This window comes from Rhipicephalus microplus, chromosome 9, assembly GCF_043290135.1.
Source record: "Rhipicephalus microplus isolate Deutch F79 chromosome 9, USDA_Rmic, whole genome shotgun sequence".
Classification (NCBI taxonomy): Eukaryota; Metazoa; Arthropoda; class Arachnida; order Ixodida; family Ixodidae; genus Rhipicephalus; species Rhipicephalus microplus.
In genome coordinates this window covers 89,862,128-89,934,216 of record NC_134708.1, presented here as the reverse complement: position 1 = coordinate 89,934,216, position 72,089 = coordinate 89,862,128, and the positions used below count along the sequence as shown (strand labels likewise).

Sequence of the window (72,089 nt, the reverse complement as noted above, 5' to 3'; positions counted from 1 at the left end):
CAGTTCAATACATGCGTACCCGTGCCGCATGTCTGTCCATCCGTCTGCCCGCGCACGCGTACATTAATCTGTCACTTCATCCTCTCATGCATACGTCCACCTGTTTGTCCATCCAAGATTACAGCCACGCTGCTTGTGCGCCCACGCATCCATCCGTCCATGCATCTGCCCATCTTTTTTACTAGTCACCGAATCCAACATAGGTATTATGGTAGCAAACCACTTCTTCTAAATTCGCCTCCCTTTCTCTTCTTTTTATTAAGAACTCTTATGATTCTTGGTGCCCACGGCTTCACCCACTCGTCGTCATATACATTGATTTTTATAAACCTTCTAGAAATAAAACTACCATAGTCTGTTCACGCCATACTTTGGTCAATATAAACTGTCTATCACCTTCAGTTAATTGCGCCTCACTACAGTTGATCCTAATGAGACGTGATCGCTGTATCGTAAGAGTAAATATCGAATCTTGATAACATTGGACAGCCATCACTATATTGCCAATCCCAACAAGAAGTCTCCTGTCTTCGGCCACGTCACAACCCCGTGACAATATCACGAACACTACGATGTACTTGAAAAGCATTTGCGAGATTTGTCTTGGCTCTGCGGTGAAATATTTCGTTGCCAGGCAGAATGCTGGGATTCAATTTTCGCTGGGACACTGACAATGTTTCTTGACATTGTTCGAGTCAACTCAGTCGATGTCGGCTTTTGTTAGCGCTTCCCGTGGTGAAACTACTCCTGCGTGTTTTCGCCGTTCGTGCGTAGACATGAAGTGTCCGTCACCACTGGCGCACACCTGCATACCAGGGGCACATACCCACTCGCGAGTATGTGCCACCTTCGAGCGGAAAGTGAAGACGTACGTGACGGGATTGTAGGAGTATTTATATATTGAACTGAGTCATATTTTATACGAAGCATTTCTTAGTGCACTTTGGTTAATTTGAGCATATCTATTTACCTATCAATGTAGCCGCTTACGTTTCAATGCTCTCGTGTTCACTCCTTGTACTCGACCTGAACCAAAATTAGCATGGGAGGGTAAGATGATTTGCCGAATATAATGTGCTGGTCAAGACATGAATATTGTCACAATCCTATCGCGCACGCCGTCGAACACTTTCCTCCAAAGAATGGCACATACCCATGGGCGGGTATGTGCCGCTGGTATGCGGGTATGTGCTGAAGGTGATTGACGCTTAGTATCTACCCTAGAACGATGAGAATACACATGGACAGTTTTAAATTGCGAGCGTAAAGAAATACCCAATATCGGTAGCATCGACCAGACACATAAGACTCAAAGAATAAATGTCAGGGTCGCAGCCGAAATCAAACCAAGGCGTTCCGCGAGGCAATGGAGCATTTTACCACAGAGCTACGTGAGCTCTCGGAACTACTCTTCAAATAGACGTGAATCTTCAAGAAGCGTCAGTAGTGGTTGCAGTGCTGCCCACCCAATTTTATAAATATTACGTATGTACTCATCTGATAAAGTCGTCACGTGGGGGTAACGTCAATTATAGTTAGTTGCCATGCGCTGAAGTTGTTTACGTAGCAGTGTCCAGGGCCAGCACCCTCGTGAGCATCAGCGCTTCATATCAGCTTCAAGTGTTGCTAATACACATTTTCTAGTTTTTATTGTTGCGCAACTGCAAACAACTGGTTGATTGATTGATATGTGGCGTTTAACCTTCCAAAACCACCATACAATTATGAGAGACGTTGTGATGGAGGGCTCCGATAATTTCGATCACATGGGGCTTTTATTGTGCACCCAAATCTGAGCCCGCGGGCCTGCAACATTTTCTCCTCCATCGAAAATGCAGCCGTCACAGCCGGGATTAGATCCCGCGACCAGCGGGTCAGCAGCCGAGTACCTTAGCCAGTAGACCACAAAGTTAAATAAACATCTGCAACTCTTCAACTCTGTGCATGCAACATACACGTACATATATTCAGCGTAATTTCATTACGTGTCGCTCAACAAAAACAATGGCAACATGGGCACTTTCCCTTTGCATGCTCCTCATAACGTCAATTTTCAGGTACGTGGGATCTGCCGAATTTTTTTTCGTCAAACCATTTTGCCTCTTCATACTAATTTTGGTTACCGCAAGACTGATCACGAGAGCATCCAGACGTCGGTGGTAAGATAGATAGGTAGATAGATAGATAGATAGATAGATAGATAGATAGATAGATAGATAGATAGATAGATGCTAAAAGTGCTTGCCGGGAGCATAGAAATGCATTGCATTTAAAAAGGCTGACATTGACTGCTGTTATTCTACCCAACATCTCCTTCGGTGCTATGGCGACTACGTGCTCGCGAATTTCCGAGGCTCGAACGAAACATTTGAGTTCCTACGCGAATAGGTTGAAAACTTTGATTTCAGCCTAGTTATAAATGCAAGCTTTAATTCTTAGGCTTTCAGACCAAGTGCCAAGTTTTTGTAAGCAATGATCACTTAAGAATGCCAGCCTACAAAATAAAATACATCTGTCTAGACACTAGTGACCATTTTGAAGCAAGTACTAAGATTTCTAGATTTTTCATAATAGGGTAGGTCTATAAAGTTGACGTGTTGCCGAACCTCCTAACTCATATTGCACTCATTTAAAATGATATTTCGCTTAGGGACATCGAAAATTCTTTCGCTTGCGCAATGAATAAAGAGAAATCAGATCTGATGATTATTAAAAGAGCACAGTCATCAAATATCAAAAAAGTGTGCACTAGCATTAAGGGCTCCTTCATATAACAAGCAACCTTATTCAATATTTAAGCACATTTTCGCTTATTCAGGTCCATTGCACTCCTACTGAAGTGTTAAGAAAGCTTGCCAAGTTTTAACGAAAAATTTTTATTAGTAAAAGTGTTGCGACCATTTGCGTAAGAGCAAAAATGTCAGAAATAAATGTTTCGAGAATGTTGACCGAGAAGTATCGAAATTGGTGCACTGCTTAAGCAAAGTGATGACAACCGCTAGAACTCTCTAAATCTGGGGCCAGACTCATTGTGCACCTTACGTTTATGTGCCTTCACTTGAGCCACAACCTTTGTTCGCCGCATGAGTGGCTCGTTTTGGAGCATGAGTATCATAACAGGCGTTCCGTGTTGCAGCGCTGATCATTTGTGCTTTAAGCATTTGCCCTGTAAAATTCTTAATCGACTGGACTAGGTGTATCAATAACAACTATGCTTCTGTTATCATTGCTTAAATGATGCACAGCGTCAAATAAAGCAACCTTTATGGTTTACAGGATCACGTGCCTATCCTTGAGTTTCAACAACAAATGTGCCTCGTTACGTGACTACGAGGTGAGAAGTTGGAGCCTTTTGTGAAGAAAAATGGTGTGTTGAACACGCCTTTAGGTCGTCAGCAGTTGTTCCTATTTGATACAATCGCTAAATAACCAACAAAGAACTACACATCAGGTTAACGTTATTATGAACAACCGACTAGCACTTTCAGCTTCGGTTTTGTTGGTTATTGGTGGTTTCAAACTTTTGCTTACATATTTTGAAAAAAAAATCATAGACAGGAAACTTCGGTATAAAATTGGTGCGCACTAAATTGCTCATTTACCGCAAACAAAGCAGAAGCGGCCATCTTGAAAAAAAGATCGCTTCTTCCTTTTGGCCTCAAACCTTACACCACGGGATGTTTGTATATCCCTTATTTTAGAGCTTCGTGTGAGCTAGTTCTGCGTGTGAGCTAGTTCTGCGTAATCTTCCCCCTTGTTCTGCGTAAATGCTAGCGTAACTCACATAGGTCAATAAACTGAACCATGAATTAACCTAGTCAGAGTCTGAGGGGTAATATTTTGATTAGTTTGGGTACGAGTGAGTCCAGTGGAGAAAAACCATATTCAGTCTGCGTTCGAGTGATTGCAGTGAAGAAAAAAATTCTAGGGCTCCTAGTGAGCTCTGATAAGAGCAAATTGTGCTTTTAGGGAGCCTGCTTAGCTTCGATTTATCGGCCGCACTAAGGCCTCACTTATCAAAAAGGTAGAATTTTTAGTTCCTTCCCAAATGGCACCTTTCACTAAGTTATAATATCGAAGTCGTTAGTGACATTTGCCAAAATGTTCAAGGTTTCAAAACCGACAACCCTACAGGGTGAAGTCGGTATGGTAACAAGAGCTATGTGAAAATGGGAAAAATGATTGAAGTCACAGTTATGAGTAATGTATATGAGTGAAACATCAATGCAAAGTTTCTTGCGGGACACTGATGGCTGTGGGTGAAGGATGAATTTCTTCTTAACAACCATCTGCAGTGAATGGTGAAATACGCTTTTATAATGTAAGGTCGAGTTGGAAATACGTACAATTTTTTAGCGACTCGACCTTAATAACAGCGCAAGAGTGGCCAAACGCCATCAAGAACAAGCTTTCAACTTGTTTCAAGATGCTTGAAAAACGAAGCGAGAAAAGAGATTAAAACATTCAGCCCTTCTCTACAGATTTATACATTGCAAGAATGACATCACAAGGTGTATTGTTGTAATACCATTTCTTCATTGTATGTTGAAATGTCAAAGCAGGAGGCTTGCAGTAGAGTACCGATAGTTGAATTGCGCAAATTAATACTAACAATAGATTACAAACTTTGTAGGCTGTTTTACATTGAAAGCTCTTTCAGCTTTTAAGGCTAAGCTGGCAAATGGAGGGCTGATAGCTCCCACTCTTGAATATTGATTTTTTTTGTAAGAAAAAAAAACAAGGGTGGCTTTGGCTTGCTTAAAAACATGGAGTCCATGCACATAATATTTAAAGAAAAAAATGTAAAAAATGGCTCCTTGTGTAAGCGGAGGTGCCTGTTATATATGTGTGTAAGCAGAATTGCACGCTAGAGTTTCAAGCGTAGATAACTATTCGAGGGATGTGTGTTCATAGTAATTGTGTCACCTCAAATTCATGCCCCGCCACGGTGGTCTAGAGGCTAAGGTACTCGGCTGCTGACGCGCAGGTCACGGTATGTAATCCAGGCTGTGGCGGCTGCATTACCGATGGAGGCGGAAACATTGTTGGCCCGTGTACTCAGATTTGGGGGCACGGTAAAGAACATCAGGTGGTCGGAATTTTCGGAGCCCTCAACGACGGCATCTCTCATAATCATGTGGTGGTTTAGGGACACTAAACCCCACAAATCAATCAATTATCAACCTCAAATTCACGTTGTCTCCCCAATACACGTTGTCATGTCAATCAACCTTATCGATAAAACAAAACGTGAGATGCATACGAAGTCGGGTAGCCGTGGTAATTTTGGCTACAAGAAATACACAGAGATAGCGATACACACCCAACAGAATTTTGGCGTGTACTAGATAACGTGGGCCAAGTCTCTAATGGTACAAGCTTGTTGTCAGAAAGAAATGTTCAATTGCGTTACATATCATCTTGTGCGGCCTGGTTAGATGTGTTGCGTTAAAATACCTGTTGTTAGCGTTTATTTGCTAGTATGGGCTGGCACTCAACTACTACCTCACATATTCTCAAGTGCTGTCTCCTATTTTTTAGTATACTCTAATGCTTCCACATTTATGATTGACGTAAACTGGAGTTAGCTGACTAATAGAGTGGCTTCGCGCATGCGTTACATATAGTGCAGCTAAAAGCTTTTATGAGATCACAACATGGGTCACGTGCGCCGCAATGATTGTCCGGCGCTACCACTGGGGTCTGTAACCACTATCGCTGCAATTAAGAAAAAAGTCAAATAAAAACACCAAGGACATACTGGGATTCTAACACAGTTACACTGCGCGCCAGCCCAGTATTCCACGCCGGTGCTTGGTACACGGTCGCAAACAATCTTTAGGCACACTTGATGTCGGGAAAAAATCACTTTCATATGAAAAATAAAAAATTTTAGAGCAGCAAAACAACTGCTAGGCGTCACTCAATGCAAATAGCGTAATGAGTGGACCTTCCAATGCTTCAACCCATTAGAAAAGCTTGTACGTGGTCACATATTACTTGTAGCGCATACCCACTTCAGGTATAATTCGTCATCGTCATGAGCCATTGGCAGATAATCCTTGCAAGTGTTAAGCAGACACCACACTTTTCAGAAGAATGACGAAAAATAGCGTAATGAAAGCCATCCTACCACCAAGAACTAATAATTAATAATGACGTAGTGGGTATCCAGCAAGTGCGCTTGTAGCAGTTACCCAAAGAGTAATATTTAGAGGCTCTGAATGGCTGAAATTGTAGCTTTTGCTGTGACTGTGCTGCACTTTGTGTGGAGGCCTGGCGTTTTATAGAGCAAAACGTTACAAAATTACGCATAAGACTTGTAGTAATCTTGTACGCGCCAAATATATGTACTAATGTTGTGTCCATGTAGTAGTAGTGTCCTTATATGCTAAACAGTAACAAGTCTATTGTTTTGTTACAAGGCGAACAGCAACATGGGTATTAACAACGCAGTTACGACGCGGTATGTTGATAAGTAGTGCTTGTGCCAGTGAGAATGGTGGCCCTGCACACTCCTGGAAAAATGAGCATCAGTGGATGCTGTGTTACTGCAATTTTCGATAACCCGACGTGATAGATGTATGGTACAAGAAAATAGGTACTGCTTGTAAGATTAAACTGCCAGTACTGCAACCAGAATTAACGCTTTACAAAGATTTACAGTCTACTTGAAAAGGCGTTTCGACACCTCGCATGGCTTTTTGGTAAAAAACGTGATTGCCACTGAGAATTAAGAGGTTAGATTCCTGTTCGGGCCTTAGTTATTCCAAGCATTGATTGGTTAAAGGTTTTTTATGCCAGGTTTTAGGAGAGAAGCCCCTTAGGACCAACTTACTTGGCGTTCATCACGACGTGCAAAACCCCAACTGAAACTGAACATATGTCTAAAACCAGCTTTATGTCTATTTCACTGCACTAGAGCCTATTACGTAACCACACGCGCTCTCCGGCTGTCCATCCGTCCACGCTCTTGTCTGTCCAATCAACCACCCATGCGTCCATTCGCCAGTCAGTTTGTCCTACCATGAATCAGTCCGTCAGCCCATGCGTTCAAGCTTCTTTCTTTGTGTCGCCTGTGGCTAATAATAATCGGCGACTTGAACGTAGACACTATGAACTTCAGGACCTACTGCTTCGCCCACTCGTAGTCATTGTCTTTGTGCAAATGGACTGGTTTTTCCTACCACCTATCGAATTAAGGTTACGAGCCTCTGCTCACGCTGTTCCTCGTTTGATACAAAGTGTTCATCATCTGCAGTATAGTACTCCTAACTACAGTTGATTTTATTTGGATGTGACGGCTGTTTCGTATGAGTAAAAATATAGGGTTTATAAGTTTGGATACTCATCACAACATCGGCAATTGATGCTTCGCGGCTATTACGGTATATTTGAAAAGGAATTGCTAGAGTTGGCGTGGCTCTGGGCTTGAATACTGGGTTGTCAGGATGAATGCTACAGTTCGATTCCTGCCGGCAACCTGACACTTGTTCTTTACATTGCTCGAGTCAACGCAATCTAAGTCAACTTCGTGTTGATCCTCACGTGGTGAAAAATTCAGCATAACCTACTTACCTGAAAATTGACGCTATGCGAAACATGCGTTTGGATGGTGAACGTGTTGCAACTTTGTTATGACCTGGCACGTCATGAAACGACGCTAAATATATGTAAAAATGTTGCACGTAGAACATATTTTTAAAAGTTGCAACAGTGGATATAACCAGCAGTTTGAACTTGCGCAACCATGCCAACTGAAACATGCGTATTAGCAACACCTGAAGCAGATATGAAGCACTAATGCTCGTGAGGATGCTAGTCCTGGACACTGCTACATAAATAAACTTCAGTGCAGCGTTCCCTCCGACAGTCCAAGGCAGTCATATTGTGCCACCCAGACTCAACCTTGCTTCAGGCCATCCAAGCCGTCATCCTTGGTCGTCACGCCACCTTCCGGCCGGACATCCTAGCAATGCGAGCAGAGCTGGTGTACGGGGGAACCGCTCCGTCTTCGAGAAGAAATTCTCGCAGCTCTACTATACAGCACTGTGATGTCAGACCCCACCGACTTCATTGTCCGACACCGAAGTACCATCGCCGCCTTACCCCCGTCAAAGGCTGCTCACCACAGCAAGCCTACATCTTTTGCGTTCAAGAAGCCACTGGACTTTCCAGCTACCTTACAGCAATTCCTACCTAGCCATTCATCGCAATGGTAAAAACTTCATTTATCGACTGAATGAAAACGATCTCCGAGTCTCATTGACCGACTCAAGCCCATATACAACGCTAAAAACGAAAATGCGCAGTGCCGCCTTTTCTACAAGCGTCATTCTAAAGGCATCGTCGTCACAGCCCACTCCTTTCAAAACACTCTCTGGACGCCTGGTACGCCTCCTTAAATTCCACATACCCTGAAGGCTCTGCAGTTGGCGGGGGGGGGGGAGGAAGTATGTTGCAACCACTTCGCACAAACCTGTGCAGCGTCGGTCTCATCGCTGGTTAGCTGGGCGTGACGCATCCATTTGCTGCAACATGCTTCTGATAAGGAACAGCGCCTCCGCAATTTCTCCGTAGGCTTACACCACCAATGAAGCTCAATTCTATGCCAAGATTAATCTATATTGGTCGCGAAAGTCGGAACGTAAAGTGGTATCAAACCCATTGCGAGAGATATGAACAACCAAGTGACGGTTGATGCGCGACTAGGTGAGGGGGTACAAATAGCGAAAACAAAATTAATGATAAATTCAATAGTTTTGTTTTATTTGTTACAATAAAACTGTAAATTACTTTACTAAAGCTTTGGTCTTTGGTATGTAATTGAGCGTCCTTTTTTCTTTCGTTTGGTTTCAGAAACAGCGGGCAAATGCCGGCAGTCTGGTAACGCGGGCCGACGGATTTGGGGGCGTATCCAGGTAATATGCCATCAGAGCTTGTGTAGGCGTGTTTTTAGGTTCAGGGCATTACCAGGTCAACGAAGCATCGCTAACTTTTTCGTGGTGTTTTCGTGCATACCTATAGAAGTTTACTTATTTTTATGTGCATTTCATAGCTCAACTAGCTCGTAGAATGTGCAGATGACCACTCCTGTGACTGCCGACTGCTTTCATTAGAGCACGGCCGGCATTCCTCCGCCTTTGGGGACTGCAAACGTGACACGATAGCAACAAGACATTGTACTCTACGGCTGCTAAAGCTATATTTTCAAAACTGCCGTCTCGCTGCAGTAGTTCACATCAATAGGGCAACGTGAGTTTTCTACCTATTATGACGTTTTGCTCCTGAACAGTTGTCTCACAATTGCATCGTCGAAGTTTTTTGCGCATATTGCAAGTAAGTCATTTCGCTAATAAATAAACTTTGCTTCCTCAATTTTTGTTATTTTTGTGTCTTTTATCTCTTACATGCAATTAGCAAGACACAATAAAGGAGCAATGAAATCGCGTAACAATAAAGGCACGTAGCAGGCCAGTAATTAAGAGAAATTCAACTTTCGCGCCCTGCAGGGCAAATGCACGACGTCGCTAGCTCTTCCGGTAGTAACGTCATATTTTCTTTTTATATTTTTCTATTGTCCCCTCCTTACGTAGATGGTGACGGTGGCAACGAGCCGCCAATAATGAATCCATGGGCTTCTATAGAAGTTACGCTCCCCTTTTACATATACTCTGTTCGTGCTTCCATCTTTAATCGTTCGAGCGCAGTGGCGGCGTCCTCAGCCCGCTGCTGCTGCTACGGTAATAAACTATCGTTACGTTTTGTGCTAGTATGCGTCCTTCTATCAACATGGCATCCCAGAACTGCATAGGACTGTGAATTATGTTTTACGGATGCGTGCTTGTTGCTTGTTTTGAAGTCGGCTAGAGATAAATTTCCTCAGACTGCACGCTCACAGTTTTTCAAAGGGGATATCAAAGGGACAAAAGGAATCTATCACGTATGTTAAGAAAAGTTTTATATGGCAGTATAGTGGCGTCTGCGAATTAAGGTATTCACATCTTTGTATGATAATAAAATCACCTCAAGTATGCGGTGTATCAGTCGTCGGAGCTTATGTGGAAATTGTCGTGCGTAGTTCATGATCCCTAACTGAAAAACGGTGATATTGTCAATAGCATCGTGATGATATAATTCAGATCCGCATTAGTTCAAACGAGCACACATATTACCCCTACCTCTATGTTAGACAGTCATCCGTTCCTTGTGCTATTCATCAAATACTCCGTGTGTTGGCAAGTCAGATCTGCGAACAAAACACCTAAGAGTTCAGCAGAAAGTCTGTAATGAGAACACAAAAACTTACCTACTTCATCGGGTGATCAAACATCTTCTGAATGTAATAGACAGTGGTCTAACAAACAAGGTCTGATGCACCTCGCACTTTAGGAGCCCTCTGTTAGTTGTTTGGTACGTCCACATTGGCTGAAAGTGATTGACGAACTGAAGTAATATTTAAAAATATTATATTTCTTGAGGGCGCGTAAAGCTGTTAGATTTGATGTTATGTACATGTTGTGCGATTCTACAGTTTCAATCAAAACAAATGAGTCAAGAAAACGCCTGTTTCTGTGATTACCAAAGTCCAAGCCCGTGTGTGCATTTATCGATACACGTACATCAATTTATCACCGCCATTCGAGCTTCCAAACACAACAAACGCACTGCTGCATGCAACTGGCAATATATATTATGAGTATCTAAACGTAAACTGATCATATTTCATTCATTATTGAATCCTTATATCATGCATACTTTTAATGGTTTTCAATAGGACTTTTGATAGTGAAAGCAGGCTGCACAGTTCTACAATGACGGACATGTTACTTAACATTAGTTATGTTGCAACTTCCTTTTCGTTCGGCTTGCAGGCTCATTGATTCCCCAGTACCATCACTCACGAGCTGCTACTCACTAGAGAGCACGAAGCCACCTTTTCTTTCTTTTTATGTTTTAGTAAAGAGCGTTCGTCTCGGACATGCCATCTCTTGTCTTGCATGACAGCCTCATACTTGGTAGATCTTGAGATTCACCTCAGTTGGCAATGTAGAATATAGCTATAAATGATTATACTGAAAAACTGTCCATCTTACGTAGTTATTTTTGAAGTTATGAATCGTGCGCTGAACGCATTCCATTTATTGTGAAACCCGACGAAGTACAAATTACAAGCACGGAGTGTTGCCCATTTGTAGAGTTCCAACGGTTCCACTTACCGAGCGTGCGGTTTTGTGAGTGTTTCATGAGAGCACCCACGGCAAGCAGAATCGTATTGCATTAACTAACTCAGTATACGACATGCGAGCCACATTTCACTGCACTTTATCGACTGCCTGCTTTTTGCTGCAGTAGCTACACGTCGTCTGCCGAAGGGTTCGTCATAATGATACTGCTGCAAAAATGTCGCAACAAATGCACCACAGAAGAGCGTTGGGAGGAACAATCATGTCTTTGGGGAGGCGAAACGGCGCCATCACGTTTTGCCTGGCTGAATATCCAGGCGCATGTATTCTAACCGCTTTAGCGATTTTAAGTATAAATATTGCAACTTTTCTTACCTGGTCTTAGTGCTCATACAACCTAATTGCCACAACGACAGTTCTTGCATGTCTTAACTATCGCAGTACGATGAACCAGCGTCAATCAAACCAGTAAGTTTGCCCAAGCTTCATGTTCTCATAGCTTTCATAACCCTAAACTTTTCCCACTCAATTGTAGCCTGATTTCTACAAAAGTAGGTATTTTCTATCCGCATTTAAATGTTGGAATGCCAAGCACGGGATTTCTTCCCGCCTACTTGTGTCTGAGATGGGCCTCTTATTTCACCGCCGCTCCTTTCTGAGTACGTGACAGGCTTCAGTATGTAATTAAATAACTAGAGTGAAATCATTATTTCTAATATTTCTGCTGATGTACATAAAGGCAGTTTTTGTTTATTTCGATCTCCTACTTTTGGCGCCACATACATATTGCCGCATGTTTTCGTGAGGAATCACCTCGTGTGGAAGAAGAAGATGAAGTTCGGACTGAGCCACTTCTTGGCCTAGCTCAACGAGCAGTACGAAGCAAGGTTGCCTTGAGCGGGACAAGATTGGTGGTGCTTCTGGGTACGACAATTCACGACTCATCCCAAGCACAAGAGCCCACAGAGAAGCGGGAAAACAAGCCCGCTGCAGTGAACACGTTACTCCGCAGAGCAAGCCGCTGCCATCAATGCCTACCCTCAGAGACACTGAAAAAGCTTATCGGTAGAGTGACTATGAATTCACCTGAAGGCACCATAGAAACTCTTACGTCCTCTACGCTGATTTATTGCACTATCCAGAACGAACTGATCCCTAGTCTTTGTCAAGTAGAGCTGTTTGAGGATGTGTACAAATAGCTGAGCGGGTTTGAACATGTTGCAGCGATCAGCTATTGGGACAAATGCACTGAACTCCGCAAAGTCTACACCTGCTCAAAGGGCGATGCCCGAACGTAGTTTGAAAACTGAGGTGCTATCTCGACACCCTGGCGCGACTTCTAGCATCGCCTCTTAGAGACACACAGAAGCCTCGACCACCCCAAACGTTCTGAACGTGCATTGCACTCACTCATGCAGCTGCCTAATGAGACTGTTAGCATGTACGTGGAGGACATGACGTGGCTTTTCAGGTGAGTGGATTCGTCAATTCCACAAGAAAAAAAAACCATCGCGCTATCTGGTATTTGAGGCGTCAAGGAGCAGCTTTTTTCTTGTCTCTTGTGGAGTCCTTCAAAGAGCATAGCGGAGTTTTTTCACTGAAGGATAAGGTACGATTGGGCAGGTACTTCTTCAGTGGTCCGCCTTATTCAACCGGCAAGTGAGTGCTGCATCATCTCCAGAATTTTTCGCCGCCTCCAGGCGCCACAGCGTTCAATGAATTCGCGAAACCACGAGGAAGTGGTGAAACTATGCGGAGCGAAACAGCCGCAGGTAAGCTTCATCACCAGTATTATCAAGAACGATACCCGCAGGTGCTGCACAACCGTCGCTATCAATGGGTGGCTACCAATGCGGAACCACCTCCTGTGTCCACTGATATTAAGTACCATACATATGCCGAAGCCTTGTGCACTTCCGTACTCGTCTCTAGCCCTGCAGCGCTGATACAAACGAAGTCACCCATTGAAATGCAATCAGCGCACGCTGGTTCGGACATCAATGGTCGCCGTTATCTCATGCGGAAGTTTAATTTCTGTCGTACGCCGGACAGAAAACCCCTTTTCTACTATCGCGGTGAAGCCAGTCACATCTACCGGGAATGCCCGTACCAAAAACTTGGAATGTGTGGTTTCTCTATGGATTCGCCTCGTCTCCAAGTTGGTCAGAGGCAAAGAAAAAAAATCACAGCATATCCACGGAGTGAATGATGAGTGGGGCGAAGCGTCCATCATCCCGTTCGTGCTTCCGTCCGTCCGCTCGTTCTTGCTGTTGTCCGTTCATGCGACCATCCGTGAATTCGTCCATTCATCCGTCTGTCTGCTTGCATGTCTGTCCATCCGTACGTGCGTTTGCCCGTCCATGTGTTCATCTAGTGAGCACTCCAAGCACCGGTATCTCTCATCTCACTACCCCTGTGGCACATACCCGCTCTACAGCGGGTATGTGCCACTAGTGCCTACATACATAATACATACATACATACATACATACATACATACATACATACATACGTACGTACGTACGTACGTACGTACGTACATACATACATACATACATACATACATACATACATACATACATACATACATACATACTGCCGCGCGTATGCATGTGCCAGTGGTGAGGACAACGAAGCAGCACGAGTGTCTTTGGCCGAGGGCAAAAGACGAAGAAGTCGCTGCAGTCTGTTTTCTGCGATCGATAAATCATATTTGTTTGAGGCGCTTTGTGTTCTCGTCAATCTTATCTTGCGTCGTCACACTGGCGGAGGTGCTGTGTACATTTACATGCTTGGCACCCCTTCGCGGGCCCGACATTTGAGCTAGGAATCACTACCACCCGTCGACACACCAGTCCACCGTTTCAGCCGCCGTCTGCGAGGCCTGGCTCCCGAGCTCAATCCCTTGCCAGAAACTGCTAGCAATCGCTTGCCTCCTTCAACGACCATGGCTACTGCAGCTCCATTGCACAAGACACTTCAGAATTCCGTCATTCCTGACTGCTTTCATAATGAGACATATGAAGACGCAAAAGACTGGCTGGACCAGTTCAAACGTTGCGCTAAGTACAACCAGTGGGCCACCTCAGAAGACAAGCTCGCGAATGTGTACTTCTACCTGAAAGACAACGCCCAGTACATCAACAGGGAAAGAAGAATGGCTACGTGGGACTACCTCCGCAACCAGCTGATCGACAGCTTTAGTAGTCTTGACAGATAGGAGAATGCGCAACGTCTCTTGGAAGCTCTAATTAAAAAAAACCAAATGAGAGCGTCGCTATGTTCGCCGAAGACATGACCCGTCTTTTTGGCAGGGCAGAACTCTAGATTCCGGAAGACAGGAAGCTGCGGTATCTAATGCGTGGTATGAAGGAGCAACTGTTTGCCGGGCTTGTGAGAAATCCGCCAACCACAGTAGCTGAGTTCACGAAAAAAGCCACAGCTATTGAACGGGCCCTACAGCAACGGTACTGCCAGCGGAACCCGCTCAACGTTCGAGCGAGTAGCCCTGTTACTACTGCGGCGAGCCTCTGCGACAACGACAGGTCTCTGCGGGAAATCATCCGGGATATTTTGAGGGAGGAGCTTCGGCAGCTCTGTTTAATTCCAGTAACTGAACCAACGCCGGTATTGTTTCGATTAGTGGTGTTTATTGGTGCAAGGGCCAGATAAGGCCAAAGAGCGCCAGAGCGATGATAATGAATTGTGAGATGTGCAGTGTAGATAAAACAAATGTGACGTGGCTGTAAATGGGCCTAAAAAACAGTCGCTGTAGGTGTGTAAAAATATACATATGGTAAAATTATGGCAATGACAAATGATGTGAGCTATGGAGACATAAAATGATTTAAAAGTGATAAGTATGTCAAATAAAAACTTGGCATGGAGCAACAGTGCCTCGACAGAGCCCTTAAAACAAGAACATGGAGGCCTGGGCTCATTGAAATCTGCTATCACAGCAGCATCCTCTGAACAGAGGATGTGCTATGAACCTGTTGGGCTAAAAACATTCAATGTTGGACTAAACACATTCAGTACTACTTCCTTTAAAAAGCTTAAAACTGATTTTGTATTAAAAAGCGGATCTTCACCGAGAAACATAATCGGATGTAAAGGAAGATTATAGCGGTATGCTAAAGCAAAATATTTCTTTCTCTCCCTTTCAGCTTCCGCACACTCCAGGAGGACGTGGAGGACGGTTAGCCTGTCACCACATCTACCACAAGTAGGAGGTTCATCGCCAGTCAGAAGAAAGTTATGAGTACCATAAGTGTGTCCTATTCTGAGGCGACAGAATAGGACATCAGTTCGCCGTGTTCTTGTAGCGGAGGGCCAGTAACCCAACCGCGGCTTAATCAAATGAAGCTTATTATTTATTTCTGTGTCCCACAAGCGTTGCCAGTAGTTTCGCAGTTTCTTTCGTAGAAAGGGTTTTAGATCTGTTGCAGGGACAGTAGCGGTGGGGTTAATAGCGCGCATTATAATTGACGTGGCCATTTGGTCAGCTAACACATTGCCCTCGATACTTCTATGGCCAGGTACCCAGCAAATAGTAATATGCTGGTTGGACATATACGCTGTACACAGAACGGAATATAGCTCAATTATTATCGGATTTCTGAATCTCAAAAGGGATCTTTACGCATTTACGTCGCTTAACGAGTCTGTGAATATAATTGATTTTTGTATGTTTGATTTCCGTATATGCTTCACAGCGGACAATAGTGCATAACCCTCAGCCGTAAATATACTTGTTTCCGGGTGCAGCACGCCGGATTCCGAGAAGGATGGTCCGACGGCTGCATAAGCCACCCCTGCATGCGACTTAGAAGCGTCAGTATAAAACTCTACGCATGAGTAGTTGGACTGGAGTTCTCGAAAATGCATTTTAATATGTGCTTCTGGTGCGTGTTTAGTGATCTCAACAAATGAGGTGTCACAGTGTATAAGCTGCCACTGCCACGGCGGTAGAAGTATCCCTGTGGGAGTAGGACAGAGTTCCAGCAGCGGAACACCCATTTCCTCACATAAGTTTCTCACACGCAAGGAGAACGGCTTTCTCACTGTGGGTCGATTATGGAAGAGGGTGGCAGCGGTCATATCGTTTATAGTTGAATAAGATGGATGCTTGATGTTTGCACGTACCTTTATAAAATATGTGAAACTGCTATAGGATCGCTGCAGGTGAAGTGACCACTGATTCGACTCTACATAGAGGCTCTGGATCGGGCTTGTCCTGAAAGCACCGGTTGCAAGTCGGATACCCAGATGGTGAACGGGGTCAAGGATTTTTAATGCACTTGGCGTTGCGGAATGATAAATTATAGAGGCATAATCAAGGCGCGACCCGTCAAGGCTTTTGTATAACTTCAAGAGGCACTTTCGATCACTACCCCATGTTGCACGTGACAGGAGTTTTAGGACGTTCATCGCTTTCAAACATTTCATTTTGACATATTTAATATGGGGAATAAACGTAAGTTTAGAATCTAAAGTGGTTCTCAGGAATTTATGCTCGCTGCTTACAGAGAGTTGGTCTCCCTTGATCGCAACATTTGGTTGTGGCATTACCCCTCGTTTGTTGGAGAAAAGTATGCAAGTACTTTTCTTCGTGTTTATTTTAAAACCGATTTCATCCGCCCATTTAGAGAATTTATTCATTCCAAGCTGCACTTGTCGCTCGCAGACAGACATATTGCATGATTTGAAACTCATCTGCACATCATCAACATACACGGAATAAAACATCGCACTTGGAATGACTGACTGCAGGGAGTTCATTTTTACAAGAAAGAGTGTGCAACTAAGCACGCCACCTTGCGGAACACCAGTCTCTTGGGTAAAAGTTCTAGAGAGAGCATTTCCCACTTTTACGCGAAAGGTTCGGTTAGACAGGTAACTTTTAATTGTGTTTAGCATGTTCCCACGGATGCCCATGGTGACAAGATCGCGGAGAATCCCAAATCGCCATGTGGTGTCATACGCCTTCTCTAAGTCTAGGAATACGGAAAGTACAAACTGCCTATGAATAAATGTATCTCTGATGTATGTCTCTATGCGAACAAGATGGTCTGTTGTCGACCTCCTCTCTCTGAAACCACACTGAAGGGGGTCTAGTATACTATTACTTTCTAAAAAGTGGATTAAGCGCCGGTTTATCATTTTCTCATATAGTTTGCATAGACAGCTTGTTAGCGCTATTGGCCTGTAGCTGGCGGCCAAAGACGGATCTTTGCCTTGTTTAAGTACCGGGATGACTATAGCTTCTTTCCATGACAATGGAATATACCCAACTGCCCACACGTTATTGAAGAGAGTTAGGAGTGTTTTTAGTGCTTCGGGGTGAAGGTACTTGACCATTTCGTATGTTATACGATCAACACCTGGCGCTGAGTTGTTGCAGCACGCAAGAGATGCCTTAAGTTCAGCTAATGTAAATGGGCAGTTGTAAGACTCACTGGATGGACGTTTACATTTAAGGGGCTGTCTTCCTTCGCGTTCTTTGAATTTTAAGAACGTTTCTGTATAGTTTGATGCACTTGAGACGTATTCAAAGTGTTCGCCTAGGCAGTCCGCCTGCTCCTCCAGGCTCTCCCCTCGGCTATTTACCAAAGGTAGGGGGTGTGTCTCCCGACCCATTAACTTGTTTACCCTATTCCAAACCTTCGTTTCGTCGGAGTAAGAATTTATACCGGAGATGTACCTATTCCAACTTTCTTTCTTTGCAAGACGACGCGTTCTTCTGGCTTGGGACTTAACCTGTTTGAAATTGTTGAGGTTTTCAGCTGTTGGGTAATTTCGGAGTAGTCTCCAAGCTTTATTTTGTCTATTGCGCGCTTTCCGACAATCGTCGTTCCACCATGGAATGCGACGTTTATTGGTCATTCCGTTGGTTTGCTTGATACATTTCACTGCAGCGTAAATAATAAAACCTGTTAGGAATGCTACAGCATCGTCTATATTAAAATCAGCAATCTCATCTCCGTCTAAAAATGTAATTTCTCGAAACAGTTCCCAGTTGGCTGACTTGGTGTTCCAGCGAGGAAAGTCAGGCGAGCATGTATCTTCTTTTGTTAACTTTAACATTATCGGGAAGTGGTCACTCCCAAAGAGGTTCTTGAGAACAGACCACTCCAGATAAGGAATTAGTGTACTCGAGACAATACTCAGGTCTATAGAAGAGTATGTGTTGTGCGTAGTGCTATAATATGTTGATTCTTTTTTGTTAAGTAAACATGCACCTGACGAAAACAGAAAGTGTTCTATTAGGCGTCCTCGTGCATCCAAACGGGAGTCGCCCCATAAAGGATTATGTGCATTTAGATCACCAACGACTATATATGGCGGAGGAAGTTCATCAATGAAGCTTTGAAATTCTGTCTTTGAAAGTTGATAGCACGGAGGAATGTAAATAGAAGTAATTGTTAGTAGCTTCCCGAACAGCACTGCTCGGACAGCAACTGCCTCAAGAGAAGTTCGGAGGTTTAATTGCTTACAGGCAACACCTTTATCAACTATTATAGCGACACCGCCCGACGAGGCGGCAGCGTCGTCACGGTCTTTGCGGAAGATAGCATATTGCTTTAGAAAATTTGTTTGTGTGGACTTAAGATGTGTTTCCTGAACACACAGCACTTTGGAGTATGTTTAATAAGGAGTTCTCTAATATCATCGAGGTTATGGAGAAGTCCTCTCACATTCCACTGTAAAATCTGCGTGTCCATTTTAGATGTGTTTTGTGCTGTGTGCTCAAGGATAGAAAATTAGCTCACGGACCCTTTCCAGGGGCCGTGACACGAGATTTTTCTTTTTTGGATCGGTCGACGGAGTCGCGCCGATCCTTAGGCGCTTGCTGCGCCCTCACGCTCGAAGTTGTGTCCATTGCCTCTAGCGAGGCACTGGACAAGCGCTCTTGCGAGCGCTGCGGTTGTTTTGAGGGCCTCGCCTCTAAAGACAAGGCCTTCGCGGCCCCCAACCCGGAGGTTGGTGGGTCCTTCTTCGATGGCGGAGCAGCACTGGCTGCAACCGCCGTGGGGGCGGATGGTGTCACCGCTGGCTCACTACACGTGTGCCAGACAGGCGCCGGGGGCCGTCGTGGCGCTGCCCCCTGACGCGCCACTTCGGCAAAGCTGGTTTCTGGCAGGTAGGACACCTGCCTTCGTGCCTCCCTAAATGAAATGTTTTGTTTTACTTTAATCGTGACAATTTCCTTTTTTTTCCAGCTGGGGCATGACCGTGAATATGCGGCATGCTCCCCGTTACAGTTCACACAGTGAGGAGAGTTTTCACAAGCATCAGATGTGTGTTCATCAGCACTGCATTTCGCACAAGTTAGGCGGCCTCGGCAGTTCTGAGAACTGTGGCCGAACCGCTGGCATTTAAAACATCTGAGAGGGTTTGGTATATATGGCCTCACTCGAAGCTTGATGTACCCTGCCTCAACAGAGTCGGGCAGTACACTTGAATTGAAAGTAAGTATTAAGTGCTTAGTCTGGATTTCTTTGCCATCGCGCCTCATCCTAATTCGTTTCACATTGATGACATTCTGTTCGCTAAAACCCTCCAGGAGCTCAGCCTCCGTCAGCCCTAACAGGTCATCATCTGAGACAACGCCACGGGTGGTGTTCATGGTTCGGTGTGGGGTTACTATTAATTTGGTATCTGCAAATTTCTTTAGGTTAGGCAATTTTTCATATTGTTTCTGGTCGCGGAGCTCCAACAGGAGGTCACCACTTGCCATTCTCGAAGCTTTATATCCTGGGCCAAAGATTTCTGTCAAAGACTTCGAAACAAGAAAAGGTGAAATTGTTCTCACTGGTTTGCCGGGTGTGTCAGCGTGGACAACGTGAAATCGGGGAAAGGATACTCTCTGGTGACCATAAAACTGGAAGACTTCATCGGTGCGCCCTCTTTTCTGAGGGCGATCAGGGAGTGGGGGGAAGGAACTAGCCATAAGAAAAGGTTTCTTTTCGGCAGCGGTGCCAGCCACCCACCATGGAGTCCTACAAGGGGACGCTGCAGGGTCTGGAAGCACAGGCCCTGCAGACGCCAGCTGTACACCACCACTATAACCGAATATGGTGTATCCAAGGTAGGATAGCCACACAGGGTTAACCCTTGCCGCCAGGAAACACGGAAGTCAACGGAAGAGAGTAGAGGACAGGAAAGATTCAAAGTAAGAGAAAAGACGAAGATGTGAGGGGGAGACAGGAAAAGGCGACTGCCGATTTCCCCTGGGTGGGTCAGCCCAGGGGTGCCGTCTACGTGAAGCCGGGGCCAAAGGGGTGTGTTGCCTCTGCCGGGGGGCCTTAAAGGTCCAATCACCCAGCCTCAGCTCAACCCCCAGGATCCCCTTTTCCCCGGGCACGGCAAAGCCACGCACGGCTAGGCGTGGGAGGGAGCCGAAGCTCCCCCGTTAGCTCGGGTCCGTGGTGTCGCTACACACCAAACGCCTACTTGCGCAGGCGCCCCTGCGGGGGCCGGTATTGTTTTTTTTTGTCGCTGATGTCCAGGATGAGGTCCGCCAGGCTTTCTCTTCATCCGGCTATAATGATGTGTGACGACATTCTACTTATGCTGATGAAGTCCGACACCCCGTTATCGCACCTTCGGCACAGCGGACTCCAATGACTGTACCACCACCAACCCTGCAAACACAGCCGCTCTCACCGCCAACGACTCTCCCAACCGCACCAATCTCGCTGACAAGACAAATGCCATTTAGCCAAAATTTGAAGCCCACAACGTGACTCAATAGTGAGTCCCCATTTACCTACCAGCGTCGGAAAACCGATTTGTGGCGTCCCGCTGACCGTCCACCGGTATGCTTTCACTGTGGCGAAGCCAGGCACGTTTACAGAGTTTGCCGTTATCGCGACGCTCAGTACTCGATATTTCCTCACTAGCAAGATTACGCTACGTAAGACGATCGACGCACGAACAATGACACTCCTATGAACACACCGCCGCCGAATCCAATGAGGCCCGGGTCACGTTCTTCATATCCTGCGTGGGGCACTTCACCTAATCATTGCAGTTTCGCCGGCGTCACCATGGGCAGGTCCGCGAGCGCACGGTGGGGAAGCTAGACGCAGCGACGACGGGGGGTGGGGTTCCCATTAATCGAACTTCCGAACCGGCCCCATTGCAGACATATGACAGCTCGAAGCCACCGATGCCGAAGACGACGACAGCAACGACTAATCTGACGAATGGAACAACTGCCGACGTAACCGACGTTATCAGCGCTGACCTCGTCATTCACATTGACGGCCATCAAGTGACGGCTCTTGTGGACACCGGCTCCCACTTTTCTATAATAAGCGTGCAGCTAGCCGACAGACTAAGGAAGGTCAAGATGCCATGGCAGGGACCCAATATAAGAACTTCAGGAAATCAGTTGATGACACCGGTTGAAGAGTGCACGGCCCGACCCTTCATCGCTGGTTTCACCTTTGCCACCACCCTCGTCATTCTTCACGAGTGCTGTAAACAGCTCATATTGGGAATGGATTTCTTGCGCGAATACGGGGCTGTGATTGACATCCGTGACAGAAGCGTAACGTTCACTATAAGCTCGGAGACTCCTACAGAAGAGGAACACCAACCACCTCGCTTCCGTATTGCCGATGACGACGTCATACTGCCGCCACAAAGTTGTTCCCTCGTATCCGTGCTCTGTGACAAGTTACAAAACGGTTTTGGCATCGCTGAACACATCAAGGAGCTCGCATTCACTAGCGGCATTTCTGCTGCCAGGGCTGTCATCACTGTTATTGACGGATGCGCTGAACTACTATTGACAAATTTCAGCAGAGAACGCCGACACATAGTTAAAGGCATAGCTATTGCCTATTTCGACGAACTCTCGACAACAGAAGATTGTCATTTAGTGGGGGAAGCAGCAGTGTCTACTATCACTACACCGACACTTGTCGACGTTGGTACAATGTTATCCCCCATTGAGCGAGACGGCCTTCTCACACTGATCAACAAGTTCCACGGCTGCTTCTCATCCACATCAAGAGTTAGTCAAACGGCACTGACGAAACACCGCGACATCACTGATTCCGACGCCAGACCCATCCGGCAAAATCCTTATCGAGTTGCCCCAAAAGAGCGTGAGGCAATTCAAAAGCAGGTGAAAACGATGCTAGATGATGGTGTTATTCGGCCATCTAACAGTCCTTGGGCATCACATGTAATACTCGTCAAAAAGAAGGACGGTAGTTTGCGTTTCTGCGTCGACTACCGTAAGCTTAATCAGATCACAAAGAAGGACGTCTACCCTCTGCCATGTATTGATGATTCATTGCATAGACTACGAAACGCACGCTACTTTTTGTCTATGTACTTGAAAAGCGGCTTCTGGCAAATTGAAGTGGATGAGAGAGATCATGAGAAGACCATCTTTGTTACACCCGATGGACTTTATGAATTTCAGGTGCTTCCTTTCGGTTTGTGTTCGGCGCCAGCAGCATTCCAGCGTCTCATGGACATGTTTCTGTCGGGACTTAAGTGGCAAACCTGCTTGGTGTACCTCGACGACGTGATTGTCTTTGGGTGACTTTCGAGGAACACTTACGAAGGCTCGAAGCCTTTTTGAAGCAATACGCTTGGCCGCTCTTACTCTAAAACTTGAAAAGTGCCACTTCGGCTTCCACAAACTTCCATTCCTCGGTCACGTCGTGAGCAGCCAAGGGATCCGACGCCACCCGAATTAAATTGCCGCTGTGGCAAACTTCCCGACGCCATCAAACGAAAACTCAGTGCGACGGTTTTTGGGACTCTGTGTCTATTACCGGCGGTTTATTGCTAATTTTTCGCGCATCGAATGGCCATTGACACGGCTTACTCGGGAGAATACACCCTTCAGATAGGGCGAAGACCAACAGCAGGCGTTTCACGAGCTTCGTCAGTGCAAGCAAACAACCCCCGTGCTAGCCCACTTTGATGAAGACGCGCCAACAATACTTCATACAGACGCTCGTAATGTGGGTCTTCGAGCATTGCTCGTACAGTCAAAAGACAACAACGAGAACGTGATCACCTACACCAGCAGCATGCTGTCCCGGCCGGAAGCTAATTACACTACGACGGAAAAAAATGTCTTGCAATGGTATGGGCAGTTTTGAAGTTTCGTCCCTATTTGTACGGCCACCCTTTCACCGTTATCAGCAATCACCACTCTCTCTGTTGGTTAGTCAACTTGAAAGATCCGTCTGGCCATCTTGCACGATGGGGTCTTCGGCTGCAAGATTTTGACTTCACTGTTGCTTACAAGTCGGGAAAACGACACACCGATGCCGACTGTCTTTCTCGGTCTCCTGTTGAGACGGCATCCCCGGACAACGACGACGACGACACAACCTTCCTGGAAAATGTGGACACTGTCGCATTTTCTCAGCAGCAGCGTGGCGACGCTGAGCTGCTACCACTTATAAATTACCTACAAGGGCGAACAAATAGCTTGCCGAAGTTATTTGCGAGAGGGCTGCCGTCGTACTGCTTGTGAAATGACGTTCTTTATAAGAGGAACTTTTTACCCACCGGCAGCATCTACTTGCTCGTCGTTCCTTCTTCGCTTGCCGTGAGGTACTGCAAGCCTGCCACGACCAACCTACCGCTGGTCACTCGGGTTATGCAAGATCATTGGCGAGAATAAGGCAGCGCAGAACTACTACTGGCCAAGACTTGCCGAATTTGTCAAAACTTACGTGCAGGCATGGCTAGCTTGCCAGCACCACAAGCCACCATCCATCAAATCAGCTGGCCTGCCGCAGCCTGTCCGAGTGCCAGCGACACCGTTCGCACAAATCGACATGAATTTTCGGGCCCCTTCCCGAAGTCTGCCACTGGAAACAGGTGGATAATCGTCGCCACGGATTACCTGACCCGATACGCGAATACAGGCGCTCGGCCACGGGCAACGGCAGCTAAAGCGGCGCAATTTTTTATCGAAGCCATCTTCTTAAGACACGGTGCTCCCGCAATAGTCATGACCAACAGAGTTACTGCGTTCATGGCCGAGCTTTTGCACACCATTTTCCGACTAAGTGGTACAGCTCACAGGAAGACAACGGCGTGTCGTCCCTAGACCAACGGGCTCACCGAACGCCTCAACAAGACCCTGGCTGACATGATAAGCATGCACGTAGATGTAGGGCACAAGAACTGGGACATCATTTTGCCGTACGTCACGTTCGCGTAAACACGGCTCGTCAGGAGACCACTCGGAAGACAGCCTTGAGTCTCCTTTACGGACGTGAGGTTACGACAACGTTAGACGCAATGTTCTCTCATGAAACAGATGGCGATGAGAAGTACGCTGAAGAGTTTACCCAGCTAGCAGAAGAAGCCAGACAACTTGCCAGATTGCGAATCACCAAACAGCAAGACGACGATGCCAAACTTTACAACGTCCGGCACAGACCCGTCATATGCAACGTGGACGACAAAGTATGGGACTGGACACTCATTCGTCAGCGTGGGCTCTCCGAAAACTTGATGCGAAGATACTTCGGACCCTACAAGGCTCTGCGACGCATCAGTGACGTCAACTACGAGGTTGTTCCGGACGGTGTGCAGTGTTCAAAGCGGCGCAGACATTCACCAAAAATTGTCCACGTGCTTCGGATGAAGCCTTACTTTCAGTGACTAACTGCAGTTTTGGTTTCTCCTTGCTTCTCGAACGTTCAAAATCGGAACGATGTTTTTTTAAAGGGGGAATAACGCCGCGCATATGTGCCAGTGGTGAGGACAACGAAGGAGCGCGAGTGTACTTGGCCGAGGGCAAAAGACGAAAAAGTCGCTGCAGTCTGTTTCCTGCGATCGATAAATCATAATTGTTTGAGGCGCTTTGTGTGCTCGTCAATCTCGCGTCGTCACAATACATACATACATACATACATACATACATACATGCATGCATGCATACATACATACATACATACATACATACATACATACATACATACATACATACATACGGAAGAGGAGGAGCGACAGCCCCACGCCACAAGCAGCTTTGCCCCTAAAAATTGGGACTACTTCGCGCAGCAACGTCTACTTTTCTCACACCGTCAATCGTGGTCACCATCTCCACGGTGACCCGCAGCCATTGGGCCAGGTTTCACTGCATTGGCACGGGGACGCTTCCCAAACCCATGACGGGAAAACTGAAGGACGGTGGCGGGGCCGCTGGGACTCAAAGTGCGGAAGACCTTCCATCGTATATTCCACAAAACCCTGCAGACATCTGAGTGGAGTGCCAGAGCAATGCCGTATTATACGTCTTAACCCAGTGACGAGTCTCACTCAACATTCACGTGCTGATAGACGGTATACAGATCAGCGCATTGGTGGGCACAATTGCAGACTATTCTACAACTAGCGCAAAATAGGCAACCACTCTTAAGAAGGTTATGATACCCTAGAATGAGTGATTCGCACAGCTGAAGGCCAAGCTGGTACTCCATTGGGTCGCTGTACCACAAGGTTGAAAAATGAGAGTCAAAATTTGTGGTCACCTGCCTTGTACTAGCGAGTGTTCAGGTCAATTCGTTCTCGATATGAACTTCCTATGAGAGAACGGTGTGATTATAAATCTCCGCGAGTGAATGGTGACTTTCTCGACGCAAAGCGCTACATATCGAAGCTCCAATAGCCGTCGTAGGTATATGCTGCGGTGTTGCTGATGAAAGCGTGACGCTGCCTCTCCGAGTGACTGCTTTCGTAGAAGCTACGTGTGAAGACTTCCAAGGCAGTGGCCCGGTCACCGTGAGCAACATATCACTTTTCTTATTTCAAGGTGTGTGCGCAGTGCGAAGCGTCATACGTGTTCGTGATGGACAGTTGCAGATACTCGTCACAAATTTCAATTTTGATAACATCTTTTCTGCGGCAACATTATGGTCTTTGGAGACGCTGTATTGGATGACACTAAGTGTTGCGCATCCTAGGAAACGGTTCATGAAGACAAGTTTCTGAACCACATAGACGTCATTTTGCAGCTTTCGGACAAGAGAAAGGACGCCACTTCACACACTTTTGAAAGAATTTTAATCTTGCTTCACTTCTTCATCTAGAGTCGGTAAAACACCCTTCACGAAGCACTAGATTATTACCAACAATGACATTCGCCCAATCTACCAGCAACGTCACCGTGTTTCGGATAAAAAGCATGACGCTATACAGACGCAGGTAAAGGAGATTCTTGACGTCGAGGTAATTTCAACGTCCAGCAGCCCATGATCCTCGCCAGTTCTTCAAGTAAAGAAGAGAGACGAAACCCTGTGATTCTGTATTATTTACAAGAAGCTCAAAAGCATCAACGTTCACCCGCTTCCACTGGTTGCTGACTCTAGGACTCGGCCGCTTCTTGGCCTAGCTCAGCGAGCAGTCCACGCAAGCTTGATTTGAGCGTGATATTACGTTTTGCAGGTTAATGGACAACATTTCGTCGTAATCGTGTTCTTCAATTTCATTAACCCAAAGCACTCAACAGCGAAATTTCTAACCTGAAAACAATCAAATTTACCTTGAGAATGTCATCTATGAGAACTCGACACAATACACTTGTTCGTGCTACTTTTGAGCCGAAAGACAAATGCCGAAATTGATTGTCAATAATGAACAATTGTGTGCGGTTCATCCGTTCATCTTGTACTATATATATATATATATATATATATATATATATATATAAATATATATATATATATATATATATGGGAAAGAAGTGTATACCCTAAGAGCTCGTTTTTTGTGTATAGATAAATTATTAATAAGATATGTCCGACAATAACGCAAAGGAAACTATAGGGAAATTATTAGACTGAATTGAAATGTAAATTTGAAGACAGAAAAGTGGGTGAAAAGATAACTTGCCTTGGGCAGGAGCCGAACCTGTGACCTTCGAATAAAGCGTTTGATGCTCTACCACTGAGGTAGTACGGCGGCTATCCTCCCACCCATTTATTTCGTACATAAGTGAATTTAAATGCAGGAGTGTCAGTCAGTGCCTTCCGTAGCCATCGCGGCAAGTGCGGCAAAATCATTATGAGACTGTAGGCGTCACGTAGTGCGTGAGCCTATTACAAGCTGGAAGCTGACCAATAGTACCTCGTATACAACCTAAGGCACCAAGTCTGCCAGTATGAGACCCTCGTTAATGAATAAAGGAAAAAAGTGTATATATAAGGGCTCTGTTTTCATGTTTTTACACAATAATAATTAGATACATAACAATTGTGCGAAGGAAAGTAAAGGGGATGTTATTAGACCAAATTGTAATGTAAATGTGATAAAAGAAAAGTGGGTGAAAAATAACTTGGCATGGGCAGGGACTGAACCTGCGACCTTCGAATATAAACACACACACACACACACACACACACACACATATATATATATATATATATATATATATATATATATTGCACACCATTGATGAACGAGCCGCTGTGGCTCATACCCGTTTTGGGCTACGAAGAAAAAGAGAGCATTTTCGTTGCTGTGATTCGGGTGAAGTCCTGGCTGCAGGTCTTGTTTTGCTCGCGACATTACTGGTGGAGGTGCTGGGTACGTGGACTTCGGCTGTGACGGCCATCGTGGAGACAGCTACATCTCCCAGAGCAAGAAGCAGCCGCCGCCTGCGTGGGTTACCCCTGTATTGGGTCCCTTGATATCGACACCCAGAAAGATGGCAACTCCGATGAGAAGCCAGGCGGTCCAAACCAGCGATGCCCATGGTTCTCTTCTCCCCCATGTTTTTCATGCGCCACAGACGCCAAAGCCGTTCCATGGAGACATAATCGAGGATGTTGATAACTGGCTCGACCACTTTGATCGGGTTGCCAGTATCAACGAATGGGACGATGTTCGCAAGCAGCGCCAAGTTTACTTCTACTTGGAGGATTCTGCGAAGACGTGGTACGAGGACCACGAGGGCTTCTTTGCGACCTGGCAAGAGTTTAGCTGTCAGCTCCGTGACGCCTTTCGGAACACCGAGAGGAAGGACAGGGCTGAACAAGCCATATCCTGCAGAAACCAGCGGCCGAACGAACGAGTATGCATGTTTGTCGAGGAAATGCTTTGGCTCTTCAAGCGCACGGACCCTGCCATGCCCGAGGAAAAGAATGTGCGGCATTTGATGCGCGGAATAAAAGAACAACTTCTCGCTGGGCTCGTGCGCAATCCACCAACGACAGTCGCCCAGTTCATCAGTGAGGCGACCACTATAGAACGTACGCTGCAGCAGCGGTCGTCACAATACGAACGCCAGATCCCGGCCACCGCATGCTCTATACCAAATCGCCAGATCCCGGCAACCCCTCGCAGACTTCATTCGAAGTATTGTTCGGGACGAACTGCGACAGCTTCAGGCAGTGGGATCCCATCAACCTGTGTCAGCCCTCGAAGATGTAATCAAACAAGAAGTCCAGCAGGCCGTCACACCCCTGACCCCAATCGCACCACCGATTCCCGAGGTCCAGTCCTGACATACGCAGCGGCATTGCGATCCCCTGCGCCACCAGCTACAGATCCTGCTATGCGGCCCAGGTACCAGGCTATGCAGTCATTCCACGCCACTGCTTCGAGACCCCTCTCGGCTCAAGGTTCCCGAGCACACACACCTATCTGCCCTCTACCTCAAGACAAAGTGGTAGCAAGGCAAGCACGTGGCGCACCTCGGATAACCGTCCACTCTGCTATTACCGCGGCGAAGTGGGTCACGTATACAGGAACTGTCACTACTGGCAACTAGGTCTCCGCGGCTTCCATCCTGATGCTCGATGCCCGCGCTACGGTGAGCGCCTCCGCGAAATTGAAGCCTATTTCACGGGCCTGTGAACACCTTCGACTGTTCAGCACCACCATTCGAGATCACCGTCGCCTCGCCGGTATACGTCACCCAGTTTGCCCTCATCGTCTTCCACTCCTTTCAGGAGCCGGTCACCAAGTCCCTGCAGGGGAAACTAGGAACGGCGACTTCTGGGGTGAAGTCGTGGCCCAGCGAACTGTAGAAGACCCTCATTCGACGCAATGACCAGACGAGGAACATTCCGGTTTTGCAGTGTTCTCTGACAACAGAAAGATCGTTTCTGCCGAAATCGCCGTCTTCTTCGACAATCATGCTGTCTACGCCCTCGTCGACACCGGCGCCGACTATTCCGTAATGAGCGCCGCACTGGCATCTGAACTGAGGACGGTTACCACACCATGGCAAGGACCCCAGTTGCGCACGGCAGAGGGCCATCTGGTGATGCCTACCGGTAAGTGCACGGCACGCATTCGTAAACGTACTTCAACATTTGTGGGCGCTTTCCTCGTATTGCGCGTGTGCTCTCGGCCAGTCATTCTAGGAATGAACTTCCTTCGTGAATACGGTGCCGTCATCGACCTTCGTAAATTACTTGTATCGTTCGAATATCCTTTTTGCGCTGCAACTGACAGTACAAAATTCCGGAAAAGAGCGCTTCGTGTTACCCACGATTCTTTGACTCTCCCACCTCGAAGCAGCCTCTTTGTAGAAGTAGAATTGGGACAGGACATGTCTGACGCGGTAATTGCAGAGGCCAATTTGTCTCTTCTTATTTCACGACAAATCTGTGTTGCCCGAGGAATCATTCAGCCTAGCAATAGGCATGTTCACCTGCTGGTCATGAACTTCAGCGATGAATATCGCCACGTAACAAGACACACTGCCATTGCATATTGTGAAGAAATTGCCGATGCCGATGGTTCGCCCACGTTAGCTTTATTTTCATCGAATGACCTCCTGACGAGGCCTTCGTGAGCACTCTCGAAGTAAACGAGAGACTACCTTCGGCTCAACGAGAAAGCCTTTTGCGTTTACTCGGCTCAATTCAAGACTGCTTTGCCACTACGTCAAAGGTTAAACAGACACCCCTTGCTCAGCACCGTATCATCGTGGAACCCACGGAGAGACCCATCCGACAACACGCCTAGAGGGTGTCGCAAAAAGAGCAAGACGCTATACGTGACCAAGTCCAGCAGATGCTTCAGGACGACGTCGTCCAGCCATCAACCAGTCCCTGGGCTTCGCCAGTTGTGCTAGTAAAGAAGAAGGACGGTACGTTCCGTTTTTGCGTTGATTACCGTAAACTGAACAAGGTCACCAAAAAGGAAATTTATCGTCTACCCCGGATAGATGACTCGTTGGACCGTATACGCAACGCTAAATATTTTTCTTCCATGGATTCACGTAGCGGCTACTGGCAAATCACAGTGGATGAGCGCGACCGCGAAAAGACGGCGTTTATAACTCCCGATGGCCTGTACGAGTTTAAAGTGTTGCCTTTCGGTCTATGCTCAGCGCCAGCTACTTTCCAAAGAATGATGGATACGGTTCTCACAGGGCTCAAATGGCCATCATGTCTTGTTTACCTTGATGACGTCGTGGTCTTTGCTGACACGTTTGAACAACACATCCAACGCCTTCATGCAGTACTTAGGGCAATCAGAACAGCGGGGCTTTCTCTCAAACCCGAGAAATGTCATTTTGAATATGAAGAACTGAAGTTCCTTGGTCACGTTGTAAGCCATGCCGGCATCTGCCCAGATCCGGAGTAAATCCGTGCTGTTGCCGCCTTTCCCATGGCCACAAATAAGCGCGACCTACGCCGATTTTTGGGGCTCTGTGCGCATTACAGGCGCTTTGTCAAAAACGTTTCGAAGATTGCTGAACCCCTCAACAAGTTTATAAAAGACGGTGTCTCGTTTGCTTGAGGTCCCGATCAGTGCCATGCGTTCGACACCCTCCGAAACCTCCTCTAGGCTCCGCCTGTACTGGGTCATTTTGACGAAAGCACTGACACGGAATTACACACTGATGCCAGCAACGTTGGACTAGGAGCGGTATTAGTTCAGTGGCATAATGACGTAGAGCGCGTGATCGCTTATGCGAGCAGAACGTTAACACCAGCGGAGAAAAACTATTCTGCAACCGAGAAGGAATGCCTCGCTGTTGTCTGGGCCATAACAAAGTTCCGCCCATACTTGTATGGCCGCCCATTCAGGGTAGTTAGTGACCACCATTCCCTTTGTTGGCTCGCAAGCCTCAAAGATCCCTCAGGTCGTCTAGCACGATGGAGCCTTCGGCTACAAGATTTCAATGTCACCATCGTCCACAAATCTGGGCGGAAACACACCGACGCCGACTGTCTCTCACGTGCACCGGTCGAAAATGCCAACACTGACCTTGAAGACAACGACACTTTTCTTTCTGCCTTATCAGCAACCCGCTTGGCTGAGCAACAGCGTCACGACTCGGAGCTCATTCCGCTCAATGACTACTTGGAAGGACGCAATTCCCACCCTCCTCGAAGCTTCGCACGCTCGCTATCCTCCTTTTGTGTCCGCGATGGGGTGCTTTACAAAAAGAACTTTCATCCAACACAAGCTATGTATCTGCTTGTTGCACCAACTACGCTTTGTGGTGACATTTTACGTGCGTGTCATGATGAGCCATGGTCCGGACACCTCGGCTTTAAGCGCACGCTGCAACGAATTCAACGCTCCTACTACTGGCCACGTCTCGCAAAGACTGTGAAGCACTACGTTCGCACATGTCGCGACTGTCAGCGACGTAAGGTTCCACCTTTATGACCAACGGGACTACTGCAACCAATAGGCCCACCAAAGGTGCCCTTTCATCAGATTGGCATGGACGTGCTTGGGTCATTCCCCACGTCTTCGTCTGTAAACCGGTGGATTGTGGTCGCTACCAACTACTTAACACGCTACTGTAAAACCAAGGCGCCTCCAACAGCAACCGCAGCAGATGTCGCCCAATTTTTCGTGAACAGCATCGTCTTGCGTCACGGTGCTCCAGCCGTCGTCGTAACTAATCGTGGGACAGCTTTCACCGCAGATATGCTGCAAGAAGTCTTGCGATTAAGTGGCACGAAACATCGTAAAACAACGGCTTACCACCCGCAAGCAAACGGGCTAACTGAACGACTCAATAAGACAATTGCAGACATGCCGTCAATGTATGTGGACATCAATCACAAGAACTGGGACGCCATACTTCCCTACGTAACTTTTGCGTATAATACTGCTGTTCAAGAAAGTACCGGTTTCACACCTTTTCACCTAGTCCACGGTCGTGAGGTCACGACGATGCTAGACGCCATGCTCCTGCCCGACAACTTAGGAATATACCGCACCGATGGCGTCAAATTCGCGCAGTGTGCAGAAGAGGCCCATCAAATCGCTCGTCACCGTATTCAACATCACCAAACTGCGGACGCACGCCACTACAATCTTCGTGATCGTGAAATTATTTTCAAGCCCGGTGATGAGGTCTGGGAATGGACCCCTATCCGACAACGTGGCCGTTCAGAAAAGCTTCTTCGCTGCTACTTCGGCCCTTACAAGGTTGTACGACGCCTCAGCGACGTCACATACGGGGTTCTCCCAGAAGGCAGTTCGAGACAGTCCCGTTTCACACCGCGAACTGAAGTCGTTCACGTTTCACGGCTGAAAAGATACTTCTCGCGCTGCGAATCGCCAGTGAGTGACTGACTTTTTTTGTCTCTACTTTACATTCTTTCCTATTTTTCTTATTTCTCATTTAACTCTTGGCGCCACAACCATGTTATTCCGCCTTACGCCATTTATTTTGCTTGCATGGTATTTTCATCTCATTTTCTTTTTTTTTGCCTTCATGTACAGCATCGAGACGATGCTTCTTGGGAGAGGGGGTAATGCCACAATTGATGAACGAGCCGCTGTGGCTCATACCCGTTTTGGGCTACGAAGAAAAAGAGAACATTTTCGTTGCTCTGGTTCGGGTGAACTCCTGGCTGCAGGTCTTGTTTTGCTCGCGAATATATATATATATATATATATATATATATATATATATATATATGAGAAATTGAGAAGACCAGCATGTTTGCGCAAAATACTCGTCAAGTCACTAGGCTCATTGGTGCTAAGAAACTTGTCGATAATTTCTAATATGAAAGTGTCCCTGGCGTTCAGGTGATCAAAATCGTACTTCAACGGAGAATTCCTGCTCTCTGCAAGTATGGCAAGGGGAACATTTTATAATGACGATTCTTATGAAGTTATAGAACCACTGCAGCAGTGCCAAAGGTTCATTAGAGCAGTTGATCAACCACAAACCAATATGCCCTTGCAGAACCGACAACTTGGAGTATTAGAACATTTTCTTTGTGAAGCTGAGGTGTATGGTCTCTACGATGGCATAAAATGTCATCTCGGTTGCAGGAGAACTGACGACAAGAACACACTTGGCAGATAAGGATGAACACGCAAATGCTGCTCACCTGACAGGGCGGGTTTTCAATAAACGCTACTGAAGCATCAGAATCTGCTGTAACCTCTCCTGTGCGGCAGTCGACAGTGGCACCACAATGCTTCAGAAAATTGAGTCCTAGAATTGCACCATGCGTAGAATTAAAAGAACGGCAAAATGAAAAATAAATTCCTGGCACCCTAAGCTAACACTTACTGTGCAGATAACGACAGGTTTAAATATATCTGCGTTCACCACACGATACGTATCATCACGGTCCCAACGGAACATAACTTTTCATTCAAGGAGACATTTTAATGCTAGACTCATGACTGATACGGCCGCATCTTTGTCCACTAAGGCCATTGTTCAGACACCGTCGCTTTGCACACGAATCTTATTTCTAAGCATGCAAAAAAGGTATTTCTGTGGAAATCAAAGGCTGTCCAGCGACCTCAACTCCAACGGTCACCCCAACTAGTTTTCCGGAGGAGGCGAAGAGTGGTGGTGCCAAGGAGACGGCGACCGATTGGAGTGAGGGCTGGCGGGAGTGTAAGACAGCAGTCAGAGGCTGGAGGACGGTTTCGCAGCGGCCTTCGTATCTCGTGTGATGCGCTTCCAGGGAACGTCGGTGCCCGTGCAAAGCCAGACAGGTGGGATCTCGGTGGGTGTTCGTACCTCGGCAGCTGCCGGTAGTTGCAGTACCTGGCAATGTGGCCTTTGTATCTACAGTTGTAGCAGTAGGGTAGGGGTCACTCGCCGAATCACTGCTGAGAGCGCTCCGCTGTGAAGGGTCGAGTATGCGAACAGAATGGAGCAGCTTGCTGAACGGCAACTGCCCGCCTCTGTGGGGTGAGGTCGAGACGAAGTTGTTGGTCGTACCGCTGGTCAGGCATGAATGAGTCTCAGCGTGGCCATGAAGTTCTAGCTTCTCTGATGTCCGTCACACATACCGATGGTGGCGGAGGAGCGAACGGTGCCGGGTAGTAGGATGAACATGTAGGCGGATGATGGATGGTGTCGTATGTCTTGTCGAGTAGAATGTCTTCGCGGTAGCGTTTTGCGCACTATTGCCCAGATAGTAGCGGCAAGGTCGGCGGGTGGACTCAGGTCGATGCTGGCAACCATTGTTAAATTTACCAGCTTACCAAATTTAGGGGCAACACAACGACTCTTCAGCTTCTCAAAAGTACAGAAGTGACGTTGAATGGTGCAGACAGCGCTCAGTGTTGAAGAAGTCAGGGACGAGCGAGGAGGCTGGAGGCTGGGTTACGTACACACAGGTTTATTCCAGAACCGCGTTCTTGCCTAGGAGCCATCGCCACGCGCCATGCGCACCTCGGGCACATGCGGTCAACAGCTTCACCTAGTTTGACCTAGATTACAGCATCTAGAACATCTCCCAATGCAATCGAGCGACGTTCGCTGCAGCAAGCGTCTTGAGACACGTGCCACTTCTGGTATGTTCGTGGGAAGTGTCCTGGCAACGCCAGCGAGTGTTTATAGCACAATCACTGCTACTGACACTACGTGCGTTCTTATCACTTAGCGAATATAGGACTAGCTCTGTCCGGTTCTACACACAGCACCAGTGTGGGTGTTGGCCGAATAAGATTGAGGCTCATCGGTTGGGGCTTGTACTGTCCCTTTGCTCTTGAGGTCGGTCACCAACACGGCATCTCCATAAAGACGTTCCGGCAGGTCGCGGACTCCGTGTCGTCTGTCGAAGTCTTTGCTTTGACGTTTTCTGTATCTTTCCTCAAAAGTGTGAAAACTGTCTTGGCCTGACAATTCGAGTGTCAGCTTGCTGGAACACATAGGAATGCTGGATCTCAGCCGACGACCCATTTACTGTTAGGCAGGGCTATATTCATTCTTCAAAGAAGTCAACCTGTGAGCTAGAAGTGTCAGGTAAGCGTCCTTGGTGATTGTCATGAGTGCCTTGATGATTTTCACTTTAGCCTCTGCAAGTCCATTACTCTGAGGATAGCGAGGGCTACATGTAATGTGCCTAAACCATAGTACTGGGCGAATAATGAAAACTCAGTCGACAAATACGGCGGGCCATTGTCTGAATCCACTTCCTCGGGAATTCCATCGCGTGCAAAAATTGACTTGCAGTGGTTGATTACGGCTGCGGAAGTGAGCTTCTCAAGTTGAACTAGTTTGGGGTATATTGAATATTAGTCTGTAGCTATCAACCACCACTGGATCTTGAAGTGAATAAAATCCATCGCAATGCATTGCTAAGGCCTCTCAGGTAATTCGGAGCTTATTAGTGGTATTTTCCTGTTTACTCTTGTTTCTATGCATCGCTGACATCGCTTCACCAGGGACAAGACGTCAGATTCTATGGTGCGCCACCAGACACAGTCTCTGGTTCGAGCCAATGTCTTTCTTATGCCAAAGTGTTCTTCGTGCAAAAGTCATCAGATTTCTTTTCGGTGTGAGTCTGGGACGACAGCTCGCGATGCGTAGAGGAGTAAATCGTTCTCCACAGTGAGATAGTGTCGGTGGTTGTAGTATGGTTTTAGGTTAAGTCCTAAGCCTCTCCAAGAGGGCCATTCTTTCTCGCTCAGCAGACGAAGTTGTTGGCAAATAAGGTCAGCTTGTTGGGAAGCATTTAATCATTGGAAACAATGTTGCTTTATCGGAATATACTTTGTCATGGAGCACAGGAAATCCTTAACGCTTTGTTCGAGCTCGCCGTCTCCCGTCTCTCGCAGAGGCGCTCTCAAAAGTGCATCTGCTGCTAAAAGTTCTTTGCCTGGTTCGTATACACCTTCGTATCGATATCGCATCATTCACATCTTTAGCCGCTGTAATCTAGGCGTCAAGTCATCAAGACTCTTCGAAGGGAAGATTGGAACCAATGGTTTGTGATCCGTCTCTAGCTTGAACCTCTTGCCAACAAGATAATCGCTGAATTTATCGCATGCCAAGACTAAAGCAAGAGCCTCTTTTTCAATATGAGCGTATCGCTTCTTGTTTTCTGAGAGTAACCTCGAAGCATAAGCGATGACAGAAAACTTACCATTGGTTTGCTTTTGCCGAATCAATGCTCGCAGTCTGAATGATAATGCGTCAGCGGTGACGATTGTTTATTTTGATAGGTCGTAGACTCCAAGGACAGGACGAAAGGAGAGCACCGACTTCCACCTATTGAATACCTGCTCTTGTAGAGAACCCGAAACAAATTCTTGCTTTTTTAACAACAGGAGTCTGAGTGGCTGCAGAATATCAAAGAGACTAGGAACAAATCTTGTGAGGTACGTTGTCATTGCGAGAATTCTCTGCAGGCTGGTCAGATTTCGGGGGCTCTCCATTTTAAATATGGCTTAAACCTTCTTTTCGTTGGGTCTTATTTCGTCTTCATTGAACCAGTGTCCTAGGAATGTAAGATGGTGAACATTAAACACGCACTTACTGTCGTTCAGTGTCATTCCAGCTTTTTTAAGTACCTGCGGCACGTTTAGCAGTGTCTCATTGTACTCTTGCCAGTTGGAACCACAGATGAGGAGGTCGTCCATGTGACAGACAACTTGACTGATGCCTTGTTATATGTAGGTCATCTGCTTCTGGAAGTGTTCAGGAGCTGACGCAATGCCAAATAGTAGTCGGTTGAAGTAGAAGCTCCCAAACGGTGAGATGAAGGTTGTGTTTTTTTGATTCTTCACAAAGCGGAATCTTGTGTTGGCATTGAGTTTGGATAACACCTTAGCTCCATGAAGAATTCCGAGGGTGTGCTCCACGGAATAATTCAATGCCGTTCTCTGAGAACGTGGCGGTTCGGCTCTGTAAAGTTGATGTATATTCTCACGTGTCCGGAGGGCTTTGAGACGACTTCCAATGGTGCACACCACTTGGTCGGCTCATCAACAGGTGATATGACAATGCGTTTCTGCATCATTTGAAGTTCCAACTTTGTTTTCTCGTACAATGAAATTGGAATGCTCCTCGGGGAGCTGAGTGCGAAAGGTTTTGCTCCTGGTAGAAGCTGAATGCTGTGTTCTTTGAGCAGCTTGCTGAGTCCTTGACACACCACTAGAGTTTCTTCTTTTGAGCTCAATTTGTCAGCAACGGCGTTTACGAAGTAAGCATCTGTAGTTTTTGATGGCTGGCTTGCCTAGCAACGGAGTGCAGATCTGATCTAGGACGTATATATTCTGAATAGTCGCGTGGCTGTGGTAGATGAGCTAGAGTTGAGCCACTCCTGCTGCTATAAGAAGCTTTCCATCTGGGCCATGCAACTGACGAATGGGAGCTGATAGAGGCACCCTGTCCGTGAGCGACTGGAATACGTGCATTGGGAAGATGGTTTTTTCGGCACCAGTGTCAATTTTGGGGTCTTCTGGCTGGCCTTCAACCAAGACTGTTGCTTCCCAGTTTCCAGTATCCGTCGTCTTGACTGCTTCAAGAAATTCTGCTTTTAATGTTTCGTGCTTAGTTTTGATTCAATCGAAGCGTCTCAACATGCATACGGAGTCATAGTGACCTTTCTTCCGGCAATTCCTGCAGACTTCCGAGCGTGCTGGGCAGAGAGTGCGAGAGTGACGCTCTTGAACACCCCAACGGCATGATTTCTACTCTCTGCTTTTACCAGAGGGTGAAGATGGCTTGCAGGTCTCATGTAGATAACTGTCGCTTTTGTCTTGCATTGAAGCACGTCGACTAATCTGCGCACTGGATGCAACGTTTTTTGTTCAAAGATGACACTTCCTGGTAGAGTTCCGCTTGTTGCTGACGGACACTTTCGATCAGGCAATCAGAATCTAGAGCTTTATGTAATGTGAGCTCTGTGCCAAGCTGTAACCTGGCCGATAGCTGCTTGTCTTATTATCCCAACTATGAAGCGGTCGCGCACTAACTCCTCTCGAAGAGCATCGCACTCGCTATCTTTCTAAAGCGTGTGAAGCGCAGTGACGAAATCATCGGCCGAATTACCATATTGTTGCAGCCTGATGTTGAATCTGGCTCGTTCTAAGATTATGTTGCGTCGCTGAATGCAATACTTCTCGAACTGCTCCACGATGGCGTCGAATTTCTTGGAGTTCTCTTCGGACAAAGCGAAAGTGGCGTTCATTTCATCGGCTTGCTGACCCATGATGTAGAGTAGGGCGTCTACCTGATGTTGCTGGGGCTTCACGCACAAACTTGATGAGGTTCGGAAACGTTCAAAACGCTGTTTCACTTCAGTCACTCGTTTGGCGACGAAAAGTTGAAGGCTTCCAGCGGTTGAATGATGAATGATGTCATGACCAGTGCTATTTTGCTTGCGGCGTCCTTCGCGAGGATATTGACTAGAAGCCCATGTCCACTGGTAGCACCTGTTCGTTGAAACCACGTGGAAGGCGTCAGGCACGAACAAAAAGGCAGGAGGCTGGGTTATGTGGATACAGGTTTATTCCAGAACCACGTTCTAGCCTAGGAGCCCTCGTCACGCGCACCTCGAGCGTACGCGGTCACCGGCTTCGCCGGGCTTCTCCTAGATGGCAGCATCTACAACACTGAGGTCTTCCCTACCTATAAAAAATTGTTAAACGTCTTCTGCTAAATCTTTAGAAATGTGTCACCCAGTAAACGTTTTATAGAGTGAATAAAACACCAAATAATTGTTTTATTCACTCTCTCTAGACGCAAGACTATGGTCTTTCGACGGCATTTGCGGTGTAACATGAAGATACGGGGCCAATTTTTTTTCTCTTTTTAGTCATGCTGGCGCGACTATGGCTGCAGTTTTTTTAGTTCTTCTGGCAGAAGACGGAAGGGCCAACAGTGCTGAGACGTAGTTTTGACTTGTAAAATGCAACAACACTGGCTTGTGAACAGATGAGGGGAAAAGAAAAATTCTTCAAGCCTGGTATGCTCGTCGTGGCGCTTGCGCATGGCCTCCGAACGTGTGCACGGACCTTTAAGTTGAGTAAACTTGTCGGCCTTCCTTTATTTCTTTGAAAATACAGTTGGATTAGGTAGCGTTATGATTGTGCATTTTATGACTTATTTGCTACGTTACGTTGTATGAACTTTTCTTTGTTTGTGCTTGAAGCTGTTCGTCTCGAAGAAAAACATGCTCATTCAGTAATTATTTTGAAAAATGTTCACACCGACAAGTGTCAAACGGAGCGAGCAGTGCAAAATAAAAAAAAGAACAATGCCGGTTTATCTTAAAACTTACTTTCCTAAGGGGATGAAGCTACGCTTTTCTTGAAAACAGGCCGCAACTATGCTAACTGTATATGCCCGCTTTGCTAGAAGTATCACAATGAGCACACACTAAAATTCGACTGTAATAATAAGAATTATTACTTAATAAAATTGGGAAATTAACGGTAGGGTCCTTCCTGATGAGTTCTACAAGAGTACCGAAAAGGGACTAATTTAGTCAAAAGTCGCTTTTGAATGTTTGAGCAAAAGTAGAGCTATCAATTTCGAAATGTATGAAAACTTTGGCCAGTTTCGAACTTTGTTCACGTCAGGGAAGTGTGTTTTTATCTTGTTGCGGCTGTTTCGCACTGGATTACATCGGATGTCCTTCATAATAATGAACGCTCTACCTGTTTTTGTGTGCATGTGTGTGTGTGTGTGTGTGTGTGTGTGTGTGTGTGTGCGTGTGCACCTGTGTGGTTAGTTTTAGAAGTTGCTTATTCTCATAGACCCACAGACTGTATAGTGTCTGTGGGTGACTGTTTTCAGTTTCCTTGCTTGTCACACGATTTGCAGTTCTCATGTATATTTACTTTTTTGCTAAATTATGCAGGAAGCGATGGGCTCAAGCCTTTCGTCATGAATGAATCTTATAGATGGTCCTTCGGGGATAATGAAGAGTTGGTCTCGGTGCCTACACTTTCTTAGTTTGCCGTGCATTGTTTTGCAGCATTATGGTGTTCATTTTGAAGCGCCGCGCTTTAAACTTGAATGATGTTGATTTCATCTTATCTGTCCTAGTGCGTTTTGTTTTTTTAGGGGGCTTTCTGTTTGTTTATTTTTGGCTCCTTTTTCTAAATGCTGGGTAATCATCCAGAATTGGCAGCTTATTTTGAATAAATCAAAGAATAAGAATTCAAGTGTATCCTTCAATTTCATTGGCTAGAGCTCTGTGGAAAAAAATACACAGTACCTATCCAGTGCTTGCATGAGAATATGGATTTCCTTCATCTAATTAATGCGTGAAAAGGTCGGCCTACATTAAATAAATAGCGAAGCAAATGCTTTGAAAAGACTGGTCCACCTAACTGAAAGTCTGTCTAGACGAAGTAAGCTCATTCGTAAAAAACTCCACAGGTACCACGCAGAAGCTGCGGATAGCTGGAGCGAAAAACCCTCAAAAAATGCGCCGGAGATGCCAGTCCGACCAGCTGGAGGTAAATGCGAATAAAACGTACTCTGTTGGCGCCACGCAATTGCTCCGGTACGCCGCAGTGAAATATCTTTAAAAGGTGCTCCAGGTGCGCCACGCAATTCCTCCAGAAAACCGGAGCAAAAATTTTGCTCCGGATGTCCGGAGCGAAAGTTGCTCCGAATAGGGGGGACGCTAGAGAACAAGCGTTTTACTCCGACCTCGGTAAAAACTTTGTTACAGTGTGGAGCTACAGACCAATGCGCTGACATGACTGCATGCACTGTACGGTGCGCAAAACATTACAATAGTAAATTTAACATTCGCGAATATTCAACGAACGAGTTTAGATGTCGCATGAAGCCTCTGCACATGTCGCCCTTTGGACAGAGCGAGAAACGAATGTTATACTTAGCAGTAAAGGCCGGCAAACTGTATCTGCTCCTCTATACGCTTTGATTTTTTTCATGTTCTTTTATTATTTGTAACGAAAAATTTGCGCCATTGCCACAATCGTAATACCATTGATTACTGGTAGCCGTTGATTGCGTTTAACAAAAATGTAAAATTTATATGAGGTCACGATCGCATCCGTTTTGACTATATCACATGCAAAACTATGGTCGAGCTGGGAATTACTATATTGACTAATCATTGGAAAAGACAATATGCATGTTTCCTCTTGACGTGGTGGTTAGACTACTCGGCTCAGAATCTGGAGGTTTCACGTTCAATTTCTTCTGATTGAAGTGTTTCTTCTTTCTGTGCAATTTTTTGATCACTAATTTTTTTTCATGCCTTATATGCAAACATGTTCTGTGTGGCAGCTGGGCAGGATAAATACGACGCTGAAGAGAGTTTTGCGTGTCGTTTTTTTTCAGTATTGAACATACGACAGAATACACCACGTGTAACCATATTGCGGCATCAAAATCTACCATATTGTGAATGGTGGAATCCTTGTGGTAAAAATATCTTCAGTAGGGGACCTACTCTCCTATTCGAATATGTCTGACAACATACCTTGTCTTTTTATCACCTATTAGAAGTGCAATGCGGATATAAGCAACGTGAATAAAGACGGTGCTCACAAAAATGATCTATATAGGCGCACGTTTTGCGCCACCAGGTGCAGCGTGATTTACCAACATATCTACACCATTTGGCTGCAACGAACAAAACAAGCAAAAACGAACCCATCATAACACGGTGGCGAGCGCTATCTGGTAGACATAATTTATTATCATCAGTGTAATCATAAACATCTTCGCAGCTCATTGACTATAATGGACACAATTTATTCTCTGTCACCGAGCCACCACCGAACTATATTAAAGTTCATCAACGTAAAACCACTTTAGGGAGTTGGGTGAAGATGAAGTTAGGCGCACGTCACAAGGCAGTGTGTAAAATTGCCGAGTGATATGGGCTAACTTCATCTCTGTCAAACTCTTTAGGGTAGTTCTACGTTGATGGAATTTGAGAGAATTCGATCGTGGCAGTGGGGCAGAGGCATTGCATTTGCTGTTGTTCCGAGTAAGCTGGATTTTTGAATTACCTGATTGATTGATATGTGGGGTATAACGTCCCGAAACCACTATATGATTATCAGAGACGTCGTACTGGAGGGCTCCAAAAATTTCGACCACCTGGGGTAATTTAACGTGCACAGAAATCTGAGCACAAGGGCCTACGACAATTCCGCCTCCATCGGAAATGCAGTTGCCACAGCCAGGATTTGAACCATCTACCTGCGGGTCATCAGCCTAATGCCTTAGCCACTAGACCACCGCGGCGGGCTTGAATTACCTGTCTGTGTGTTAATATCGCTACAAGTGTGATGTTTTGCGTTCATAAAAAGAAACCGCCATCGAATAAAAAACTAAACTCCACGAAATTCGGCGGAATTTATTGGTAACAGAACATCAAAGTCATTAAGTTTAAAGTCAGGAAAATCGAAACACTCATGTGACAAAATTCTACTTTTGATTGGGTTGGCTCATTAGCCGAATACATCGGGGAAAGAAAACACGGTGCGCGACTTGAGGACTTATAATGCGATCAAAAAACACACGACAGTCTGGACGGGGTGCGAAACGCGCAAAAGTAGTGGTAAAGCGCAAATCGTAGTAGGACTGGTCCCCTAGAAAGAGAAAAAAAAACACATTAAGAAAACTGCAGTGAAGCCATGCGTAGCTCTCGTATATGTATATATATATATATATATATATATATATATATATATATATATATATATATATATATATATATATATATATATATATATATATATATATATATACATATATAACTTTCACGAGCAACCCAAGAATCATAAACAAGGTTACAAGAAAACACTTCAGCATATTAGAACAGAGCGTGCGACTATCCAAACTTTTCACTTCTCCTCCTTGTGTGGTATACAGACGGCCGATAAATATAAAGGATCATTTAATAAATTCTAAGATAGGCGTGAAATCTCGAATAGGGTGTCACCCTTGCAAAAAAAGCAGATGCAAGGTATGAAAACACATGCAGACTACGACAGTGGCAAAAAGCACCCACTCAGATTTTAACCACAGGATAAGAGGTCCACTAGACTGTGAGTCAGACAACGTCATGTACCTCCTGGAATGTGGGGTATGTAACAAGCAATAGGTGGGCTAGACAGACACAACATTTAGAATTAGATTCAACAATCATCGGGCACATGTACGATCCCTGCCAGGCCTTCCACTTTCAAAACACAGCACATTAAAATATCACAGCTTTGATGACATCAGGGTTAAACTATTAGAAAATAATTTTCGAACAATCAGAGAACGGGAACAACAGGAATCTTATCTTATCTACAAAATTAACACGATAAAATACGGCATAAATGAACACCCAGGCACTTTTTCAGCGTTACGATCCCTAGAAGACGCAAACGCTTCTCTCTCTCTCTCTCTCTCTCTCTCTCTCTCTCTCTATATATATATATATATATATATATATATATATATATATATATATATATATATATATATATATATATATATATATATATATATATATATGTATGTATCCGCAGTACGAATATACGCACGTATGAAGTGATCTTGTGATCTTATTGACGTTTCGGCCACGGGTCCAGCCTTCATCAGAATACGGTGTACGGCATGAGAGCTGTTTATATACATGTGCATATCGTTAACCTAAAAAATGAAAACTGACATGAAAGGCAATATATGGGCATATATAAATGCAAGTGACACGATTTGACGGGCCCCTGATACACGTGTAAAAAGATATCTTTTCCATGCGCAAGCCCGTTGTTTACAAATAAAAGATAAAACACATAAAACATAAAGCACATAACATATCATATATATATTTATATATATATATATATATATATATATATATATATATATATATATATATATATATATATATATATATATATATATATACGCGAGAGTACTGCAGTTTCGGCGGCCAATCTAGCCTTCTTCGAAGAATGTCGGGGAAATGGCACAAGACACCAAGCGTAGCAGAGGACCAGCCACCAAGTTTAGGGGCGAACAAGTAATAAAAAAACAAACAAAAGAAAACAACAAAAGCAAACGAATACAGGAAGCAACAAAATGAATCGCTTTGCAGAGTGCTCGTTAGCAGCTCCTGAGAAATTGTAGAAAGAAATTAAAAGCAAAAACAGAAGGAAGTACAGGTGAAGAGGCGCCGTAAACAGGCGGTTTATTCGTGCGTTTTCTTCATCTGACAGATAGCAACGTCGCTCTGACCTAGCGATGAAAGGAAATAAATATCTGCAGCATTCGGTAGGGGCACCATCTCGGAATCAGCCACGCGGATTCTGTGAAATAGGGAGGTACAACAACACACAATTGCCTTTCTCCCAGCTCACACGGGAAAGATCGAGGGCGCTTCATTTAACCTCATCGGAAAAGCCCACAGAGCTGCGTGAGGAGTCGTCGACCACGCCTTTTTTGAACAGCATGGCGACGATGTTATGGACAACAAAGATCCCATAACGACGTACAATGAACTTGGCAAGAAATCTTATCTGAGCAGGCGAAAGTGTCTGCTACCGCACAGTAAACTGAACAGGCCTCAGGCACTGATGCTCAGACACCTGCTGGTCACGGCAAATCCCAATCCCGCACTCATGCCTGAAATGAACCCAGGAATTCCGACGTCAAGCACATGCGCGCTTTCCACAGACTTTCCCAGCTTATATCATAAGCTCTGGCTGTTCCTTACGTTACTGGCGGAAGACGTTATGTCGTCAAAGGGGGATGCTGAGATACGCAGCGCGAATTTAGGGAGTCAGCCATGGGCAGTCCGACGGACCCCCGGCGTGGCGGACAGGTCAGGTCTATCTGTCGCGACGTGGGAGCGGCCCGTAACGTGCTTGTTCACGCCCGAATGGTCCTAAACAAAGTTTTCTATACCATACTATATTCACAGAGTGAATGACGATGAGTGGGGCGAACTTTCGGATGGTTTTATTGGTCCACCGTGAATCGTCCGTCTGCTGGCCGCGTCCATTCATTTGTTCGTTTGTCTGTCTGTTGATCTGTGCGTCAGTCGGTCTGTCCGTCTGCTCGTTCATTCTTCTCTCTGTCTGTATGTCCGTCCGTCTGTCCATATGCCCATTTGTGTGTATGTAGGTCTGTTTGTCTGTCCATCTAGTGAGCACTGAAATATTTTCAAATGCCGCCATCTCGCATCTTTTCATTAAATATTTGTCATTCACAAGTACAGCCATCCAGCGGACGATCCAAGCACTAAACAAGAAGTGCATACCTTCTACAACTACATTCTTCGAGGACGCACGACTCTCGGCTGAAGGAGCTTAGCCTTTGAAATTAAAAGAGATTTACCACCTATGCACATCACACATACAGAGTTCATGTTCAGATAGTTAAGCGGTTGGCGCGTAGTGCCTGGCCGGAGACACTTAAGCAACACGTACAGCACGCTACAGCTTTAGATAACCTTTTTTCCCAATATCAAGAAGAAAGTGTCTTCCCTTTTTAAATGCGAAGCAATTCTTGGCGAACTTTCCCGAATTTCAGCGTATCTATCTATCTATCTATCTATCTATCTATCTATCTATCTATCTATTTATCTATCTATCTATTCGTCTATCTATCTGTCTATCTATCTATCTATCCGTCTATCTATCAGCCGCCTACCACTTTTAGCTGTCCTGGCCGTTTGAATACTGGTATAAATACCAAACTTCGTATGATATAACACGACTGTATGATGAACATGACTGACTAGTCATAATATAAAAATCATGACATGCATGTCATAGATGTCATGATTTACATGTCATGGTCTTGCTTCTCTTGCGGTGGTTTGATTCACATGATATGTTGCAAAACTGGTATGGTATGACATGACTGCATGGAAAACACATGCGAGATACGGTAACCTCAAAATCATGACATGTGTGTCATGTAAAAAAGTGCCGCCACATCCACGAAGTGAATGATGATGAGTGGGCGAAGCTCCGGAGGTAAACCTGGTAAACCATGAATCCTCCGTACATTTTGCCCACTCGATTTTATTGCAACGCTCCCCCTAGCGTACGTCGCCGCACTATATCGAACGATGACATGCGCCATATGTGGCATCATTCCTATTTTATAACACCTCGCATCTTTCATAATCAATTACACGTACCACCGTCTAGTTTATAACAGCTTGCATCTTTTGGATGGATGGATGGATGGATGGATGGATGGATGGATGGATGGATGGATGGACGGACGGACGGACGGACGAATGGATGGATGGATGGATGGATGGATGGATGGATGGACGGATGGACGGACGGACGGATGGACGGATGGATATGGCTGTACCCTTTAGATCGGGCGGTGGCTAGCGTAATACTTAATGCCGCCAGCTACAAGTACCGCCATCTAGTGAACACTGCAAGAACTGAACGAGAGGTGGCTACATACTGGGGACGCACAGCCCACGCCTTAAGGAGCTTCGCTCCTAAAACATTATTACATGCTACGTTCATGATGCTCTCGCTGCCGTTTCGCTAGCTTCATGTGCACCGAATTTGGTATTACGTGACGCGAACAGACGCCATAGATAAACGACAAGTCAAAACATGATGATCATGACATGCGTGTCATGTAACAACAAGACTACGTCTCAAACTCAAGATGCGCTCGCGGCCGTTTTGGTACCCTGGCATAAGCCAAATTTCGATATTATGTCGCGTTAATGAATGAGGAAGGTATGCGACTGGTGAACACATGATAATCATGAGATGCGTGTCATGCAAGAACATTATTACACGCCACACTCAAGGCACCAATACACTTCAACGTGAGCCGGCGTTGGTGAGAGGCAGACGCGGTGGTGTCTAAGTAACGCTATCGGCGCGAAATGCAGCGTGTGGCATTTCGCGCCGGTCGGTTGGCACCGGGCCGCGCCGACGAACGCTGGTCGCGCCTGGCGTTATACGACAGTGTGCTCGTGTTTTGCTAGCGTGGCGTCGCTGCGACCAGCCTGCGCGTGCGTCAAAGTTGTGTTGGAGTATGTTGGGCCTTTCATGACGCGTTTACCGCCATTGCGCTAGCTCCACATGTACCAAATATGGTATCACGGAAAGTCAATAAACGACGAAGTGAATGACACGTCCAAACCTGATAAAGATAATATGCGTTTTATGTAAAATATGACCAAACGCTCCGCTCATAGCGTTCTCGCGGCCATTTCACGAGTTCCACATATACGGAATTTGGTATTCAATTGACTGAATGGACGGTGAATGTAAATGACACGTCCAAATATGATAATTACGATTTGGATTTCATGTAAAATATAACTGCATGTTACGCACATGGCACGCTCGCGGCCGTTTAGCTAGCTTCTTAGGGACCAAAGTTGGTATCCGGTGACGTTAATAAATGACGAAGATAAATGAAACGTCCAAACCTGGTAATCATGTTATGGAAGTCATGTACGGCATATTTTACCTCCGCTTCTTAACTTTTTGCAGATTTTAAAGTGACCTATCATGCTTCACCATTCGTGCTTCGCATATCATCGATTGCCACTGTACGTGGGATCTGCCTAATTTTCACTCACACGTATTTACCACCAATATTGAAAAAGTAAACCAATAACAAGGAGTATAAAAAAAACGCAAGGCGTGTTACAACAAAAGGCTAAGACAGCATTAAAAAGGGGAAGAACAAGCACTGGTTGACACTTACAGCACCAAATGGCCGTACTTTCACGAGCTCAATTATTTACTTAAAAACGCATGTGAAAATCGCATTGTGGAAGTATATAGGTCATGCTCTAGTAAGAGAGACTAACCAGATTAGACAGTTTGGAGAATGGTAAGCAAAGCAGGCTTTTTACATTGGTCGTCTGGTTGATCAAACCTAAAGTGAATGTGTTTTTTGTGTCCAGTGAATTACTCTTTTCACACTTCGAAGTGAATATAGTACACCACACTGGTCCCGTCACGGCTAAACTTGTTCGCAATTTTATATGCAATGTCTAAATATAAAGCTTCATTCGTTTTTGTAGTCACACCTTGCATTTGCGCCAGCTGACTTGAGCTTTCCAGCATAATCTAGCAGACAGCTGGGCAAGCTTCCATGTTTAGCAGTGGTCCATCATTCTCCTCAATTATAGCTTTTTCGGTGAGACACCTTCGGCAGTGCTTGAAAAAAAAAACAGGCCTGCGCGGAAGGCGCAGGCAGCACAGTCATAGTGAAGGAAAAACAGTGGCCTCTTAGAGCCTTTTCAAAATACTCGTTGAGTAACTACTGCAAGCACACTTAGTAAGCACATTGGTAAGCACACTTGGTAAGCACACTGCGAGCACATTTAATACCCACAATGGTATTAAATATGAATTTTTGAGTAGTAGGCCAGCACTCGCTATGCTATTTTCTGCCATTCTTTTGAGAAGCGTGGTATCCGCTAAACACTTGGAATGAACTTCTTTTTGGGCTTGTTGCCCTTCACTTGTAGCTCATACCCACTATGGGGGATCGGCTAGGTATTGAGTGGTCTTATAAAGTATTATTTGATTTTAGAGTAAAGGAACTTACAAACACAAAACTTAACAAATTTTAGAATGAAATTTTGATAATCACTGATCTGTACTTACACTAAATATTTTGTATTAGTATTAGATAATAACCAAGAATAAAAGCTAACTTAAAAAAGAAGAAAACCAAGAAGTTTTTCTTATGTTGACACAGAGATTATCATTAGTTTGTAAGTCTTTTCGTTTCATTCAGATAATTTCGCAATGCCTCACAGACTTTCGAACTGGCAAAGCCAAAAATAGAAGCTCAAAAGGCATAAACATGGGCATGAATAAATTTATTCTAATAACACGTAAGAAATTTGCTATTTTAAATTGACGAGCTCTGCCAATTTTTCATGCAGTTGCTGACGACGATGAGCAAATATGGCTAAAGTGGGTATGCGCTATAGGTAATAGGGGAACAAGAACAAGCTTTTGTGATTGTTTGGAGGATTGGACGGCCCACTCGTGGCGCTAATCGCATTGTTCGATGACTGGTTGTTCTTTCGCTGTTGCAAAACGCTTATAAGTCGTATTAATGGGATTGATTTTCCGATCTCAAGCCTGCCCTTGGCAAGTTTGACAACAATTCCCAAGCACCGGTGTAGCTCAGTGGTAGAGTACTGGGCTGGCACCAAGCCAAGCAGACTTGGGCTTGAGCCCAACTGTGTCATTACGTGCGATGTGGTTGCGGACATCAGCGGCGGGGGCGGACAACTGCGTGTGACCCGAGTTGTGATCTAATAACAGCATTCACTGTAAAGACAGCCAGTTGTTTGCGCAACGCGCAGCACAGCCCCAGCGAAAACAGGAAGAGTGGTCATTCTATTGCCTTTCAAATGCGAAGCATTTCTCTGCGAATGTCGGCTACTTCGAGCGTATCTGTGAATCTATCTATCTATAGCCGCCTTTGACTTCTAGCTCCCTTGGCCGTCTTGATAATGGTATCGATACTTGGTATGGCATGACATGATTGTATTAATAGTTATAACATAAAAATTGCGACACACAAAACGTGAGTATAATGATATACATTTCATCGTCTTGCTGCTCTTGCGGTGGTTTCCTCCACATGAAATTTCGCTAAACTGGTATGGTTTAAGATGACTACATGGTGAAGATACGGGACAGACTATAACGTGGAAATGATCACATGCATGTCATGATTTTCTTGTTATGACAGGTCATGACAGCATGGCACGCCCTAGGTACGCTCGCGGTCATTTGGCTAGCGTCATATATACCAAATTTGGTTATACGGGACGTGAGTGAATGAAGAAGGTATATGACTGGTGCAAACATGATGATCATGATATGTGTGCTACTTAAGAACCTGACTTCATACCACGTTCCTGATACGCTCACGGCCGTATCGCTAGCATCATATACACCAAGTTTAGTGTTATGTGATGTCAACGTATGAAAACTGCATGACTAATGCAAACATGATAATAAGGTTATCAGTGCCCTGTAAAACATGACTATCTGCTACGCTCTTAGCGCCCTCGTGGCAGTTTAGCTAGCTCCACATATACCAATTTTGGTATCGGGTGACGTGAACAGACGACAAAGGTAAATGACACGTCTAAGCATGTAATCATAATATACGTGTAGAGTAAAACATGACTACAGGCTATGCTCATAGCGCGCTCTCGGGCCATTATCTAACTCCACATATACAAAATTTGTATTACGGGACGTTTATGGACGACGCAGGTAAATTACACGTCCAAACATAATAATCTTGCCGTGCGTGTCATGTAAAACATGACACGCACGGCAAGATTATCACGAGCACGCTATGATTACCACGGTTACCACGCTATGATTACCACTATGATTACCACGGCAAGATTACCACGAGCACGCTATGAGCGTAGCGTAGTGTCTTGTAAAACATGACACCACGCTACGCTCATAGCGTGCTCGTGGCCGTTCCACTAGCTCCACATATACAAAATTAGGTATTACGTGACGTGATCAGGCGACGAAAGTAAATGGCACATCCAAACATGATGATCAAGGCATGGAAGTAATGTACGTCATAATTTACGTCAATGTTGCAAAATTGCCCTCATTTCAAAGTGACATATTGACCTTCTCCGTTTGGACTTTGCATATCATCGATTCCTAAATACGTGGGAGCTGTCATTTTTTTTACCTTTCTTTGGTAAACTGCTTTAAGTAAACTTCGCATGTCACCCACTACTCTATAAACTATCCTAAATTTCATGAAGTGGAAAAGCACACACGCTGCCATATTTCGGCAGTTTTAGGAGAAGCGTGCTATGCGCAAAAAATTACAAGGCGTTATGTGCAGTTGGTTGATGCTGTGGCAACTGCTGTAGAATGATGCTTCAGCTTTTTGTAACGACGTGGAAGCACCCAATAATCCACTCGGAAAGAATTTTACATTGTATGACGTTTGATGGTTGCTTTATTACACATGTGAACGTGGTTTTTTAACCAACATGAGGCCTCATTAGGGTATGTTTCCAAGGGAATTCCTATCACCAGGGATGTCTATTGAAACAGTGATTCATTGTTCTTTCCTAAAACGCGCATTTATATTTAGAAGTGCTGTCATAACCTGTGAAGGCACTTTACAATACTTTGTAGTTTTAAGGAAAACTGGTGATACGAAGGAGGAACGCCCAGAGAAAAACACGAGCTACCTGAAAAAAAACGAAAGGCATTGACGTCACAGAATTGAGTGAATTTAAATAAATGGAACTGCCGTGAAAATTTTGCATGGATTGGACTGTGTTGGCTGTAGGTGGGATTTGTATTTGTTCATAAGTTGTAATAGACTACAGCAAATAAATAGCCGTGTTTTTACAGCGTAAAAATAAATGAAAAACACGCACAATTTGTAAGCGATTCGACCTTAATAACAGCGCAGGAGTGGTCCCGGGACAGGAAGAGCAATGTTTCAGTTGCGGTGAATATGCCTGAAAAAAATGAAACAGAATAGATTATTAACATTTGCACAATTTTTACAGAGCTATGCATATCACGAAACACGTAAACGTGCCTATTAGTCTAGGCACGTAAAATTAAAATTAAAAATTAAAAGTGCCTATTAATAGGCACGTAAAAGTGCCTATTAGTCAAGTTTTGAATAGGGCCAAACCGGAAGGCTTGCAGCTGCGTTCAAGTATAAGGACAGGTGGCGTTTTAAGGAAAGGCGATGTTCGTTTACGAAGTTCTTAAGCCGTTTCACATCAAGATGCTCCAATTTCGTCTGATGCTGCTTCGAGATTCTCTGCTGAGCCTTTAATGCTCAGCAGACAACCTTAGAGCTTTGGCCATTATGTGATAGATTGTATTTGTCGCAAAAAGTTATTTGCTTTGAGCTTGGATTAACAGGTGACGACTCACAAAGAAAATCTATGTAACAGGAGCGTAGTGGAAAATTACCACAAATGCGAGGAGTAAGCAGCTTCAGAAGCGGGTGGCTTGTGGACCTCCTATGATCCCTCCTAATCTTTTTTTTAGTTGCGAAGCAGCTCTTTCACTATCCTGTGTAACGCTGTCCCATACGCCCGCACCAATTCAATAGCCACAATTGTTGGATTGGTGCCAAGTAGGTCAAGTCGCAGCAGCGCGTTGACGTCACTCTCTCCCTCACTCCAGCAGCTGCCGACCCCTCGGTCTGTTCGCAACAAACTTTTCTCCCGGTTCACCCTCTTCACCACCAGCAACGCTCGACACAATATCACTCTTTCGGCTCGTTTACTTGGGATGAAACTTACACGACATCCAGTCCTTCGCTTGTGTCCTTGCATTTCAAACTAACGTTTACTCGAGTAAATGCAACAGCGAGTTTCACTTCAAACCGTTCTTCAGCACCCGCGTCGACGCCCGTTTCAACCAGGTCAACGCCATGCGCACCGCTTCTGCTTCACATCCCATCAGCGTTCACTTCGAGGAGATAGTTTATTTTTTTCGTTCTTACATGTTAAGAAAGCGCACCCTACCAAATCTGGGCCTGTACTGGATAACAAGAGCTAAATTTGAGAAGGTGTTGCCTAGCGTTCAGTAGCATAGGCTAAAGTGAGCTCTGCCACTTAGTGTAGCCTGATCATGGTTGTCGATTATTTGTTGTTTATGGTTGTTGTTTACCAGCCCGTAGCAACTAACTCTTCGCTAATGCGGGTTAACTCTCGACAACTGCCTAATATTTTCGCGGTGCTGTTTAGTACTGGCTCGCACATGCTACCACCTGTACGTGTTCGCTTCACGTCCAATACAGTTAGCTAATTGTTGGTGTTGATTCATCCTTGCATAAGATTATTTGGCTCTTGGCTGCTGTCGACTACTATAAATGATAACAGCGTATTTCATGTAAGTACTCTGATAAGTTCGTAGTTGAGGTTGAATGTTCGTTTATGTGACCTACGCACTTGTATTCCATGGCTGTGGTCGACTCCGCCAGACTTAGAGAAAAGACGCTGATTACCATACTAATGACACCATACCCAAGCGCTCCTTTTGCCTGAGCAAAACGAACCTCTGTCGTTGAGCCTGACTTCTCACGTTAAGTCGGAGTATAGTCGTTAGCCTAAACATAGCAGTGTCGTCGACATGTATCGTAAGTACGCAAAGCGCGCCTAATACATAGTAGACATGAATAAGTTCCTCTCCCGAATAACTTCGTTATAAACCAATCTATTGTGAAGTCTCGCTAAACCTGCAGCGAAAAGAATTCCATTCAACGTATTGGTATCTTGATATCTTGTAAATACAAAGCTGAATTCTTAGGCACTCTGTAGATAACACTGAGAAAACAAAAGCATTATTAATCTCGACGTTACCCCATACGTCCTCATGGTCTTGGATTGAGAAAATGAATGCCTTCCACACAGAATTTGATAGCAATAAAAACGCGACTTTCTCGACATTCATGGTCATTGAGCATAATCTTGTAACCAGGTCGCACTAACTCATTGTCTCGAATATTATAATTTAGTCACGTCTCGGTAAATGTGACAATGCGTGGGTGATATTGGCTTAAGATATATTCCAGGTTGCTAGTTTTATTCACCAGGATTCCAGCAGTTAAACTGAATAAATTGATGCAGTATTTTTTGTCAGGCACACACTTTCTCTCATTACCTCTCCGCACTGACGGATATGGACAGCGTTTAACCACGACTCTGTGGTCTTTTGGGAAGTCTCAATAAAAAGGTTGATTAATATAAGATATTTTGTCATATTCAAAAAAGACGTGCTTCCTCCTCTTTCTTTGCAGCAGAGTTCCAAAGCACCTTGCGTTCAGCCAATGTTTGCTTAGTAAAGTTATAAGAGACTGAAATGTCAGTTATTTTCAGAAATTCACAAGTAATTGGAGATCTGTGCTTTTTCCCTGTAAATATTTTACTTTACATTGGGGCGAGGCTTCATAGTCTACTTTTTTTTCTTACTTTTTACTTCGTGCTTTGTATTGCGTTGTGCAGTACGAATAGTACTCTGCGCCAAGGGCGAGAAGTTATGAGCTAGTTGGTGTAATGAACTAAGAGGCGTTTCCAAAGATCTGCCTAAGGTTTCCTGTGAAAGTACATTCGCCAAGCGATTAGAGTCTACGATACATGCGTAGGAAGAATCGTCTCTCTAGTTAGGTCCTCATGCACAGTAAAGCAATACGCACGTTGATTAACGCCTATGTCCACGACAGCATGAAGCTGTCTTTTCTGGGGTACGAATGCCTGTTTTTTCTTCGTCTACAATTGGCTGAGAAACCGAACATATCAAGCTGCAAGCGCACAGCTTACTGAAAGCTCTGTAGAACATCCAATTCAGAAGAAAAAACGAGTTTATTGGTCACTTGTACAAAAACGTTAATTTCACTTGGTGTAAGACCATTTGTGGCATATGGATATATCGCCAGTAACTTTCCAATGGTATTATTTATACCCACCTCTGTGTATTGTAGTCATGCGCTCCGTGTGGTCTGTATCAAATACTCCAGTCGTTTGAAGTTCAGATCTGCAAACAAGAAACATATGAGACAAGCAGAGGACAGGTAGCAAGAACACAAAGCTTACCTACGATTTCTCAGGAGCACACATTTTTTTACTGTAACGGACAGTGTTGTAAAATAAAGAAGTTTATCTACTTCGCAGTTAACATCGTCTCTACGAGTCGTCTTGTACGTCCATATTCGCTCACGCCGGCGGACGAACTGAAACATTAAAAAAATCATAATTAAAATGTATATAAATAATTTGTTTTGTTTGGCTCGAAGCCACGTCAAGCTATCAGGATATCATTTCAAGTACAAATGCACGATTCTGTAATCCTAGGCAAAATAAAAGTGCTATAAAAACTGCTGCTATTTCGTTTCTACGAAAGTTGGAGCACGAGTTGGCATGCATCGGATTTCGCACCTCGGTTTATCACCACTTCTCGATCGTCAGAGTACTAATGCCACTATAAACCAATAACAGCCACCACCAACCTACTAGAACCAGCAATCAATCAATCATGGTAAAAAATTGTATAAGAGTATGAACATTTAGATATTTTTTGGTAACAAACTTTCATTGCGTGCAGTTTTCATGGCTGTCAAAAAAGTGCGGTCTTTGTCTAGTGAAATCAGACTGCCACACTGCACAGTACTACGATGAAGGAAGTTTTCACTGCACAATGCTTATCCTGTAGGATACACCTAAAGTGTGCTAATCTACAAATAAAGTGTTGGTCATGTGTACTTATCGGTCCTACTCCAAATCCTGCACGAAACTCTGCTTCGAAATCGCGGACCAACCGCAGGAGCACCTAGCGATTCCCGTTGACCGGTTTTCCACTGTTTGTGGGAAGCATGCAAGGTTTTCTGCCGCGCCACGGTGGACTAGTGGCTAAGGTACTCGGCTGCTAACCCGCCGGTTGCGGGATCAAATCCCGGCTGTGGCGGCTGCACTTCCAATGGAGGCGGAAATATTGTGGGCCCGTGTACTCAGATTTGGATGCACGTTAAAGAATACCAGGCGGTCGACATTTCCGGAGCTCTCTACTACGGCGTCTTTCATAGTAGTATGGTGGTTTCGGGACGTTAAACACCACAAATCAATCAATCAGCATGTAGAGTTTTTTGGAATGATTGTGTTCTGATTAGTCAGACTCGAGAACGCGTACGGACAATCGCGCTACCTTTTTCCGCACTTTATTGACTGCCTTGTTTTAATGGAAAATGGTATTCTTTCCGTATATTGTCCGAGTTCAGTGCGGTTGTTTTTTCTGCAGATACGTAGGGACGAGTATGGCGGACAATGCCGTTCGAAGGAACAATTCGTCTTTTGCGTGGTGCAGTGGTGGCGCCATCTCGTCTGCGCCCCCCCCCCCCCCCGGTAGTCAGGATCTGTCATTCGTGATGTTAAGCGTTCTAGCGACTTTGTTTTTACCATCACTTCCAGGATATTTCTGGTCTTTCTATTCTTGGTCACCATAACAACATATCAAAGGTCCTGCATGCTTTACATACCTGTTCATGCTGCAGCCACTAATATCACGACTTCGAATTTGCGCAACTTTCCTTCCTGTATCCTTCTTATGCTCGCATAATCAAGGAAATTCAAAAATAGAAGGACTGCGTGTCAATACAGAATTGCTATGCTTAAGAGGAACACAAAACAATGATAATAACATTGAAAAGAGACTTTTGAAGCTAAAAAACTTAAACAGCTCTGATAAAGTGGGCTAAGAAAATATTTATTTGACGCTATCGGAATAAAATGGCAGCTTAATGCGTCAATCACAGAACAGATTTCAAGCCACTGTAATTGTAATTGGTTCCCTACCCTTTTATTTTCTCAGCTATGATATTTTCATATATCTTGATCCCGAAGAGTAATGGTGAAAAAACTAAACAGCAGTAAATTCCTAGATGCGCTAGAACCACAAATAAGACCATGCAAATATGTTTAGGTGTTTACCTGAGTGTCGTAGGTAATATTTTTTCCATGTGCGGTACAGCCGATGTATTTACAAGTAAAACGCCGTTTGGAAAACGACCAGTTGTATAAAAGAAGGGAGACAGAACTGTCCTTGCAGATGTGATCTTATCTCCACCATGGCCATTTTATAAAAACCTTGGGGAAGGTATTTGATGACCAACATTCACCCTTTGCTGATCTATACAGATTGTTTGACACAGTGCAGCCTGAGTAGAAGTGAAATACATCTGCACAGCCCGCCGACCTTGCCAAGCAAGAGCGCAGTCGTGAAATTCACTTTAAAGTTCGTTTTTAAGCTTCACAATAAATTCGAGTTGCTGTGGTCGTGACATTGTACGCACGAACTTTGTCATTATTTGTTACTTTTATGACCATGACACTGTGCACTGTAAAAATTTTTTTTTAAAGAACAAATTTTTTTAAAGCCATGTATTTTTGTGTCAAACCATACTTTTTGTTTTGAACTTTTCTGTGTAATAAAATTTTATTTTAAGTTTGTTTTACAACTTTCACACAAATTCTCTGCATAAAGACACTTCTCAGTTTTACCTTACAGAAAAAAGATTTGCTTTCAAATTTTTCGCTCTTTGTGTATTTTAATGCTATATTCCCTTGCAATGTACAGCAACTTCTGCTGAACAACTACTACCTGTTTTTAGTCACCAAAAACTAATTCTTTTATACATTTCGCAATATTTAAGTGATTTTTGTTTCTTTCAGAAATAATATACAAAAATAATTGGTTACCTATTGTCATGCAAAATGTTTTCAAAGTAGAAAAAGTAGTTCTGCCACGTGTATCACCGGTATGCAAGAGTTCTTCGTCTTAGCCAAAAGCATTGCTACAAAAACAAACATATGGAGCTTTCGAAAATCACACACTTTCCGGACCTTTAAAAACTCTGCTTCTCTACGTACAAAAACCACTATAAGGCCACGAGGCACACCACAGTAAAAGGCTCCCGAAACTAGGTTCATCTGGTGTTCGCCAACGCGCACAGACTTCGAACTGTACACGGCACTGCAAACGCTGTGGTCGGGAATAAACGCGCGACTTGTTTGGCAGTCACAGGGTACAGTAAATACTAAATTACCGTAGTAGAAGCTGTACAATTCTTCGAACTACAACTCTAAGAAGATGTTTCAGCATTCGAGTAAAAAACCTAATGAAAACTGCCACGTTTTAGGGAATTTTTTTCTTTCTTGCATGCTAAAAATATGACTGTTTTTTGAAGCACGAGAAAAATTGCTTTTAAGTAGCCCCATTAATAGCCCGCTTCAATATCATGAAACTAGAATAGATCTGGTCATTGAACAATCGAATTAGCTTTACATATATATATATATATATATATATATATATATATATATATATATATATGTGTGTGTTTGTGTGTGTGTGTGTGTGTGTGTGTGTGTATGTGTTTGTGTGTGTGTGTGTGTGTGTGTGTGTGTGTGTGTGTTGTCACGTTACACCGTAACTGCAACCTGTAGATAATAGCACACAAGGAGGACAGACTGATTCGATCAACGGCAAAACGACTTTATCAAGTCAAGTCAAGATCCTTGACGATGTGGCGCATACCCACAATGGAGGATTGGCCAAGAACCGGATAGTTTTCATGAATTTCTTGTTTAATAACATTTTAAAACTAATCCATTTACGAGTCATAACATAAAGATGCAACAAGACAAATTTGACGGTTGAATTGTAAATAATCTGTAGTGTAACGCAATGAAGCGCCATATTTGATATTTTATGAATTTGGAAGTTTCAAAATCTTCCAAACTTGCAGAACTTGTACTAGTGACATTACCCCCCTTTCCAAAAAATATCGTCCCGGTGTCACACCATAATTACCAGATGAAAGAAAACACATACGATAAGCAGTACACAAGGGGGTCTTCACAATCACTGTAGAACTACTTAAGAGAGTTTGACGAATAGTCAGCGTTGGTAAAGCGGTTTCATTCTTGAAACATGGAAAAGGTGTGGCTGTTGTGAACGGCGGGATTGACGAGCCATGTTTTCTTCAAGAACGTTGTAGTTCACTTCACTAAGAAGACGGAGAACTCTATAGCGACCAAAATAGCGGTGTAAGAACTTTTCCGACCGGCCCTGTTGTCGAATGGGAGCCCACAACCATACTTGCTCTGCGGGTTGGTAAGATGCATTGTGACGAGCATTGTACCGCAGCGAGTCGATGCGTTGTCGCTTATGGATTGATTCGACTGCAAGCTTATGAGTTGCGTCTGCCAGTCTGATAAATTCGTTCGTCTTGACACTAATCTGGTGGCTGTCCGGTAGAAACATGGCATCAAGCATTGTAGTGACCTCCATGCCGTGAAGTAACCGGAATGGTGTGAATGCAGTTGTTTCTTGCTAAGCCATGTTATAAGAGAACGTGACGTAAGGGAGGATTTCATCCCAGTTTTTGTGGTCTTAGTCAACATACGTGGAGAGCATTTCGGTGATCGTCTTGTTTAGTCTCTCTGTAAGGCTGTTGCTTTGTGGGTGGTATGCAGTAGTTTTTCGATGTACTTTGCCTCTAAGCTGCTTGACGTCTTGTATCATCCGGGCAGTAAAAGCTGTGCCACGATCAGTTATGAGAACAGCTGGTGCTCTATGTCGGAGGACAATGTTCTTCCTAAAAAGTGGGTGGTCTCATTGGCGGTGCCAAGTTGCAATGCATTTGTTTCGCAGTAGCGCGTCATCTAATCAGTGGCGACTACAATCCAGTGGTTGCCGTCACGAGACTTGGTAAAGGTCCAAGCAGATCTATGCCAATTGGTTGGAACAGTTTTGTCAGAGGAGCAACGGCCTTCAATGTGCTAGCTGGGCTCTGATGTGGGACTTTACGGCGCTGGCACTCGTGACCCGTTTTCACGTAATGCTTCACGTCCCGATTGAGCTTAGGCCAGTAGTAGTGATGGTGAATGCGGGACAAGTTACACGAGTCCTAAGTGGCCTGAGGAAGGCGCATCATGACAGGCGGATAAGACATCGGCTCGTAACGCTGGTGGCACGACGAGCAAGTACTCAGTCGCGTAGAGGTCGAAGTTTCTATTAAAGAGGATAGTTCTGCGAACGCAGAACAGTGCGAGCGGGTGAATTATGGTGGTGGATGTGGCGTGCGGCCTCCAATATATTTATTCAATTGTCGAAGCTCGGAATCGTTCTTCTGCTGTTCAGCCAAGTTGGATGCACAAACGGCGCAGAGAAAATGGCCGTCAAGATCGTGATCACCTGATGCTGTCGTAAGAGGAGCTCGGGAAAGGCAATCCGCGTCAGTATGCTTCCGACCAGGCTTGTCCACGACTGTCAAATCGAATTCCCGAAGGCGTAAGCTCCACCTGGCCAGACGTCCAGAAAGGTCTATAAGGTTCGTCAACCAGCAGTGTGCATGATGATTGGTAATGACTGTGAACGGGCGACCATGTAGGCACGGTCTGAATTTAGCTATTGTCCAGACAACAGCTAGGCACTTCTTTTCAGTGGTAGTGTAATTCGCCTCCGCAGATGATGAAATCCGGCTCGCATAGGCAATAATATGTTCGACGCCCTCTTGCCACTGGACGATGACTGCACGAAGGCTGATGTTACTGGCGTTTGTGTGTAGCTCACTGTCGGCACCTTCATCGTAGTGTCCGAGTAATGCTTAGCCTGGAGACACTGCTGGAGCCCGTAGAAAGTGCGTCTTTGCTCAGGACGCCACACAAAAAAAAATTTTCTTTTGTCAGACGAGTGTAGGTTTTGGCAATGTTAGCGAAATTCCGCAGAAAACGTCTGTAGTATGCGCACAGGCCTAAAAATCGACGCACATCACGTTTGCTGGCAGGTAGTTGAAAATTTATGACAGCCAATGTTTTCTCTGGGTTCGGTCGAATACCATCGTGGCCAACAAATTGGCCATGAAACTTTAATTCGTTGTAACTAAAATGACAATTTTCTGGTTTCGGTGATGGGCCTGCTGTGCGAATTGCAGGAAACACAGATCCAAGTCGCTGCAAGTGCTGCTCAAACGTTCAAAAGAAGAGAATGACGTCGTCTAAGTAAACAAGGCATGCTTCCAACTTGAGACCAAAGAACGCTGTATCCATTATACTCTGGGATGTCGCAGGAGTAGAACACAGACTGAAGGGCAGCACCTTGAATTTGTACACCATCAGGCGTTAAAAATGCCGTTTTTTTCGGTCGGGTTCTTCAACTTCAATCTGCCAGTAGCTGCTGCGTAAACCTATATAGAAGAAGTATCGGGCACGTCGGAGGTTGTCTGGTAAGTCGTCGATGCGCGGAAGAGGATAAATGTCTCTCTTTGTCACTTTGTTGAGTTTGCGGTAATTGAAGCAAAAGTGACGAGTGCCGTCCCTCTTCTTTGCTAGTACGACGTGGACCACTATGGACTGTTCGAGGGTTGGATTACGCCATCTTCGAGCATCTGCTTTACTTGAGGACGTATTGCCTCTTGTTTCTTTTGTGATACTCGGTAGGCGGGCTGACGTATAGGTCGTTCAACATGGTCGGTGACTATGTAGTGCTTCATGGTTGGCGTTTTCTTTATCTTGGATTTAGTGGCGAAACAGTCAATAAACATGCGGAGGATGCAGCAGACGGGATCTTTCTGCGCACATGACAGCTTCCTATTGACATCCAATGTAACGGCTACCGCGGTGTCACTTTCAACGGCTGCAGAATTTGGGGCAGGCTTACATGCTTGTCGTTCCTGCTTTATCCATTGTCGTACATGCTTTATCATCAATGAACTCAAAATGAGCGATAATTGTTCGCTTGGCCAAATGTTGATATGGTCCACTAAAATTGGTGACCAACAACTCAGTCGTCCTGCCTTTAAATAGAATTATGCCGCGGGCAACGCAGATTTGCTGATACAAGAGCACCACATGGTTGGCTTCAGCGAAACCACTACTGTCGTAATCTAAGTCGCCCTGTACAGTTACAAACATAATAATGCGTGGCGGAAGTGTTATGGCGTCGTCGACAATTCTAAGCGCACTCTTCTGCGGATCGGTATCTTTAGTCTGAGGACCTCAGGTCGTCAGTAAACGTTACGAGGCAGCTACGAAGATTTATAACAGTGCCCTGCTCAAGAAGGACATCTATGCCAAGGATAAATTCTGGGAGCATTCGGGAAGCACAAGGAAAAAAAGCAATGAATGTCGGCTCAAAGATTTGCAGCCTAGCGGTGCATCTCCCGATAGGTGTAAAGAGATGACCACCAGCTGTCCGAAGGTTTGGTCTATGCCCCCGAGGAGTCGTAACTTTCTTGAGTTCAGACACACGTTCAGCACTTATAACTAAGTAGCCGGCGACGGTGTCGACAAGAGCAGTTACTGGACGGTTGTCAACAACAACGGCAATGTCGGTAGAAACGGGTTCGTCGGCATTGAGAGGTGTCGGCTGAAAGGAATCGTCGAAGGTCGACAGGTTGGTCGGAGAAGGCTGTTTTGACGATAACGTAACAGCGGTCCCACCCCTGGAGGCTGCTGATCTTAGTTTCCAGGCGTACAGTTGGGGGCCTAGTGGATTGTACCGCAACAACATCGGCGATAGTAGAGTATTGATTCGAGGACGTCAAGGAGATGGAGAGTGGGATTGGCGTCGCTTAAGATTGAAGACGGTAGACTTGCCAAGTATTCTGCGATAGCGGGGGGTCGTTCGCCATCTCTTGGCCGACAAGCGTCTGGCCGAAATCCAGGTAGGCCCATCTGTCTGTACGAGCACTCCCGGTACAAGTGACCTGGCTCAACACAGTGGTAGCAAAGTGTCCGATTGTTGGAAGCGCGCCACACGCTAGACTTCCTTACATTAGGTCGTGAATACTCATAGTGTGGCGGGCCCGAGAAGTACTGCGGCATCTGCATGCAAATTGGTCGTGGATTTTCATAGTAGGGCAGGCCCGAGAAGTGTTGCGGCGTCTGCAGGCTCGTCGGTAGGAGAAAATGACTGGCTGCTGATGCAGGAGTGCGTACAGCTTCCGCATACGTAACCAGAGGAGCTTCGGTTGAAGGCGCCGCTAATGGTCATACCAGCTGCCGCACCTCTTCACGGACGACGTCTGTCAGAGCAGCCACTTGAAGCTGGGAATGCACTGCGCGAAGCTTTTGCAGCTCATCGCGTACAATGCTATGAACTAGCTCAGCAAGGACTCTCACGCTCGTGGTGTTGCCAAAAGTGCTGACAGACATGCAACCTTGTCGGACCGCTCATACTGGGAAGACCGCTGTCTTAGCATTCGCTCCATCGTAGTCACTTCAAGAATGAATTCCGCCACGGTAGCTGTTGAGTTTCGTACAAGTCCTGCAAACAGCTGCTCCTTGACACCACACTTCAGAAAGCGTACATTTTTGTCTTCCGTCATTGCAGAATCAGCTCGACGGAAACGACGAAACATCGCCTCAACGATGTTTCGTCCTTTCCCCGCTTTCATTTGGTCTTTCATTGTGAGAATTGAGAAGACGTTCTGCTTGTTCTTTCCAGTAGGCGCTACCATACGTGTTCCGCAGCTGAGGGTAAAACACCGGCCAGGTTGTCAGGGCAGCCTCGTGGTTCTGAAACCAAATACGCGCTGAATCCTTCGGGTAGGAATAGACATACCGCAGTTTTCGGTGCTCGTCCCACTCATTGGCGACGGTGACTCGATCGTATGGGTCCAGCCAGTATTCAACGTCTTCCTAGGGCTCCCCGTGGAAGAGCTTGGGGGTTCGAGAGGCTGGTGGTCATGAAATGGGTGTAGTAGTGGTCTGTTCTGTCTGGCTTGTAGTTGTCGCATTTGCCTTGGCTGTGGAGCCTTCTGGAAGAGGACAGAATTGGGGTGGCAGGCCGAGTTGCCGCCGACTGCGTCGAGTGTCGGCTGTTTCTACCAAGGCGTCGATGAAGGGGCCGAGATCTTTCTCTTTGTAACAGTGCATAGACTATTACCCCGCACCTCCAGCAGTGTCACGTTACACCGTAACTGGAACCTGTAGATAATAGCACACAAGGACATCACACTGATTCGATCAATGGCAATACGACTTTATCATTTTCTCTGCAAGTTCATCTTCGTCCTCTTTTGAACAGTGGTACATACAAGCCTGCCAGCATCTATGTAAGTAATACTTGCAGAGCCTGTATTGGTGACCATATATATATATATATATATATATATATGCATACTAAAGGGCTCGTTTTTAGTGTTTGGTACAGTATAATAAGATCTGACAATAATGCCAAGGAAAGTATAAGGGAAGTTATCAGACCTATTTACTGTGTAAATGTGAACAAAGAAAATTGGGTATAAGGTAACTTGCCGTGGGCCGAAACCAAACCTATGACCTTCAAACAACGCGTACAAAGCCCTATCGTACGAGCTAGCACGGCGGCCATCCGCACGGCCACTTTAATGGGTACATAACTGAAATAGACATGGGCGTGTCAGCCAGCGCTACTAGTAGCCATGACGGTGAGTGAGGCATACTCTTTACGAGCTTTTTGGGCGTCACAACTCCTGCTAACTTCTTACGACCTGGCAGCTGGCTAAAAATCCTTCGTACACAACCTAAAGGCACCAAGGCTGCCTGTACGAAGTCCTCATTATTGAGTTAGGCAAAGAATGTAACTTCCTCATATTTTGCTTGGCATTATTGTGTGTTAGATCTCAATAATATTGTGTCTATCACTAAAAAACGAGCACTCAAGTATACAATTGTTTCCTTAATAATTAACTGCGTTTTAATACTGGCAGTCTTGGTGCCTTGAAATTGTATACAAAAGATTGTTGGTCAGCTGCCAGCTCGTAATACGTTCACGTGCTACGTGACGCCAAACACGCTCATAAACAGTGCGCCACACTCGCCGCCGTGGCTACTAATGGTGCAGACTGACACACCCACGTTCAGCTCACATATATCCCCAAAACGTTGCTGGAAATTGCCCGCCGTAGTACCTCACTTGGCAGAGCATCGAATGCGCTGTTTAGTAGTCACAGGTTAGGGTCCTACTCACGGCAAGTTTTCTTTTCACGCAATTTTCTTTCTTCACATATAAACAAAAATAGGTCTAATAACTCCGCCTATACATTTCTTGGCAATATTGTCTGTTAAATCTCAAGAGTATATATGTATATATAGTCAGCCCACCTGAGCCAAGCGTGGGCAAAGAACTGGAAAAGGACGAAAAATTAATTTTTTTTGTGAAGAAAAAAATGTGTTCTTCTCTTTCTTTGAATTCACTTTACAATTAGGTCTAATATCTTCCCTTATACCTTCCTTGGCAATGTTATTTCTTATATCTTAGTAGTATTGTGGGAAACTCAGAAAAACAAGCCCTTAAGTAGTTTCTCGTATACAACCTAAACGCACGAAGTCTGCCAGTACGACATCCTGGATTGTAAATGAATTAGGCAAAAAAGTGTATACTTAAGTACTCGTTTTCCCGCGTTTAACACGATATTATTGAGATATAACTAACAGAAGTGTCCCAAAGAGTATAGAGAAAATTATCACACCTAACTGTAATGTAAATGTAAGAATGTAGAGTTTTCTTTTTTCAAAAAAGAAAATAAATATTTCGTTCCTTCCACGTGAGTTGCTCACGCTTGGCTCGGGTGGCGGGCCGTTTCGGCGTGGCTGCTCCAAGGACTCATAAGCGCGGACGCGGCTCATAAGCGACAGCGTGTGATAAGACAAGCGCGGAGGATTCTTCAAATTATTACATTAGATTTGCGTGATCAACAAGATCGAATATTTTTTCTGAAATCTAAAATATATTCAGCCTATCTGGCCTGAATATCTAAGCAAGTTAATGAACAACTGTAGTTATCTGAGTAATCGTTGCTTGACTAATCCTATCCCCAAGTTGAAATAGAGAGTAGTTCGCAAGCACTAAGAAAATTGCTAACACAATTGGTGATAACATGTTGAAGAAACCTAAGAGAAAGCCGCAGGTAAACCTCTTGCTGTATTGTTCGTTGGCAAAACGTAATTACATGGAGCGCGTTTGAAACTAGTATACTACTGATGCTATTACAATAACCATAGCCCCTCTACCAAATATGTTACGAAGAGAGGACCGACTGAAAAGAGTAGTCATAAACATATATCAACATCTGGTTCAGCGAGCAGTGCCAGAGATACAGATGAGCTCGCGCCAGTCTAGCTTATTTCTGCTGTAATCTCGATGCAACTGGTGTGTAACAATAACAAATTGAATATTATATATTTTTTTTCGTCCCGAAGCCACTATATGATTAGGAAAGAAAACCTAATGCAGGACTCCGCAAATTCGACCATATGCCATTCTTTAATATGCACTAGCATTGCATGGTACATGGGCCTCCGCTTTTCACCTGCATCAAAACGTGACAACAGCACCAAGAGTGCTCTTCAAAGTCAAGTTACTTGAGGGTTAATATAGGTTGTTTTCGTATATTTGTCATGCATATCAGCAACCATTCAAGGATAGTTATTCGCGGGTGATAACACACGCACTGGCGTGCACTTAGTCGCTCCAATGTAGAGGTGTCCAAGCAAGATGAAAGTCTGACTACCAATTGAGAAATCTGAAGGAATGGTACCCAAGTATGCCAGCCTATTCTAATACTGAAATTGCAGTTCAAGCTCCCTCCAACGTTTTGGAAGCACTCGGCAAGGCACTGTGTAGTGCAAATTTATTTGATGCGAGGTGGCTCTTTGTCTTGCCTGTGTAACGCTGTCCCTCCGTTTGCACCACGCTCCACTTGCCGCAGGGGTTGGGATAGTGCTAATTAGGTCATGCCTTTTCTCGCAGTGCGCCTACTTTGACGTCACGCTCTTCCTAGCTTGTCGCCGCTCGACCCATGTCCTCTTACTCGCTTCACGTTCTTGCCATGTTTGGGCGCAAATCGAGCGAACAGTTTTTCTGCGTTGAAACTTACGCGAAACCCATTGATTGATTGATATGCGGGGTTTAATGTCCCAAAACCACCATATGATTATGAGAGACACCGTTGTGGAGGGCTCCGGAAATTTCCACCACCTGAAGTGCTTTAACGTGCACCCAAATCTGAGCACAGGGGCCAACAATGTTTCCGCCTCCATCGAAATTGCAGCCGCCGCAGCCGGGGTTTGCTCCCGCGACCTGCGGGTCAGCAACCGAGTACCTTAGCAACTAGACCACCGCAGCGGGGCTTACACGAAACTCAACCCGGCTCCCATGTCAGCGTTTATAAGAAATATTAACTCGAGTAAAAGGCTACATCAAGTTTTCTTTCAAACCGTTCTTCCAGCACCAATGTCGATGCCCGTATCAGCCGGGTCGATGGCGTGCGCACAGTTGCGGCTTCGTATCCCATCAAATATCAGAATAAAAAAGAATAAAAACGGCTTGAAGTGGTACATTATGTTCCTAAGCTTTCACACAACCTAAAGAAGGTGGCGAGTCGGCATGTTGTACCGCTGGTGTTGACCGCCCCAAACAATCTGGCGAAGTTGAGCCCTCGCATCAATGAAAGTGATACCCAACCGCCGCAAGGCTGCAAAAAGAAGCACGCGTGGCCGTTCACGAAGTGTGCTATTTAGGTGGTTTATGAAATATCCCTATTGGACGGGAATAGCTATGTTGGCCACATGGAGTGCTGCGTCAATAATCGAGTGAGGGAACATGCTCTCAGAGTAAAGAATAAGGACGGTGCGCATCTGAGCTCTCATGTTACAGCTTGTGAGTGCACACCAGACTTCACACATATTGGGATTCTGGGAAGAAGTAAAAACGAGTTAGCATGGGAAGTTTTGGAGGCATATCACATAAAGAAACGGGGTAATAAGTGTGTTAGCGAAATGTCACTGAACCTGTATTAGTCAGAAACACGTTATCTGGAGGGCATGCGTCGGATAGTGTGAATAGGCATGGGAAGGGCTGATCACGTTGCGCATGTGTCGACAAAGATGTGGTTTATATTAGCCTGTTTTCTCGAGGAATAAACAGTAAGTAAGTGAGTGTAAGTGAGTGCCCGGGGTGTCTGTGTTTTTTTTGTGTGTGGTTGTGTTTTCGGCCCGATGTTGAATATTTATTCAAGACATGCACCAACTAGCCCATCAGTGAGTTCTACTATAGTATTCGTATCCCATCAAGTTCTTTTCGGGGAGATAGTACATAATTTTCGTAGCTAGAACTACGCTCGTTTTTTATCACCGTTTCGCTGTGACTGTTCGCTGAACCTCCAGCTGGACTATTTTCGAGCAACCCCCGCTGCTGGCAACACCGCTGACCACAACATCAGGCATGACCTCAAAAGAAGAACTGGTAAAACCGCGCTGCGACTACATAGGAGAAACATGGTGGGATTTGTCGGCAGCTACAAAGGTCAGTACAAGAGGGTTAATTTAGGTTTATTTGTCGAAGTAAAATAAAGAGCAAGGAGTGAGCCAAGGTTAATCAGCAAGAACGAGCCGCACGCCTCGAGCAATGTACTGACACAGAAAACCAACCTAAACAATAGGATTAACTGTATCTCTCGCTAATCTCACTCAGGCTCAACTGAGTGAGCAAAACAATGTTTGATTTTTTCAGCCTGGCATTTCTTTATGATATTGACTATGTTCTTAGGGGGGATGGGAGGGCACGAGAAACTGAGTGCAACTGGGCTTACACAGACCTACCACACATGTAAACTGAAGTAATGCCTTTATATTATTTTACAAAATTTACACTCGTGCTTAAGCGCAGATCTCTATTGAACTGTGTATGACTCTAATGAAGAAAACGCTGCTTCTCAAGAGCACTTTGTTGGTGCAATCATATGTGGCAATGCAGAGCTACATTAAAGTGGAGCTGTCAGAATGTAGTATGTGTATTGCGAGAATTCAGTGGAAGCAAACAGGCCTCGCTGGACGACAACACTCGATGTATGCGATTCTAGTCCGTAGATGAGCAGCCTAAACCACCGATTTTCACAAGTGCTATAAAACCAGGCTCATAGCCAAAGGTATGTATCAGTAATAAAACGAGTAGCCTCGTGTACTCTGAGTAAATTTTCATTGTCTGCGTTGTCATGCCGTACAAGATAGAGGAAGGTGCAAATTTCCTAGAAGTAAATGACAGCCGTTATAGTGTGATAGAATAAAACATGTGAAGTATGTAGACTACCCCATTTATTTTTAATTTTTGAATTTAATGAAAAGCACTACTTTATACTCTGTAGAATAAAGTAACTGTTCTTAGTAAATTCTTCATTTATTTTTCATAAATCATTCGTAATGTTATCCGGGACATTTCATGACTTTGTGTTTTTGTAAAACTTTTCAAAAGTCTGCTTATTGGTACAAGGATAAAACTCGGACAGAAAGAAGCATCAAGGACACGTAATATTAGCTCCAGTGTGGTACGCCTATGAGCTGAATGGTGGCATGAATTCGATTGTTCATGTCTATCATTTTTACCTATCAAAGCTTACAAATTTCAACCTAACACTGACATAAATTAGTATGAAAGGACAGCTGAAGAGCATGCTTGTAATATCGGTGATGACAATTCGCGCATCAAAACTTCAGAAGGCATATAAACACTCCGATATGTTTACTGGTGTGTTTGACATCCAAATGAGCTGTATGAGGTCTAGTATAGATATATTAAAATGCCCCGCGAATATTAACTGACCTGCTTGATATCCAATCCAGCTGTATGAATCATAAGATCAGAGAAAATAAGGAGAAGTATGGCTGCGGGTGCCCCTATAAGCATGTCGCTTTCTTTCACGGTTCGCGATGCTTGCAAACCCCCAATGCGAAGCTTCGTCCGATCGGCAGCTTACTGTGTTTGAAACGAGTTCATACTACTTTCCTGCCCTTTATAAAACATTTCGACGCAGATGAATAGGAATGTTTCACTCACAGAACGTCATATATGTCCAACTCATCATTTGTTTTACAATGACTCAGCTGCAGAATCCTTGGCATGTTGTCAAAGCTTTATGACTGCAGCACAGGAAACTTAACGCCGGAAAAATTGGCACAACCTGCTTTTAGCAAAATTATTCAAAATATATTAATTTCTGGAAAACGAGAAAGATTCTGATACTACCAGGAAGAGTTATTGATTCAGGCTTCTAATAGTGAACAAGAGCAAATTTTCTTCACTCAAAAAGCTTTTGCTTGTTTCAAATGGGCTTTTATTTCTTTCTATTTATCTACCAACCTTTAGTTGGAAGGTACATCATTCATAACCCTACTGACACATTGAAGCGTTGCTTAGAACTCACTAATATTATAGGAAACGTTTTGCAACGATGCACGCGTTGTAAAATAACTTCCTCTTGACGACAATCATCACACTTTTCAACATCGATTACTCTTTCGCAGATGGTGGCACGTCAACTTGTGAGAACTGACGTGTTGAAGCCATGTTGCATCTGTGCATACGTCTAATTTTACGCGTAATAGAAAAACAGTAACCTATTACAAATACAATTGCACTATTTGAATGTAGCTTATTATAGTTGTGACTTATTAGAAATAACCGTTTAATTACAGCAATGCAATCATTTACCTTTCTGTTACCTTCAATATTTGCCGAAACTTAATACCGCAGTTTCATTCACATTACAAAAAGTAGTCTGATTTACACGGTTTACAGATAAATATAAAAAGGTGATTAAATGACACGATATATTACGTTCAACGCTGCACATCTGATTGATTTCAAAAATAATTCTAGCTTAAACACACGACACATTCACGCACACAGACCAAAACACACACACACACACACACCACACACACACACACACACACACACACACACACACAGACGCGCGCGCGCGCATAAAACACGCACTGTGTGTTTCTGACGAATGGGTATGTGTGTGTGTGTGAATGTGACGTGTGTTTGCACACAAATTAATTTTTTGAATCGTTATATCAACTAGGCCAACAAGTTTTTTACATCTGATTCAGCACGCAGCAGCACATCTTAGCACGAGCATTTTTTTCAGTACTTTTATTTACCCGAAGCCTTAGAAGTATACGCGAAACAATGATGAATTTTGGTGAGCGCCAACATCGCAGTCAAATTCGCAGTAGGCAGCATAAGCCAGTTTACAACGAGCCATGTCAAGGCTGCTACTCAAATGTCTACGTCCTGCGTGCAGTGCGCAGGCTTGGTGTTTTTGTTGAAATAATCATACTGCTTGAGATCGATAATAAATTTTAGGGGATTGGTCGTCCACACATATTCGGCAGCACTCTGATGATGGTGGTGCTGACGACACACTATATCAAATAACACGATTAAATATTTAGGTGGCTGAGCGAGAGAAATGCTAACTTAGGCGCTCGTTTTTTACCCTTTAGATACTGAAAACTAAGAGACAGCAATGCCAACAAACGTATAAGAGATGTTATCAGGAATAGCTGTAATACGTAGGAGGAGCGAAAAAAAAAGTTAGCGATTAGTTCACTCACCTCCAGCAGATTATTACACCGGCTGGTGGAAACGAGCCCCTTAACTTACACTGCTTTCTTTCTATCATAGCAAAGTTCTCGTTCTGGTAGACAATGCCTTAGAATATTATTTGAGGTATTATTGTTCAGCTGCAAGCTTGTAATAGGATAACGTGCGCTAAGATGTCAGCATGCCAAAAATAGTATTCCATGCATGTCGCATTAGCTACTGGCAGCATTGACTGATGCTCAAACGTTTAAATGCAGTTTGTTCAGTGGACGGAGGAATCAGCGCCACCGTAGCTCAGCGGTAGAGCAATGGACGCGTTATTTTAAGGTCGCAGGTTTGGTCTCTGCCGGAAGCTCATAATGTTTTCGTTTACAAGTATTTAATTCTGTTGGCAATACAATTACTTTTTATACCATACCAAACAATTTCTGAGCACCACTGTCTGTGAGTTTTCATCGATTAGTTGCGTGATTCTTCCGAAAGATTAATCTTGATGTTTTCTTTATTTTATTCTCACGTAGATGCAGTAAGGGTTGCAAGTAATCTCAAAAGTAAAAACACCGCAATGTGCATCGTAACCTTTCAGTGGTAACTTGGAAAAGCGCATTGATTCATTGTTCGATTGGCCCATACAATGGACAGGATGAGTATAGATATTTGTGCAATATAATGATATAAATTCAGACCTCTTGACATGTGTGATCATAAACAAAGACGTTTTGCCAAACATTTGGGTCCTCTGTCACACGCTGTTGTCGCTAAACGCTGTAGCGATGGCAAACAATGACGCAAAGCTGGTTGAAGGCTGAA

At 44.9% G+C, this 72,089-nt stretch overlaps 1 protein-coding gene across 1 annotated transcript; it reads right to left on the bottom strand.

Moving 5' to 3' along the window:
* Positions 1-42,706: 42,706 nt before the first annotated feature.
* LOC142771391 (uncharacterized) lies at positions 42,707-69,629 on the bottom strand. Its single transcript, XM_075872869.1, has 5 exons — positions 69,489-69,629; positions 54,947-55,083; positions 54,820-54,887; positions 51,767-51,850; positions 42,707-42,956 (listed from the first exon to the last, which is right to left on the bottom strand). The coding sequence occupies exons 1-5, from the start codon at positions 69,570-69,572 to the stop codon at positions 42,793-42,795; spliced, it is 537 nt and encodes a 178-aa protein (XP_075728984.1). The 5' UTR covers positions 69,573-69,629; the 3' UTR covers positions 42,707-42,792.
* Between the last annotated feature and the right edge of the window lie 2,460 nt (positions 69,630-72,089).

Excerpts from the sequence above, each read along its gene's own strand:
- LOC142771391 (XM_075872869.1), bottom strand. The coding sequence starts at position 69,572 with ATGCTTATAGGGGCACCCGCAGCCATACTTCTCCTTATTTTCTCTGAT. Across the intron at positions 54,888-54,946 it reads GTGCTCCTGAGAAATCGTAG|ATCTGAACTTCAAACGACTG; the intron begins GTAAGCTTTGTG and ends TCTTGTTTGCAG. Across the intron at positions 42,957-51,766 it reads GGTCGAATCGCTTACAAATT|GGGACCAGTCCTACTACGAT; the intron begins GTGCGTGTTTTT and ends TTCTCTTTCTAG.